General features: G+C 43.3%; 1 protein-coding gene across 1 annotated transcript; it reads right to left on the reverse strand.

The window, feature by feature from the left end:
- Positions 1–4,189: 4,189 nt before the first annotated feature.
- Positions 4,190–37,887, reverse strand: LOC148521950 (protein kinase C delta type-like). The gene is made up of 9 exons (XM_088474315.1): positions 37,791–37,887; positions 33,287–33,387; positions 32,277–32,447; positions 31,992–32,083; positions 31,095–31,157; positions 30,743–30,881; positions 28,701–28,973; positions 27,079–27,329; positions 4,190–4,697 (listed from the first exon to the last, which is right to left on the reverse strand). The coding sequence occupies exons 1-9, from the start codon at positions 37,834–37,836 to the stop codon at positions 4,190–4,192; spliced, it is 1,644 nt and encodes a 547-aa protein (XP_088330441.1). The 5' UTR covers positions 37,837–37,887.
- Between the last annotated feature and the right edge of the window lie 34,202 nt (positions 37,888–72,089).

Consider the following 72,089-nt stretch of genomic DNA (forward strand, 5'->3'; position numbering starts at 1 on the left):
GTAAATATGGTAAATATATCGTATTTATGTTTTAATGACACTTTGTTATGATCAGATTTGAAAAAATGTATCCACCTAAAAAATGTGTAACTTAGGAAATTGGGATACTATGTTGCTAATAATATTAACAAAATACTGACAGTATGTTACTATCAGTAATGTGTCAATCTGTAGTATGGCTTATTAATGTTAGCGCTAAACTGACTTATAATCACATAATAATCCAATTCTATCTCTGTTAAATATATAACAAAAGTAAGTATAATATTATCATGAGGATATATGTCTGTGCTTTTGATAAATTCGTCAGTGCACAATATTTAATCCACCTCTAAGTTATACATGGAGACAAAAACCAGATATTATTTGCTGGGTCCATCGCCTGCTGTTAATAGTTTGCAGTAACGAGTTATGTACAATTAGCGGGTGTCTCCTGTATTACTTAGTACACTTTCACTATATGCGTACTATCAATATTCCATCACCCGCTCCTAATAACTCTAGAACCAATTAAATTATGTGCAATTGACAGACGTATATCATATTAATTGGCATGCCTTGTGGTAATATGCATGCTATCAATATTGCAATGCGCTTCAATAGGTTTGTTGTGCTTGCTGTCGATCTTATGCACACACAGGGGATAAGAGCCCAGATAATACTAATGCTGAATCCATGTAATTAGGAATAAGGATAGTCACTATGCATTAGTGATTAGCGGGTATAGTCCACTATTGCCATACAAACAGTAACACCAACATGACACACTAGCAAATAGATACAATTGGATTATACATGGGGAAAGGAAAACACAGCAAGAGAAACGCCGACGCGCGTTTCGCTGGGTTAATGCTTTTTCAAGGCTTAACCCGATTGCCTCCATCTGTGTCTCTTTATTTCACTCCTCCAACTATCATGTTATTCAGAGCCGATCACATGATTTAGAGGACAAATTTATTACTGAAGCCGTTCGTGTATTTCCCGGCTTTTATTTGAATGGTTAGTTGGTCTGTTCATCCAATCAAAAAAAATTTATAAAATTTCCGTCAGCCATGACATATATAAATGATGCAATTAACAATAGAAAAAGTGCCATTCACTATCATTGCCAATATAGAATAGTATTAACATAGATGAATAAGTGATAGCCAATAACTTATAATATTAATTTGATAAGTAAGGTGAAGATAAAAACAAAATACAAGTGAGAAATAATAAGTGTGATTAAATGAAAACTAATCTTATATTAGTGAGTGTACATGATTATTACATTAATAATAATATAATAAAAGTATTAAAGTGCATATAAGTGAAAAAAAGAGAATGTATACATGAATGTGAGTGTAAACACATATAATAAAAAAATGAGGATAAGTATAGATAACATAAATATAAATAAATGTGCTGAAAAATAGTGAAAGTAGTGTGAAAAAAGTGAAGACAAACAAATTAAAAAATACATCAAAAAATACAAAACAAAAATAATTAAAATTATCCATTAAAATAATAGACCAATTCATTATATGCTAAATAAATTTGATAGATCACATTATTACCAATCATACAGTGTTGATATATAATCAAAATTTTTTTTTTAAATAAAATAAACTGTAATTAGTTATATGAATAAAGATCCATTATATACCAATAATTTAAATCCATATCCTCATCCATAAGTAAATATAGTGATATTGCAGATTTTCATTAACACTTAATAATGAATATTCATAAATCTAGATCACCAACATAAACATGTGACATAATTCTATAGAAAAATTAAACAATCAAAACAATGTGTCAATGCTAATACAGTGAATATTAGTGAGTAATAATCAACAAAGTAAATTTGTATATAAATTAATAAAACTCAAATAGTTAATCACTCATTCATCATAAACAAATCATAATATAAAAATGATTAGAAAAATTTTGTTTGTTATCAATATTTATTCAACAATTAACATAAGGTCAAGTGACACATTATTTTAGCAATAAGAATTACAACTCTTGTCCTAGATAAGATAGAAGGCAGTAAATTAACACCGTTGATATTCAAGCATTATTCATTAATACTATAAATCCTATGTTATTTATGATGAGTGTTTAAAATATTGTCTAGAATAGATGTTAGAGGTAATGTAATCTTATAAAAAAAGCTACATAGCTATTTCCTTCATTCATCCCCTTAGGGGAGAGGCAATCCATAAGGAATATCATCTTGGTTTCCCATTTTAGAAGTTCTTGATCTATATCACCCCCTCTAATACCTAGGTTGATTCGTTTCAAACCATATGCCTTCAATCCTATTGGATTGCCATTATGATATTTGAGGAAATGTCTTGCCACCGAGGTTAGGGGTTTAAGTTTATACTGATCTTGTCTAGCATTACGTATAGTACCAACATGTTCCAAAATTCGAACTTTAAGAGGCCTGATGGTTTTACCTACATAACCTTTACCACATGGGCATTCAAGGTGGTAAATGACTGCTGTAGTTTTGCAGTCAATATAATCTGTAATTTCCCATCTCTTTCCATGTTTGTCCCAAAAATGATCTTTTTTCACTATATACTGACATGATCTACATTGTCCACATTTAAAGACTCCCTTCTTTTTGTATAATGATGGTTTAATAGTATTAAGATGACTATGTACTAATTGGTCCCTCAAGTTTCGTGATCCCCTCCAACTTGATTGCACCTTAGCTGGTAATATTTTGGCCAGATCATTATCTGTATGTAATATCTGCCAATGTTTTTGGAGAATTTGGTTAATCTCCTTCCAATTATTATTGAAAGTTCCAACGAATCTAATAGATTCTTTGTTTTGTTCATGAATTTTTGGAGTTAGAAGAGAATCCCTAGGGTATTGTTCAACTTCTTTCACTGCTCTTTTGGTCATAGTTTTACTATAACCCCTTCTTTTTAACCTCTCACATGTTTCGTTCTTCCTTACATTAAACAGTTCTGGTTGTGAGCAGTTCCTTTTGACCCGTAGCAATTCCCCTTTGGGGATTGCTTTGATGGTGACAGGAAGATGGGCACTAGTGCTGTGTAATACGCTGTTGGTTGCAGTACTTTTCCTATAGATATCAGTAGCTATTGTGCCATCATCATCCACCCGTATAGTAAGATCAAGAAAGTTTATCTCTCTTTGGTTCATCTCCATGGATAATTTCAAATTCATATTGTTGGTATTCAAAATGTCTATAAAACTCTCACATAGCTGTCATTCTCCATCCCACACTATTAAGATGTCATCTATGTACTGTAAGTACAACAAAATGTGATCTGTATAATTTTCATACACTTCGCTGAAAACTATCTCTCGCTCCCACCACCCCAGGTAGAGGTTGGCATATGTAGGGGCACAAGCTGTGCCCATAGCCGTTCCTCTCACCTGGAGGTAGTTGCGCTCGTTACAGATGAAATAATTCTTCTTCAAAACAAAGTCCAATAATCGCAATAGAAATTCATTAAACTCACAATGTGCTTCCATATCCAGGAAGTATTTGGATGCTCTTATTCCTTTATCGTGGTCTATACTGGTATATAGACTCTCGACATCACAAGTCACCAACCATACTCCTGGTTGGACTACCAGATCTTGTAGTTTACGAAGGACATCCATTGTGTCCCTAGTGTAGGATGGTAATGTGAGGAAATGTCTTCTAAGGTGCTGATCAACAAAAATACTGGCTTTTTCCGTCAGGCTTTTAACCCCCGAGACAATCGGTCTACCTGGAGGAACCTTGTCATTTTTATGTATCTTGGGTAGTAAGTAAAGGGTAGGTATTGTAGGATTATTTACTTGTAGGAAATTACCATCTCTTTTACTGATGACTCCATTATTCAAAGCTTCTGAAATCATCCGATTGTATTGATTAAGAAAATTTTTAGTAGGGTTGAATATTAATTGCTTATAACATCCCTCATCATTGAGATGTTTGTGCAGTTCTTCTACATACATTTGTCTAGGCCACAACACTAAGTTCCCCCCTTTATCTGATGGCTTAATAATTGTATCTTGCCATTCCATCATTTCTTTTATGGCTTCTTTCTCCTCTAGTGATATTATCATTAGATATGAAATGATGTTTAGATCTATGAAATAATTGATCTAAGTCTCTGGATACAAGGTCTTGATATACCTTGACTGCAGGACATATTTTAAAATCAGGGTAGAAGGTTCATTTTTTCTTTATTTTACTCTTGTCATAGGGTTCCATTGTTATGATTCTTGAGGGATCAGTTTCTTGTTTCAATTCTTCTAGCATTGTCACATATGGGTAGTCTTCTGATGTGAAATTACTCTCACTACATACTGGTATAGTATTTTCATTCTGAGGCTTGTGTTTGGCAAAGAATTTTTTTAATAGTATCTTCCTAGTGAATAGGTTCAAGTCCTTTTCACAATCAAACCTATCCATCCTCTGTGTTGGTGAGAAACAGAGACCTTTTTGTAGTATATTAGTCTGATCTTCTGTGAGGATCTTATCCGTAAGATTAATAATTTTAAGTGAATCATCTCCTTTTCCCTCTAAAAATGGGAGATTCATGATCACTTCCTCTGTCTTCTTTGTTCTCGTGGATCTTCCCTCCAGTCTCTCATGTCTCTTTTTCTTACTCCTCCTCTTGCCCCTCCGAATTTTGCAGTTTGCATTTCTATACCATCTCTTCTTCCCCCCGGGGTTTTGCCTAAAAAATCCCTTCTATATTGGTTATGGGAATTATCTCTACTCGTACCTTCTCCTTCTGAGGAGTTGATATCCGATGTAGTATAATTAAGGGTATTTGATGTTCTTTTACTTCTATAGTTGGTATTCCACCTGTAGACTCTGTTTTGTAAATAATCATTTTTGTCCCTATAAAACTTCCTCTGTTTAATTTCTATAACCTCTTGTTCAGATTCATCTACCTCTTTTTTGTATTTTTCATACACTTGTTGGAATTTATCTAGAGACTCAAAATTTTTGAGTTTTTCCCCTAGGACAGTTATTTTCCCCTAGGACAATAACTGTCCTAGGGGAAAAACTCAAAAATTTTTAGTCTCTGGATTTCTATTGACATTATTGGACTTCGTTTTGAAGAAGAATTATTTCATCTGTAACGAGCGCCACTACCTCCAGGTGAGAGGAACGGCTATGGGCACAGCTTGTGCCCCTACATATGCCAGCCTCTACCTGGGGTGGTGGGAGCGAGAGATAGTTTTCAGCGAAGCATATGAAAATTATACAGATCACATTTTGTTGTACTTACGGTACATAGATGACATCTTAATAGTGTGGGATGGAGAACGACAGCTATGTGAGAGTTTTATAGACATTTTGAATACCAACAATATGATTTTGAAATTATCCATGGAGATGAACCAAAGAGAGATAAACTTTCTTGATCTTACTATACGGGTGGATGATGATGGCACAATAGCTACTGATATCTATAGGAAAAGTACTGCAACCAACAGCGTATTACACAGCACTAGTGCCCATCTTCCTGCCACCATCAAAGCAATCCCCAAAGGGGAATTGCTACGGGTCAAAAGGAACTGCTCACAACCAGAACTGTTTAATGTAAGGAAGAACGAAACATGTGAGAGGTTAAAAAGAAGGGGTTATAGTAAAACTATGACCAAAAGAGCAGTGAAAGATGTTGAACAATACCCTAGGGATTCTCTTCTAACTCCAAAAATTCATGAACAAAACAAAGAATCTATTAGATTCGTTGGAACTTTCAATAATAATTGGAAGGAGATTAACCAAATTCTCCAAAAACATTGGCAGATATTACATACAGATAATGATCTGGCCAAAATATTACCAGCTAAGGTGCAATCAAGTCGGAGGGGATCACGAAACTTGAGGGACCAATTAGTACATAGCCATCTTAATACTATTAAACCATCATTATACAAAAAGAAGGGAGTCTTTAAATGTGGACAATGTAGATCATGTCAGTATATAGTGAAAAAAGATCATTTTTGGGACAAACATGGAAAGAGATGGGAAATTACAGATTATATTGACTGCAAAACTACAGCAGTCATTTACCACCTTGAATGCCCATGTGGTAAAGGTTATGTAGGTAAAACCATCAGGCCTCTTAAAGTTTGAATTTTGGAACATGTTGGTACTATACGTAATGCTAGACAAGATCAGTATAAACTTAAACCCCTAACCCCGGTGGCAAGACATTTCCTCAAATATCATAATGGCAATCCAATAGGGTTGAAGGCATATGGTTTGAAATGAATCAACCTAGGTATTAGAGGGGGTGATATAGATCAAGAACTTCTAAAATGGGAAACCAAGATGATATTCCTTATGGATTGCCTCTCCCCTAAGGGGATGAACGAAGGAAATAGCTATGTAGCTTTTTTTATAAGATTACATTACCTCTAACATCTATTCTAGACAATATTTTAAACACTCATCATAAATAACATAGGATTTATAGTATTAATGAATAATGCTTGAATATCAACAGTGTTAATTTACTGCCTTCTATCTTATCTAGGACAAGAGTTGTAATTCTTATTGCTAAAATAATGTGTCACTTGACCTTATGTTAATTGTTGAATAAATATTGATAACAAACAAAATTTTTCTAATCATTTTTATATTATGATTTGTTTATGATGAATGAGTGATTAACTATTTGAGTTTTATTAATTTATATACAAATTTATTTTGTTGATTATTACTCACTAATATTCACTGTATTAGCATTGACACATTGTTTTGATTGTTTAATTTTTCTATAGAATTATGTCACATGTTTATGTTGGTGATCTAGATTTATGAATATTCATTATTAAGTGTTAATGAAAATCTGCAATATCACTATATTTACTTATGGATGAGGATATGGATTTAAATTATTGGTATATAATGGATCTTTATTCATATAGCTAATTACAGTTTATTTTATTTTATTTTTAAAAAAATTTTTGATTATATATCAACACTGTATGATTGGTAATAATGTGATCTATCAAATTTATTTAGCATATAATGAATTGGTCTATTATTTTAATGGATAATTTTAATTATTTTTGTTTTGTATTTTTTGATGTATTTTTTTATTTGTTTGTCTTCACTTTTTTCACACTACTTTCACTATTTTTCAGCACATTTATTTATATTTATGTTATCTACACTTATCCTCATTTTATTATTATATGTGTTTACACTCACATTCATGTATACATTCTCTTTTTTTCACTTATATGCACTTTAATACTTTTATTATATTATTATTAATGTAATAATCATGTACACTCACTAATATAAGATTAGTTTTTATTTAATCACACTTATTATTTCTCACTTGTATTTTGTTTTTATTTATTTTTTATCTTTACCTTACTTATCAAATTAATATTATAAGTTATTGGATATCACTTATTCATCTATGTTAATACTATTCTATATTGGCAATGATAGTGAATGACACTTTTTCTATTGTTAATTGCATCATTTATATATGTCATGGCTGACGGAAATATTATAAATTTTTTTTGATTGGATGAACAGACCAACTAACCATTCAAATAAAAGCCAGGAAATACACGAACGGCTTCAGTAATAAATTTGTCCTCTAAATCACGTGATCGGCTCTGAATAACATGATAGGTGGAGGAGTGAAATAAAGAGACACAGATGGAGGCAATCGGGTTAAGCCTTGAAAAAGCATTAACCCAGCGAAATGCGCGTCTGCGTTTCTCTTGCTGTGTTTTCCTTTCCTCATGTATAATCCAATTGTATCTATTTGCTAGTGTGTCATGTTGGTGTTACTGTTTAAATGGCAATAGTGGACTATACCCGCTAATCACTAATGCATAGTGACTATCCTTATTCCTAATTACATGGATTCAGCATTAGTATTATCTGGGCTCTTATCCCCTGTGTGTGCATAAGATCGACAGCAAGCACAACAAACCTATTGAAGTGCATTGCAATATTGATAGCATGCATATTACCACAAGGCATGCCAATTAATATGATATACATCTGTCAATTGCACATAATTTAATTGGTTCTAGAGTTATTAGGAGCGGGTGATGGAATATTGATAGTACGCATATAATGAAAGTGTACTAAGTAATACAGGAGACACCCGCTAATTGTACATAACTCGTTACTGCAAACTATTAACAGCAGGCGATGGACCCAGCAAATAATATCTGGTTTTTGTCTCCACGTATAACTTAGAGGTGGATTAAATATTGTGCACTGACGAATTTGTCAAAAGCACAGACATATATCCTCATGATAACATTATACTTACTTTTGTTATATATTTAACAGAGATAGAATTGGATTATTATGTGATTATAAGTCAGCTTAGCGCTAACATTAATAAGCCATACTACAGATTGACACATTACTGATAGTAACATACTGTCAGTATTTTGTTAATATTATTAGCAACATAGTATCCCAATTTCCTAAGTTACACATTTTTTAGGTGGATACATTTTTTCAAATCTGATCATAACAAAGTGTCATTAAAACATAAATACGATATATTTACCATATTTACATGTCCACAATATCAGCTGTAATATACATTATAAGCCACGAAAAGGCTGATAGTAATAAACTAATATTGGTGAGTTCCCTATATATCACAGAGCATATATTCCCTTATGTGATTTTTCTATGTGATTTCTCTGTGATATTACTTACACAAATTCTTGTTATTAATAAAATATGGGAACCCCACAGCTGTACTAATTAATAACTTACACTGATAATGGGGAAGGAAACACAGTAAACGAGAAGTTTTTTAACCACATTCATTTTATTTTATTTTTTATGTTTTCACAATTTATGTTTATTTCTATATAGGTAGTTTTAATATTTTGCTGTTTTTCTGTATTTTTATTTGTCAATAATAAAAGTTAATTTTTAACATTTACGTATTGTGCGCCCCAAATCAAACTGTTCTGAGTCCAATAAGGCTCCGAGGTGCAGAATCCGCCGAGACGGGATTAGAGTGGACTTCTGCCAGTTGATTAGCCAGCCGTGCCGTTGCAGTAGCGCAATGTTCAGGTCCAAGTGGCGTAGAAGGAGCTCTGGAGATCCTGCCACCAATAAAAGGTCGTCCAAGTATGGCAACATGCGGACTCCCTGCAGCCGCAGAGAAGCCGCCATGACCGCCATCACCTTGGTGAACACACGTGGTGCTGTTGCCAGGCCAAAATGTAACGCCCGAAACTGGAAATGGTCGCTGCGGATTGCAAACCTGAGGAACTGTTGATGGCGCAAAAGAATAGGGACATGCAGGTAAGCGTCCAGTATGTCCAATTACACCATGTAGTCCCCAGGTTCCAGCGCCAGAATGATGGACCGTAGGGTCTCCATCCGAAACTTTGGAACCCGCAAAGACTTGTTGAGAGCCTTGAGGTTGAGAATCGGACGATACGACCCATTGGGTTTCTGTACCAAAAAAAGATTTGAATAGAAACCCTGGCCCCTCTGGGAGAATGGAACAGGCACTATAACTCCAGCCTGGAGCATAGTGTGCAATACCTTCCACAGCTCCGTAGCCTTGTTCCGGTCTGATGGTAGACCCGTGGTGAAGAATCGAGCCGGGGGTCTGTGCCGGAAAGAGAGGGCGTACCCGTGGGAGACCACCTCGAGAACCCAAGTGTCTGTCGTAGTGACCGACCAACACTGGGCGAACTGCAGCAGCCGGCCTCCCACTTTGGGATCCCCCAAAGGGAGGCCTGGACCGTCAGGCTGCAGGCTTGTCATCTGGCTTAGGGGCCGGACGTCTGGTACTCCATGCCTGCTTCCGGGGCTTGGCCGATTTCTTAGGGCCAGCCTGTCGAGGAAAAGACTGTGGTTTGGGCCTGCCCTGGGCCCTATAAGACCGAAAGGACGATGGTCCAGAACCAGAAGGAGCAGCGGCCGACGGGAGACAAGCCGATTTGGCTGCCGCCAGCGTGGCCACAATCTTGTCCAGATCCGGACCGAAGAGAACTTCTCCAGTAAATGGCAACGCCTCCAAACCCTTTTTGGAATCTGCGTCCGCTTTCCAGGATCGCAGCCACAAGGTGCGACGAGCAGCCACCGTTGCTGAAGAAATTATAGACACCAGAGTACTAATGTCTAAGGCCGCCCTGTTGATATAAGTGGCCGAATCACGGAGATTACCAATCAACTCCGCCTGTTCGGACAGTCGGAATCAAAAGACGCCTCTAATGAATCCGCCCAGTGCTCCATCTGGCACCCCAGCAAATGGCCATAGCCGGCCCGCAAGGGAATAAGCGGACTTCAGGCAGATCTCCACCTTGCGGTCCGTAGCATCCTTAAGGGAGGACATGGATGGCATCGGCAATGTGGCACTACGGACAAGACGGGTCATGTGAGAATCCACCTGTGGAGGGGATTCCCACTTTGCAAAATAATTATCCGCGAACGGATAAGCCACTGCCAGGCGCCTCTGCGGCTGGTGTCTTTTGCCAGGCTGTTTCCACGCCTCCTCTAAATGGTCCACTAACTGACCCGAAAGAGGAAAGACTGTGGCATCGCCCTTCACATCTTTAAAGAAGGCATACTTTGATTTAGCCGCTGGGGGAACTTCGTCCTCAATCACCAAGGCTGTGCGGACTGCCCGAATAAGTCCAGGAATATATACCTTGGACTTAGCATCAGTGTCCTTAGTATGGAGAGGTTCCTGATCGTAAGGATCCAGTATCTCCCCATCATCAGACGTCCCCTCGTCATCCTCATAAGGAGCCGACAGAGATGCCACCAGCCATTTATGTGGCCGCATCACAGACTCCCCTTGCAACACATCCGACAAGTGCTGTACAGAACTCGTCAGGGAGTTAACCCACGCCGGGTCCTGAGAAACCGGGAGCGGGGAAATAGGGAGACTGTGGGGTACCACCAATTGTCGTGGGAAACCCTGCATGGGTGATGACACCACTGACTGCTGGGACAAACCCATCGGCGGAAACGCGGGCTGCGGAGCTAACTGGCCCACTAAGGTTGTAAGCGCCTGAGCGAAACAAGCCCAGGGTGGCTCCTGTACCGGTGCTGTAACCGTAATAGGCCATGCCATAGACAAACACTGCCGGCAGAGGCCCTCCGCGCTACCCTCCCCCTCCGCTAACGGTACTTTACACATAGCACACTGTAGTCGGAGAGGAAAATCACTTTCAGAAATGATGGCACCAAGTATGTGACCCCTCTCACCAATTATATATTAAATAGGCAAGAGACCACCCTGCAGCACCACACCGCAAGGGCTTAGCAGAAAGGACAGGGACAGTAATAAAGCTGACAGTTAGAAGAAAAGTTACAGGCAGCAGCGCTAGCACAGTCACATTGCAAAGAAAAATCAATTCCTGCACTACCAACGCTGATCACTCATCTACGCAGACACAGGGCCTGGTAGGACACAGCGCAGCATACACAGACCTGACCCAAATCGGAGGAGAGGTATGCGGGAGGACCCAGACCACGATGCTTCCGTCCAGCGCTTCCAGCAGCATTCACCATGCGTTGAAAAGATGGCCGCCGAGGAGCAGAGAGGAGGCTGGCCTGGGGGAGGAGCGCTGCTACTGGACCAATCGGCAGTGTGCAGAGAGGGCTGTGTGCAGCAGGGGAGGCGCCGGCTGTGAGACAGGGAAGGCACGTTCCCCTGGCATGCATTTAACCCCCGGGACACTGCAGCGCTACCGCTCGGCTGCGGTCCGCTGTCCCAGGGGGTAGTGGAAGCGCAGGTTCAATACCTGGCTCCACGCTGCAGCCAGTCCCCAGGGAGCCCCCTGCCTGGGGACTCTGGACCATGTGACAGTGGGGACCCACCGCGGGACCCCGTTGCTTACCTGCGGTCCCCCTTGAATCCGGCCATGGTCCAGAACATCTGGGGTTACCGCTAGCTGTGACCCCAGATGCTCACCAGCATCCCCGGATCGGTACCGGCAATGTGTCCGTGGTTGCCATGTGTGAGGCTTACATTTCTAATACTGTACTTAAAGAGGATCCTCCTTCCACCATTTGTGTGCCCTCTGAAAATGTGGGGATGAGCAGCACAAGTCAACATGCTGACGTATAAATTGAGGATGCTTCTGTGGAATTGCACCAGGAGGATGAGGAGTATATTTACGGAGTTGGCGATAACAACAAGAATGATGAGGATGTTGATGATGAGGAGGATGTTTTTGTAAAAATGGTACATCAGGCAACAGTTGTTGCCCATGGTGGGAAAAAGCCCATTGTTGCCATGCCTAGGCAAAGCACCAAAAAATCCACTTCTCATGTGTGGAATTATTTCCACCCAAAACCAGACAACCTTTGCCAAGCTATTTGTAATCGTTGCCATGTAACAGTGAGTAGAGGTAAGGACCTTAACCATTTAGGAACCTTCTCCCTGTAACGTCACTTGCAGCGCATTCATCAAATTGGAAAGGGTATTTCAAATTCTGAGACTTTGGGGACAAAAAAACGAACAATAATCAGTCCAGTGTCACCTAGCTGCTCCCTTCTATCTAGATCCTAGTGCCTGCAATCTCTACCACCAACACCTGCATCATCATCAACATCCTCATTCATGATTGGAAGTAGTCCTGCATCCAATTTCATAAGCATGACTGACTCCTCTCCTATACATGATTCCTTAGAAGGATCCTAGAGTGCTATGCCTGTTGCTGCTGCTGGGGGTGGATCTTCATCCCAGAAAGGGACCAAGAAGACTACTATTAGTAGTAATTAAAAAAAACAATTGACTATTTAACAGTCCTTTGATAGAGGAAGTAAGTATAACAGCTGTCACCCAGTTTCACAGCAGATCACTGATGCCTTGACGGTTGTGCTAGTATTAGATGGTGAAATAATAAAAAATGAGGATGATAGTGTGGAGGAAGTGCAAAAGGAGGATGAGGGGGAAATTTGTGTCCTATCTGACGCTATTGAGGATGTTGATGATGAGAATGTTGTTTGGGTAAATCAGCCACCAGTGGCAGTAGTTCTTGCTCATGATAAAAAGAAAGCCAGAAAAGCCACATCTTGGGTGTGGAATTATTTTAATCTAAATTCTGACAACAGTTGTGAAGGCATCTGTTCCATTTGTAAAGCCAGCAGAAGAAGGGACGTTAACCATCGGCACCTTCTCCCTGTTACGTCATTTGAAGCGAGTTCATGCAATTTGTTTAACAAAATTATCCAGTCCAGTATCAACTACCAGCAGTTTGGACTAGCACATGCAATCTCCACCACCAACACCTTCATCATCAACCTCCTCCTTAATAATTGAAGGTAGTCCTTCCAAAAAATGTTTTGTGGGGGCCCATACAAACCAAGGAGTTCAGCCACTATAGTGTCAGTCCTCCTTGCTAAAGTGCTTGGTTTATTAAACTGTGCATGTCCTTTTTAATTAATTCCACATAAGAGTGGGTAGGAGGGACAATTCCATCTTGCACCTCTTTTCTTTACATTTTGCACAATTTGGCCCATTGCCGACTGACATTATTATAGTTAATTAAACTGCCATCCTGTCTGGCACTGCTGTGTGGCAATGTTTCATAGATGTCCTATATTTTTTTTAAATTCCCCTGCGTTTGTGCGGCTGCTCTATTGCTTACTTTAGCCAGCCAGCTCGCTGCAGCCTTTGGCCTGTATTGGTGAAAAATAGTGAAATCAATATTGTGAGCTGTGAGGAGGTTGAAAATGCATGGAAATTACTGAAAATCATTGTTATTAAGGTTAATAATACTGTAGGAACAAAAACAGGCCCAAATTATGTGGTTTTAGCTGTTTATATAATTTTTTGGAAAAAATACAGATCCAAAACCTAAAAACAAAACACCAAGGAGATACAGATCCAAAACCAAAATACAGGGGTCGGCGCACATCTCTAATAATAATACACTATACAGTGCAGTGCATAAGGAGACCAATCTGTACATCTATGTCTAGGGCAGTGCTAGGTTCTTGTGCTGCTCCCCCAGACTCCCGAACTTGCTCAAATGATCTGGAATGGAGCCCACATCTGAAATAAAAACAATCAGCTCTGGCAGGATGGCCCTACTGCTGCATTTAATGGCTTACTGTGATCGCTGGTCCCTATATGCTGGAATTATGACACACAATACACTTTGTATGACACATATTATAGCTGCTAAGTGCTTAGTATACCCTCTTCATGGACTGGGCACACTTGCTTTAAAATCAAGCATTTGGAAACCCCCCTCTAGAAATCCTGCGTTTTCCCCTGAGACCACCCCGCACAACCCCACATCTCAACTAGTTCTCCACACATGCCACACAGACCTCCTGCCATAATATATATATGACTCCCAATATGCTCTTCAGACCTACCCACATGCCTCCCAGATCCTCTTACATTATTTCAGGACACTCTGTGTAGTACAGTTTAATTTTTTTGGGGAGCGGAATTCATCTGTTAATCCTAATTGGATTAACAGATGAATTCTTAAAAGGGGTCTTGGGGTATCTATTATTATATGTGTTTGTTAATAAACTTGTTTCTGTGTTTTATTAGCATTTTTCACTAGTGCAGTACAGGTGCCAGGGTCCCAGGTACTATGCAAGGTGACACTTGTGGTTCTCCAAGAGTTAGCATGCTCTGATGGCCATTTTTGGCAATTGAGCCATGATGGGACTTATAGTTCACCAAAGAAAAAACCTTTTTTTTTCATATTAGTAACAATTCTGGTGCATGTAGCGTGCATAGGGCCTGATTCAGCCAGGAAGGCACGCTAGCAGATGCACGCACCCGTCCGCTGCGAGAATATGCTAATCAATGCATACACACGGAGACCGCAGCACAAGATGCAGACGCCCAGCCCCTTATTAAGCCGCTCATCTCCCTTTACTCACAGACTGATCAGCACGCAAGATAGCGTAAACATCGGTAACACTGAGAACCATCCAACCCATTAGCATAATAGTGGTTGACGTGCCGCAGGATTTTGGCCACTTCCTGTGTACAGCTTACGGTATGGCTGCATATGCCACCACACTACCTTAATTATGCACACCCCTATAACGGCGTCATAATGCCTGCGTTTGACTGACCACCCCCCCGTCACCACCCACAAACAGCACTTCCTGTCAATCAATTTCTGAAGGTTCTGCAATAATAAGTAATTTCCCACTATAACAGTGCCACGATTTCTTTTCAGCACTCTCACACGGCTGCAATTTTACAGACTTGCATGTAACACATACAGTTTATACTCACACACATACACATCCAGCATATTTCCCTCCTCCCAACCCCCCACCACCCCCCCTGACATATACCCCATTTGCTGTGCTGTATCAGCCACTATAAAAATCTTTAAGTATACTATTTATTGCTGTTTGACTTTATGACATGTACACATGACATCTTTCAGCCAATAGAGAATGTAATGGCGTGTTTTCACCATTACATACAATATTATTGTTATTTTATATTCTGATGGCAAAACCGCCACAAATCAGCATATTTGAAAATGATCAGCTTAGTAAATACAGCCCAAGGACTCAAACAAATCATCACAAAAAAATCTCTAGAAATGATGTGTATGCCCCTGGACGGCATTCAGCAATAGACACAATTTATGAGCCGTATTCAATTAGAGACGAAAAGCCGTAATAGGCGAAAAAGTTTCGCATATAGACGCTTTTCGCCTGGTCGGAACTTATCTCCAAATTCAATTCCAGACGGAATTCGCCTAAGTGGAAACTCAATGCAATGTACTGTAATAGGCAAAAAAGTTTCTCCAATGAATAGCAGTTAAAAAGAAGTGCAAAATCTTTATTTTGGGGTGCAAACGTGAGGCAAAGACCCAGAACCCTTGGGACAGTCCCCCAAAGGACAAATCTGGGGGGAAAAAACCCAAAAAACCTAAGAACACCTCAAAAAAGTACTTTCATTTTTGGGGCGAAAAAGTAAAAAGTGGGGGGACAAGCATAAAAACTAGGGAAATAGACTTCTTGGGGGTCTGCAATGATGGGTCAGGTGTTTTTGGGATTGCAGGTGTGTTTTTTACATTTTTTAAAAGTTCATTTTAGAAACATTAAAATATGCTTGCACCCATTTGCCAGTACCCCATATGTGACTGGACTACTTATTTTCATCAAAAATTACTGCTTTATGCCATTCTTCACCACTTTTGCAAAGACGCTAATAAGAAGCAATTTAAACTACTTAAGTACCCCAAACACTTTTATTAGGGTTATTAGTACACATCTACAGTGATTCCCTGTTAGTGCATCTTTTTTTGGGGTACAGACTGATTTCCCCACTGCTGACAGTACTTTCCGCTGGTTCCGAATTCGCCGCTTTCCATTTTCGTGTGTTTAGGAGTTGAGTAGGGCGAAAAGCAGGGACGCGCACAAAAAGTTTTCGCCTCTGAAACAGGCGAAGGAGACGGAAAGTTGGACAAACGACACTTGTGTGAGAATCTGGATGTGGGTATATGGGGGGCAGAGGGAGGCAGGTTGAAGCCTTGCCTAGTGTGCTGAGAAACCTTGCACCAGTCCTGCATATCCAAACTTAAATCTAAATTGCAGTATGTCATTTGTGGACTACATGCAAAAGTAGACAGTATTTAACCTGAACGTAAGAAAAAAAAATAGTTTCACCCTTAGCATTGCTTATGGTTTATCCAGGTGCTAAGGTGCAAAGTTACTCCATTTATTATAAGGGCCCTTATATTAAGGCTGACTCGAAAAAAACTGAATTCTTCCATAGAGAACTCCTGAGGGGTGAGGGGGGGGCATGGTGTTTAAGGGGCTACACCTCAAAAGCTATTGGAGGTACCGAGCTGAAATTTGGCATGGATGGGTAGAACCGTCGCTTGGTGCTGCATGCCAAATTTTTGTTGTTGTTGTGGAACTACAGGTACCAGTGGGCCCGTAATGTGCATGCGGGGGAGGCTTGCTGGGACCTGTAGTTCCAGAGCAAAAGACATCTTCCCCCCCTCTCCTTGCCTATCTGTCCCCATCCACACCACTCTGTCTCTTCCCTCATCCACTCCACTCTTATCCCATCTGTGCAGCTCTATCTTCTGCTCAGACCTCAGTTGCATAGACTGCATGTGTGTATTCCAATGAGCATGCCATTCTGTGAATTAGCAGCTCTACCATTTTGTGAGTGACAGCAATCTCATTCTGTGACAGTGCTGAATCTGCAGTTAACCACAGGTGTCATGGCATACCATATCTGTATTGCGCAAGGAACACGTCCATTAAGGCATCAGCCTTAATGATCGGAATTTCATTGCTTTTTTGACTTTGAGTGCCAGGAATTCAGTAGGTTTTGTGAAATTTCAGATCATGTCTAATGAAGCTTCAATGGGACATGTGATACCGTAAGGTTTTTTGTCTATGGAATTTATTTATTATTTTTGCTGTTGTGCTCCAAAATCAGAAACAGCCCCTAAATGTTATACAGAATCCATTAATGCTATTTTGTACTGTAAAGTTATTAGTTTGGGCTTGTGCTTTTTGTCTTACTACTTGTTTTGCTATTATGTTTTTAATAATGTATTAACCATGTTTTAAAAATATAAAAAATGTCGGATTGGACTGCATGTAGGGAAGATCAGATGATACGACCAATGACCCCACAGGAGTGCGCACTGCACACAATATAGTGCATACACACTGGGCGATTTTAATGATTTGTCGTTCTGACGCAACGGAATCAGGTCTAGTGTGTAGGGGCCTTTACAATGCATTAATATAAGCTTAAACACTTTATAAAGCTCTACTTAGAAGAACATACTTTTTATAGTAGTCACAAGCAGCACTTTCAGTGGTCATATTACACCATTTAGTTCTCATATACAGTCGGGGGGCAGGGTGGCAGCTGCCCCCTGGCTGATACACTTTTAAGGATTTAGGGGCACGCCCATGAGGCAGGCAGAGGATGCTCCCAGGCAACAATTAGAGCTGACAAGCAACATTCTCTGCCTTTCTACCGTCATCTGTCATGTCCGGATTTCAGTCCAGAGTCTGTCAGACTGTCACTCTAGGCACACGCAGTGAATCCACGATGCAGCCTGAGTGGCTGCCACCTCACCAAACTGTAAGCTGCTAGCATTATTGATTGGTGGATGGTGCTATCCATCCACCAATCACAGTTGTGGGAGTATCTAAATGCTGATTGGTGGATAGCTGGAAACTACAGTGCAAGTGGCCAATCAGGCTCAGGTTAAGAGCCAGAAACAGAAGAACACAGAAGGGACTGCAGCAGCAGGAGCCTGTACTAGGGTATGTATATGTATTGGGCAGTCCCCATAGAACTGAGGTCTCATTTAATATTGATCTTTTATCAGCAGTTGGGGCATGATTTTAATTGAGGGGAAAGAGGGGTTGTCACTTATAGGGGTGTTAATTGACAGGATTTCAATTGACAGAGAAGCCGGAGGTTGTTAGGTTTGCAGGGGGTGGGGGACAGTTCTAGAATATGATTGTTATTCTAGGGGAAGGGGTTGTTAGATTTAGGGGCAGTTCTGGGACATGATTTTAATTGCGGTAAAAGGAGGGGTTATCAGGTTTAGGAGAGGCAGTTCTTTGACATGGGTCGGGGCTCGACTTGGGGGACAGTTCTGGGGTATTATTTACATTGAGGTAGTTGTCAAGTTTGAGACTGATTATAAAGTAATTGAGGAAGGAGGGGTGATTGTCAGGTACAGGGTATGTTTGCAATTGAGGGAGGAGGGTTGTCAAGTTTGGGGTATGATTATAATTGGAGGAGCGGGTGAGGTTGTCAGGTATGGGGTATGATCATAATTGAAGGAGTCTGTGTGATCTGGGGTCTGATTTTAAACTAGAGAGGAAGGGGAACTGACCTGTCAGATCTGGGAACTAATTTTTAATGAGGAAGGGTGGTGTCAAATTTGGGATCTACTTGTTAATGTATAAAAAATTGGGAATGATCATTTATTTCTTTTACCAATATAAAGTAGTCACTGTTTTGCTTGTGTTGCTTGGTGTATATGTAGCAAATTGTTTGTATTGTGTTATATAAATGTATGTTTTAATATCAAGTCAGTAATATTCTTATTTATTTTTACCTATAGGGGTCGATTCAATTAGCCATGAGGTGGCTTGCCCCGCGAATAAGTGCAGCTATATAACGCAGTTTCGGTGGCTCTGAACACGCAGCTGGGGCGGTATTGAGCCGGGACTGGGCAAGTTCAGCTGCCATTGCTGACATTTCTACACCATTTCAACTGAAGCTTTCTTCTCCTGCGACTAATTGAATTGACCCCATAGAGTGGCACTTTACTAACTCCATGTATTAGTCGTACTATTAATTATTTATGATTTGTCCTGGTTTGTGTCAGTGCCAGCGCTCACGTTTGTATGTTGTACATCATGTGGTACACCTGACCACTACGCATATATTTAGCTTTTGCTAATTATCATCATCGTACATCACACTACACTTGTTGCAGAAGATGCACCAGGCGTATTTACACTTAGGACCAACTCAGTGGCTGCAGTTCCATCAATACGCCCTCACTGAACATTATCTACATGAAATTGCTCATAACAGCCCAGTTATGCCTCCTCAGCCATTAGTGGAAATTCACTTGAAATGAGTACTACCCTGTGTCAGTTACACTTGCATATGCCTGGTTTGTGCCTATTTTTCTTTTGCCGTACGCTGGTAGAAAGCCAGGGCCACTTGCTTGTATTTTCCCCCAGGCTAAAAGCTGCCAGACCCTGACTATTACCATTCACCAAATAATGTAACAAGCAATCCCAGACCAAACATTTTTTTGTAATTGCCATTCTGTAGGACTTCCATAATGCAGATTACTTGCAAATGTACATTAATTAGTAACATAGATATGAAACATAATACACAAGAAAAATAAAAGAATTGTCTAATATTGGTGAACACTTGAATGGAAAAAAGGAGAGAAATTCCTCTTAAAATATAACCTTTATTGATACAGTATAAAACATCATACACATTAAAATATAAAAAATATATAAACACGTAAAAAAAGTGATACAAAGTTGGAAATGTGAGGTAATAAAATGTCACATTGAATGCTGCTATTTTTGTATTAAATTATACAGTACTGTACTAAATTGTAACCATGACTATAAATAGAGAATAGTGTTAGTAAGGTAAGTCCATATAACCCAGAGAGAGGGAAATCCCCAATAAAGAATATAATAAAAAAAAAGAAAACATATATATAATTATAGAGAGATAGAGATCATATATGGTTTATATACTGGAAATAACACAGTTTAAACTTATAGCTAATAATAAAATGGCCCCCATTCAAGACCTATTCATCTTCCTCCTCAACATCACTAAAACCTGGCTTTCTCCCACAGCTCTCTACTATGGTGACCTCTTTTTTACTCACTCAACAGGAGATGGTGTGTTCGTCAAGGCTTTCATCTCCTCCAAATCCTCCAACTACCAGTGTCTCATCACCAACTTCTCTGCCCTCCCCCACTCCTATATCTCCTTCCCTATCTGCCTATATCTCCTCCCCTATCTGCCTATATCACCTCCCCTATCTGCCTATATCTCCTTCCCTATCTGCCTATATCTCCTCCCCTGTCTGCCTATATCTCCTCCCCTATCTGCCAATATCTCCTTCCCTATCTGCCTATATCTCCTCCCCTATCTGCCTATATCTCCTCCCCTATTTGCCTATATCTTCTTCCCTATCTGCCTATATCTCCACCCCTATCTGCCTATATCTCCTTATCTATCTGCCTATATCTCCTTCCCTATCTGCCTATGTCTCCTTCCCTATCTGCCTCTGACTTTGTCATCTTTTCACCTCCAAAATAGAATCTATCAGACAGGAAATCTCTACCTGCCAGACACCTTCTGCCCCTGTCTCCTATCCTAGTTCTTCTCCCTCTAGCTATTACTCCTTTTACTCCGTCATCCTCATCATAGGGAACAAATCCAAGTTCTTCTCTCTTCTCCCCTGGTCCCCCTAACTCATCTCTCCCCTATTCAATCTACCCTTAGGGCCGTATTCAATTGCCGGCGAAAAGCCGAGATCGGTGAAAAGTTCTCACTGGTGATGTCATTTTGCCAGGTGAGAACTTTTCCCTGTATTCAATTCTAAAGACTTTTTGCCGGTGCGAAAAGTCTGTGCCTTGTAACCAGCGGGAAAGATTCGCCTCTGAAAGGAGTCGGAAAAAAGTGCAGAATTGGGGGTTTGGGGTGCAAAGTTGCTTGAGCACACCTTCAGCCTTGGGACAGTCCCTCAAAGGTAAACTGTGTCCAAAAAATCTTAAAAAATATTTTGTTTTGGGGGCGAAAAAAACTAAATTTGGGGGACAAACTTAAAAACTAGTGTAATAGACTCCAGGGGGTCCCCCAAGTATTCCCCATGTGTTTTTTGGATTGCAGGTGTTTGCTGAAGGTGCATTTTTAATATTTTTTGAAAAACGCACTCTAGCGATTATTAACCATGCTTGCACCCATTTTCATGTACCCCAAATTTGTAGGGACTACTTATTTTCTCCTTAAAAACCTTATGATGCTATTCTTCACCACTTATGCAAAGACGCTAAATAGCACTAATTGAGATCATTTAAGCACTCCAAATACCTTCAGCAGGGCTATTCGGGGGGATCCATAGTGATCCCCCATGTCAGTACATCTTTTGGGGAGTGCCAGGATGATTTCCCCATTTCTGAAAGGACTTTTCGACGATTTGAGTTTCGCCGGGATGCGTTCTCGCATATTTTGCAATTGAATAGGGCGAAAAGCGGTAACGAGCGAGATACTTTTCCGGAGGCAAAGCAAGCGATGACGGAGAAATCTCCGGCATGCCAAAAGTCTGGGACTTTTCGCCGGCAATTGAATACGGTCCTTAATGTTAAGTAATATTTCTTTCAGATAATAATAATAATAATAATAATAATAATAATAATAATAATAATAATAACAGTAACACTGATTTGTACTGTCAATTAAAAAAAACTGTAATACAAACTGTTTTATAATACCATGTTTTATTTAATCCGGCCTCCACCACCCCTAAATAGCCGGCCAGTCACACTCCTTTGATACTGTTGTTATTATTATTATAATTATTATTATTAGTTTTAATAGCAAGTTTATATACTGGAAATAACACATTTTAAACTTGTAGTTAATAATAAAATGGCCCCCATTAATGACCTATTCATCTTCCTCAACATCACTAAACCTGGCTTTCTCCCAAAGCTCTCTACTACGGTGACCTCTTTTCTACTCATTCAACCAGGTGATGGTGTGTTCTTCAAGGCTTTCATCTCCTCCAAATCCTCCAACTACCAGTGTCTCATCACCACCTTCTCTGCCCTCCCCCACTCCTATATCTCCTTCCCTATCTGCCTATATCTCCTCCTCTATCTGCCTCTGACTTTGTCATCTATTCACCTCCAACATAGAATCTATCAGATAGGAAATCTCTACCTGCCACCTTCTAACCCTGTCTCCTATCCTACTTCTTCTCCCTCTAGCTATTACTCCTTTTACTCCATCATAGGGAACAAATCCAAGTTCTTCTCTCTTTTCCCTTGGTCCCCCTAACTCATCTCTCTCCTATTCAATCTACCCTTAACATTAGGTCATATTTCTTTCATATGCTAACAATAATAATTGCAATAATAATAGTAATAACAATAATGACAGTAACAGAGATATGTACTGTCAATTTTTTTTGTAAATAACTAAAACACAAACTGTAGGTTTTATTTTTATATGGACACATATTTACCCTGTTTTAGTTAAAACCCGGCCTCCACCACCCCTAAATAGCCGGCCAGTCACACGCCTTTGATATTTATTATTATTATTATTATAGTTATTAGTTTAAATAATCTCTCTTCTCCCCTGGACCCCCTAACTTCTCTCTGCCCTATTCATTCTCCCTTTAACCCCTCCCTTCAGCAATAATAGCATTAGTAGTAGTAATAATAATAATAATAATAATAAAACCCGGCCTCCACCTCCCCTAAATAGCCGGCCTGTCACACTCCTTTGATGTTTATTATTATTATTATTATTATAATTATTATTAGCTTAAATAATCTCTCCTCCCCTGGTCTCCCCTAACTCCTCTCTCCCCTATTCACTCTCCCCTTAAACCCCTCCTTCAGCAATAATAGCAGTAGTAATAGTAATAATAATAAAACCCGGCCTCCACCACCCCTAAATAGCCGGCCAGTCACACTCCTTTGATATTTATTATTATTAGAATTATTGTTATTAGTTTAAATAATCTCTCTTCTCCCCTGGCCCCCCTACCTCCTCTCTCCACTATTCACTCTCTCCTTAAACCCTTCCTTCAGCAATAATAGCAGTAGTAGTAGTAATAATTAAAATAATAACAATAATAAAACTCGGTCTCCACCACCCCTATATAGCCGACCAGTCACACTCCTTTAATGTTTACTATTATTATTGTGATTAGTTTAAATAATCTCTCTTCTCCCCTGGTCCCCCATAACTCCTCTCTCCCCTATTAACTCTTGCCTTAAGCCCTCCCTTTAACAATAATAGCCATAGTAGTAGAAGTAATGATAATAATAATAATAATAAAACCCGGCCTCCACCGCCCCTAAATAGTCGGCCAGTCAAACTCCTTTGATGTTTATTATTATTATAATCATTGATATTAGTTTAAATAATCTCTCTTCTCCCCTGGTCCCCCCTAACTCCTCTCTCCCCTATTCACTCTCCCCTTAACCCCTCCCTATAGCAAAATTAGCAGTAGTAATAATAATAATAATAATAATAATAATAAAACCCGGCCTCCACCACCCCTAAATAGCCGGCCTGTCACACTCCTTTGATGTTTATTATTATTATAATTATTGTTATTAGTTTAAATAATCTCTCTTCTCCCCTGGTCTCCCCTAACTCCTCTCTCCCCTATTAACTCTCCCCTTAAGCCCTCTATTACTTCTACTACTAATAATAGCCATAGTAGTAGAAGTAATGATAATAATAATAATAATAATAATAATAATAATAATAATAATAATAATAAAACCCGGCCTCCACCTCCCCTAAATAGCCGGCCAGTCACACTCCTTTGATGTTTCTTTTTTTAATTATTATTATTATTATTAATATTAGTTCCATCCTAACTCATCTATCTCCGATTAAATCTCCCCTTAACCCTTCCCCTTAGCAATAAAAATAGTAGTAATAATAGTTCAAATGATAATAAAAATAATAGGAATAATAATAGTAATAACAATTAAATAATAATAATAGTAATAACATCTAATGTATCTAAATTATTTGTAGAAAATGTAAAAATACTAAAAATATAAACATGTTTTAAAAATTCTAAAAACATAAACATGTTCTTCTTTTCTTCATCATGGTTCTGAAGTGCTGTGTAATAACAAAAAAAAAAGTAAGACTTTAATGTGTGTTTTCTATGGTAAAAAACACACACACTACAGTATCTTATTCTGTTTGTTGCTGTGTGATCCTGCACTATGGATGCAGAAGGTCTCCAACATGCATTGTCATCTCCTGCCAATATGTCTTATTTCTATACCCAGCACCCTCATCATTAGATCTCTCATATTGTGACTATTCATGATATTAATTATCGGGATTCGGACCCCGATAATTAACATTCTAACTCGATGCAAGCGTGGAGACAGCTTATCCGAAAATCAGCTGTCTCCCCGAACTGTTTCACTGTTCCTTTCAGAGCAGTGAGACAAGTGCACATGCGTAACCTACAGGTCACGCATGCGCACAAGAGCCCCGTCGTCTAGAGGAAGGAGTTGGACAGGGGTGGAGGGATCCGAAAGAACCCTCTTTGCTATACGGGACTCCTTCCCATAGGAAGGAGAAGGTTGCGAGCCCGGAGCCAGAGCACTTGTCATCTAAAGATGGCGAATACTCCCGCACTCAAGGCTCAAAAATATTGTATTTTCGGAGCTTGATTAATTCTGACCCCATACTAGTGTATGGGGACAGTGGCCCATTCAGCAAGAGGAAGGTAAGCAGGAGATATCACGGATACCTTCTTGATGAATGGCCCGATAACTTAATTTCTACAATTGCAGGTGAAAATGTTCATTGTCCCCTGCTTTTATATAAATTAAGTGATGATGAATAGGCCCCTATATGATGAAACAAGGGATGCACAGGATGTTATTGTTCATTTACTCATTTAATCAGTATGTGAGGTAATATATTCCCTATCCTGCATTACCTGTTATCACATAGACAGCAGGCGCGTAACCAAATGGGATAGGCCATCCCCTTCCCCAAGTTCAGTCATACATTGTGTGGCTGCACAGTGACTGGGTATGAGATCATCTTACACTGTAGCAAACTGATTGGTGGATGGTGCTGGTCATTCACAAGATGGAGTAGCTGGAGGTCTCCATACTTTAATTAGTGAATGTCTGAAACTATCCACTAATCAGAGTGCAGGCTGCTGTCACATGGCCTGTACAGTGCACAGACAGACAGCAAGACACCACAGGAGGGGTAAGTTATTTAATTGTTTCACCCTACAGATATGTGATCTAATTTCATAATAATTATACCAATAAACTTTTGGGAGTGGGCTCAGGGCCTGATTCAGAGCCGCTCGTAAGCGGGCGCTCGTTCACTCCGAGCGATGTTCGCACATCTGCGCATGCATATGGGTTGTAATGCGCATGCGCCAACCAGTCAGTGCGGTCGGAAATCGTCTGCTCGCAAAATAGCGAATGCCTGCTAATTTGAGTGATAGGATGAGGCGTTTGTGGGTGGTAACAGGGGAAGGTGCTTGAAAACGGGGAGTGGAGATCCGAACGCAGGCGTGCCAAATGGTCAAAACGGGCATTTGAAGGGTGTGCATAATTAACAAAGCAGCGTCATCGACCACGTCACTTGGTTGTCTTTTAGTCTGAACTGCTCGCATGATTGCGGTAGGAAAATGCTACCAGAAGAATAGCGAGCAGTTCATACGCCTTTTGATGTACTCGATTAATCTAATAAATAGTGGAGATGACGTATGATGCGAGCGGCCAAGGGCGTCTTTACAAAATAGTGAGCGCATGTTTTGTTCGCTCGCTCAGACATAGAGGCGTCAACAGACCGCAAAGAGCGAGCGCTCAATTTAAATAGCCAGCCCCTTTTTCTGAACGACCGTCCGCAAATAGCGTCCGGCTCTGAATCAGGCCCTCAGTCCAGGGGCGTATCTATAAAGGGTGCAGGCTGTGCGGGGAACATGGGCCCCTGGGTCAAAGGGGGCAACGCACTGCACACCCTGCACCCATAATATTACGTACCTCTCCAGAGTGGCACATCGGTGCGGGGGTCCTGCGCTGTAAAACGACCACGGTGGCCATTTTCCCGTTGTTTGCGCATGCGCAGTACAGGGAAAATGGCCGCCTCTGCAGTGCCCAGAGTCTATACCTCCAGCGCTGGCCGCGCACAGCTCAGTGCACTGCCGGCCGCCGGGCGGAGAGGAAGGGGCCTATGTCGGAGACTGCACACGGGCCCCCTCCTCTCTAGAAACGGCGCTGGCTCAGTCTCATAATTACTTCAGAGATCTGATTTTATATTATATTATATAGAAGGTAGATTTAAATTATATTATGCTGTATTATATTATGTATATTATATTGTGCTGCTAGAGATCTACGGTCTCATTTAGCATTATTGCAGAGATTGGTAAGGAGGGGAATATTTTACATTATAATGTCATCAGAGATATGGGGCCTGATTTTGAATTACAGAGATTGAAGTATGGGGTACTCTATATTAAAATGCCAACAGAGATCTCATGAACAACCATGGCTGTGTATGAATCTAATAATTAAGACACTTTCATAGAGGAGCTGACTATAAAAACTCAAAGTTCAATATTATCACCAGCATCAATCAACTGATTTGCTGAGTGACAGACATGAGCCCTGAGATGTATAAGTCACCCTCTTAGAATTTACCTTCTTCATCCAGCGAGAAGTCTAAACTATTCCTGCTGGGAGGTGGTGACATAATCAGTAGAGCACATCCTCAGAGGTGACCTCAGAAGAATAGAAAAGAAAATGTGTTAAAATTATACTCTTAACTTATAAATAGAATATACACATACAATATAAACATGAATGCGAAAACCATCAGCTTAAAACCATCTCTTCGTTCCATAACCATCTTCCAGGTGTTAGGCCATCTCGCTCCATGCAGTTGGAAGGCTGGTGTTCTGGGGATGGTCCTCCAGTTGGAGCCCACATATGAGAACCCTCTAAACAGCTCCTGGTCCATTGAGCTCAGTGGTGTTATCTGAGCCTCTGCTGCTTCCATCTCCTCGATGTTACATCCTCTGGAGCTGTGTTCAATGGTGGGCTACAGGAAGAAGAGACAAATAAACATCCATGTACTCAAATCTGATTTCAAATTCATAAAAGCTAAAAGTTTTAGAAAAAAGTAAGATGTGACATGTATCTATGGATCCGCTGATAGCACAGACTAATGTAGTGTGGTTCTGCCTCTCTATAAAGGGTGCGGGGTGTGCGGTGCATATATTGTAGGCTGCAAAGTCTACTGGCGCCCAAACCATACCAGGGCCAAAACTAGGATTTTTCACACCCGCGGGAAGGCAGTAATTTGGCCCCTCCCCCCAAAAAAAACAACAAAGAAGAATTTTTTTTACGTGCAATGCATGTGCACTCCTGAAAAAGGTGTGTTGTTTCATGTATTACATTACGCCACACAGTAACGCCCACAACACATTATACCACAGTAATGTCCCTTACAACACATTATGCCACACTAATGCCCCTTACACATTATGCCACAGTAATGCCCCTTAAACATTAAGCCACCTTAATACCCCTTACACATTATGCCACAGTAATGCCCCTTACACATTATGCCATAATAATGCCCTCTTACAAATTATGCCACAGTAATACCCTTTACACATTAACCCACCATAATGCACCTTACACATTTATATCCCCCTTCCTTCCCCGAAGCCTCTCACCTTGTTCCCAGGATTTGAAGCCTCTCACCATAAAATTTGGAGCTGCACGCCGCATTGGCAAGCTTGCTTTCCAGCTAAGGATTTGGGGCCACATGCCTGCATTGGCAGGCAACCGTCCACAGCCCTTGAGAGACAAACACCATCATCATTCTAATGTGACACCGGTCATGGGCCTATCAGAGCTTGCAGACCGGCAGCCGCTGCTGATTTGCAGCTGGTCCACGAGCTCTGATTGGCTCTCAATTGGCGCCACATGAGAATGATTGCAGCTCTGTGCCTCTGCAGGGCAGCGGGCGGCTGCCTGCCAGTCCCGGCGTGCAGCTCTAAACCCACACTAACAGCCAGGTACCTTAGGCCCCTGCTCAGCAGCCTGTTCTCAGTGCCCCCAAGACCAGCGTCAAGGGCACGTGCCCCCCTAGTAGCTGCCCTGACCATACACCTGCACCCTTGTTCAATACCTAGTTCTCCGGAGTTTCATGTTGGCAGTGGCTGGACTCAATATAATAATGTACATGAAATCACTTACTACATATGGGTGCAGTGTGATTGCAGTTATTTCACTAGCTAAATAAAGCAGGTAATGCCACAGTGATCACCATGTGGATAGGCTGAGCGATGTCCTCTCATCATAAAATGATAGTTGACTTTCATCTTTTTATTATATTTGTAAATGACCCTTATTATCTTTAAATGCATTAATTGTGCAAAACTGCTTTTTTTCCTATACTTACTGGGTCAGGGACATGTGGTGGTGGGAGTCTAAGGGCTTCCAGCGAGACCCAATCCATACGCTGGAACAAAGGATGCTGGCGGATGTTTCCGTTGACTCCCAAACGCCTGGATGGATTTTTACACAGGAGCTGCTTAATGATGTCTTTAGCCACAGCTTCTGCCTCGTGGAACCGTCTGGGATGGAAGCGACGGGTTCCGGTAATCATTTCATTAATGATGACACCAAATGAATACCAATCCACTCCAGCATTGTACTCCTCTCCTGCCAGCATCTACCATAAGAGAGACATTATAGCACATTGTTACTCTATCATTATCTACTATATGCCATGTGTCTGTGTCTCATTGGCACTAGTTCTTTGCTATTATCCCACCTCTTTCAGTAGGTAACACTTTGGGCAGCATTCTATTAGCTGATTCTTTGCCGCAAATTGCTTAAAGTGGCTAAAAACGTCACAACCGTGACTAGGAATGGTCATATAGGGCTTTCTATTGATGGTCACCTTCCATGGTGCCATCGATGATAACCATTGATGGTGCAAAACAAAACATCTATGGAAAACCATTGATGGTTTGCACCACTTGATGGCCACTGCTGCCTAGTAAATAGTGGGTCGCGGGCCAATATAAAACGTGGGGTGGGACTTAGCAGGCTACCGCGGGGCGCAGCTAAGGTCCTTGTCTCTCTGTAGAAGAAAAAACATTGAGCTCCATTGGCTCTCTGCAATCGATAGCAAAACCGTCGCCCATCGGTAGTAAACCTTTAATGCTTGTTAAAAATCGATGGTCGATGGCCATCCTTAGCCGTGACTTCCACGGACAGTGAATCTGCCACTCAGTGATGTCAATAGGGAAGTGTGAGCAGTGTCATTGTGCAGGGCCCTTGGTATGGCACTGTCTCTGTCCCAGGCTCCTGTATTTGGCTTGCAGGGTGCCTGGTCACTACAAACACACACCCTGCAGCCTGTAGAGCTGCCTGGAGTGTAGTAACATCATGAAGTCACATATTCAGGGGCGGGGTTGGCACAGGGTGCCACAGAGTACTTCCCCAGCACTGCTGTCACACATGCTTGCTCCTGGGTAGGCAGGTGAGTGACGCTCTTATTAAGAGTACAATAAAGGTGTGATGGCACAGCTATGAACAGATGGAGGCCAGAATTATTATTTGGGGTAGGTCAGGGACATGTGCACATTCACTGATGATGATGATCACCAGCACTAGCGACCCACTTGTCAATGAATGATGGCGAATGCACCACTTATGCTGACAGGACATATAGGGCCTGATTTTGAATTGGACGCAATGCCGATGGTCACAGAGTTGGGCAATGTTTTGCTACTGCGCTTACCCGAAAATCCTTAAAACTCCTACGGCACATGTGTTACGCAGTGTGTGTGCACAAAGACACTGATGAGCCGCACACCATCAGACATGTCTAGGAGAAGTGCTTGGCATTCCTGGGTGGTGACTGGGAGGTGACTAAACAGATGCACAGAGATGGTCTGTCTTATGGGCATGTCAGTAGCGTGTTTGTGTACATGGATGCTCAATCACTCACAGTGAGGCCATACTTGTATAATCTGCACCTGCCATAGGGCTGGTATAAGTTTCTATGGTGTGACCGATGGTGGTGACTACAGATGCACCAGGCAGTATTACAGTATCTACATATGCCCATAGTGACGTCTCAGTCCTTGCACACACAGATGTACACCAGGGAAGGGCTGTGTAGTGGCATTACATAGTATCACATATGGGCGATCACCAAAGACACAGTCACGTCTGCTCCCACCTCTGACTTAGGCCCATAATGTTTTATATGTGTGTGGTGTAACCATTTTTTTCTCCATATGGAGAGTTTTTTCTATTTTTAGAAAAGATTTTTAAATTTTATGCCTAAAAGTGATGTATACACTGTATTTTGCAGTCAAAACAAATGGCAAAAAACATTGATTAATAATGTAATAATTGTATGTGACATCTGCCAAGCGTAAGCCGGAGCATATGCTGCTGATAGTAAAAATATATTATACCCCTCACCTCTGGTGCCATATATCCAGGGGTTCCAGCGTAGGCTGTGGCTGTCTGGTCACCAAAGATGTTATCGATTGCCAGGCCGAAATCAGCAATTTTCAGATGACCAGACTCTGCCATCAGGATGTTATCTGGCTTTAGGTCTCTAAAAAGAAAGATTTATAATAAATGAGAACTGTTTTGTCTAGTGAGAAATATATACTGTACATAAATTACTAATAGTATTACAGGAGTCACATTTTGCAGACAGCGCCACCTAGTGATTACAGTGATTTCAGTTCTTACTTTAAGCGTAATAAGAAAGTGCACATCACTGTGACCTGATTATGTATGAAATTGGAATTATTAGTATAATTACCGATGGATGACACCCTTAGAGTGCAGGTGTTGTACACCACATGTGATCTCAGCTGCGTAGAACCTTAAAGAGAGGAAATGACTGTAACTTGTTGACATTAGAAAAAGGTAGAAAACCTGATATTCCCACTTACCCCCTCATGTCATAACACTGCCCCTGTCACATGACACCCTGTTATCACTGACACATTCTCACAACTATGCCCCCACATGATCAGCACATTGACATATATGCAAGACATTCCATGATCTAATAGGCCATATGTTAGCAGGGCTATCAAGACAATGGTGGGACCAGGTGATATATAGGGGGTGTGGTCAAATCCCCCTGAAAAAAATTAGTGGAAAATACTATGTGCACCTGCAAAGGGGGGTGTTTATCCCCCTCGAGAGCTGGCCCAGGCACCCTGCCAAGCCCCTCAAACAAGTCCAGGCCCCGGTAATTAGTATCTGCTCCCCCTTCTCTCTGTGCCCCTGCATGTTAATCTATCCATACTCACATTCCACATAAAGACCAAATTAAGGTGATCAGACCGTACCTTAATGAAAAGATTACATTGAACATTTGCCATTCCCTGGAGAGGATGGCCCAGGTGTATGGGATGGGGGCATGTACATTAAAGTCTGCATTTTATTTAAGTCTAACTCATTTCAATGCAGATGTAATGCAGCTCAAAACTGAGTATTATTATCTTAAACAAGCTCTATTGATAAGGACAAGGTACCCCAGTAATGTTATCTGCTGGGCCATCTAGCATCCCAGCTTTGGGTAAAGGTGTAGGGGTAGGAAATATTAAGGGGAATTTACAAAAGGTGTACAACCCTTATACTGTCCCTATCTGTGCACACACTGTTACAGTTCATTTCAGTACATGTCTGTTGTATTTGAGGTGCTTACGTTGCGCTGGTGATGTCCAAGCGGCCTTTCCTCTGCAGGAACTGGTATAAGTCCCCGCCACTCGCGTATTCCAGACCCAGAAATAGATGGTTCTGTTTCATTGGACACACACAATAGTCATATAATACATTTTATTAGGAGAACATGGCAACAACTCCAAGTGAGCGTACTGGCTCATAGTAACATTATTACCCAAGAAGAGATGAATCCTGTATATGATAAATGTGTAAATATAAATAAAGAATCCCAACTAATGATCCTCGTCTAATAAGAAATACACTGTACCGTGGTCTGGAAGGCAAGGTGACCATGGATGAGGAAGGCACTACCAGACGCAACCTCTAGCACCCTGCGCTCCACAAACACCAGCTCCGGGTCCTTCAATAGCAGATTTCTCTTCTTGATGACCTTCACTGCCAGTCGCTGACCAGTCAGAGAGTCCTCAGCCAGCAGGACCTACAGGTGATAGAGGCATACACACACAATCATATTTCTACTTACATTTTATTACCTCCATACGCATCCAGGTAGCTCCATATCTTTAGAGGTTAGCAGTATATTGTATTTCCAGTGTCATTAAAGTAAAAAAAAAAATTTAATTTATAGATTGAATCTACAGAGTAGACTGTGGATGACGTTTCTGTAAATGACAATAGTAATATGCAGTCAGCCAGCACAGGAGTAAGGCCTACCCGGCTACTTTCCTAGAATGAGACTCCAGAATATTCCCAGATTAATGATGTGACTGAGGGTAATAGTGCCATTAAGTCTTGCCCCCACTGCAGGGCCGGATTAAGGGGGGGGTGACAGGGGCGGTTGTCCCTGGGCCCCACACACGGAGGGGCCCCTACACAGGATCAGTGTGACCCTGCCGAGAACAGGTATCCAGTGACAGTGCCGCTGCATACAGCTCAAAGCGGCTCCCGAGTCTTCTTCTCACCGGCGCCACGTGACACATTACGTTCGTGACGTCGATTGGAGGACCAGGCAGCAGCTCTGCCGGGAGGAGGTCACGCCCGCACGCCGTCACTCAGATAAGTCAGCGGCAGAGTGTTTGGGGGTAGGAGGGCAGAAGGCTTAGGGGGAAGGGGGGAAGCTCCGTGTGGCTTGAAGGGGCCCCCGCAATTTAAGGGGCCCCCACAAGCCTTAATCTGGCCCTGCCACACTGCTTTATGGTGATGCTTAATGACGTACATGGAGTGACAATGATAATATATTCATGATGCCTCCTTTACTACAATGTCTGAGTCACACAGTTGTTACCTGAGTTATGTAACCACAGTCACATGACTTACCTTCCCAAAGCTGCCCTGGCCCAGTAGATGGCAGAAGGACAGCCTCTTGATGTATGTAGAGACTGTTTCTCCAGGAGCAGCTTCCTGAACACCACTTCCTCCTTATAGGGATAAAAAAGTGAACAATGTAACATTTACTATTCAGAGTTAGGGCTCTATTTATTATCATTAGTTTTACTAAACTTAAGTGAAAAAGGGTGTTTTCACACCCTTTTCACATTATTTTAGTTTCACCTAAAGTTACTACAGGGCAATTGGAGTACAATTCGTAAAATTCTACTCCAACCCCTACGTATCACTTATTTTTAGTGATCAGATCGCATTTCCCATAATTGGAATGGGAAATGCGATCTGTGTGCAAGTTACTAAAAATAAATTGTGAAAAATATGCCTGGGGAGGCCCTGTGATAATAACGCCACCTGGAGGTGGCATTATCCAGGGTCTCCTCCGGTTACCGGACTCCTGCTCCGCTCTAACATGCAGAGCAGAGCCCGGAGACGGCCCCAGTGATCAGCTGTGTGGTCTAAACAGACCACACGCTGATACACTGCAAAAAAAAAAAAGTAAATAAAAAAATTTACTTACCTGAGTCCAGGGACCGGAGTTCGGGGCTCCGGTGATGTCCTCCCTCCGGTCAGCTGGTCTCCCTTACTGCACTGCGGCTCGGTCATCAGGTGACCGGGTCCCAGTGCAGTATGGGATGTCAGCTGACCGGAGTAATATCACACTACAATCTGCATTCCCAATGCAGATTGTAGTAAATAGAGCTCTTAGAGGCACATGTAAAATGCATGTACATTATTGTATTGTATTACACCATTATGTAACTGTAATGCAGTCAGAATACTGTTGTGTACAGAGAGAGCACATAAACTCAGCCATACAGAGGAAAGTGGGTCATCAATTGCTACTGTTGGAAAAATGGTCAGGGATGGGCTGTGGAGGGGTATTTGCACCTCAGGCTGGTGTCATATTGCATCACCTTGTGCCGGTCAGTTGCTTAATATTATTTGTATAATAGCTGGATGGGCTGACCATCAGTGTATCTGGGATATCCTCAGTGGGCCCCATTGCTTAACCATTTAATTGGCTAATATTTTCCAAATATGACCCCAAAATTGTTGATTTTTTTAAAATGATCAAATTATGTAAATAACTATTTACACCTGATTTGGTAAAACACAATTAATAAATATGTAGATTATTAATGACAGTATACTGAATAAAGGTAATAGTTCTTATTTACATAATTAGATTATTTAATAAATCAATAATTTTGGAACAATTTAAAAGAAGAGATTTATACAGGTAAAAAAAACTTTATGGTGATATATAGTGTGTGTGTATATAATATATATATATATATATATATATATATATATACCATTTTATAACTGTATAAAACATAATTTTACTTACACTTATCAGCCCTGCAAAAAGCCAGCAGCAGCAGTGAGTGGGCAATCCTGCGGGGCTGGCCAGGTGAGCAGTGCATGTAAATGGGGAGAGACCAGAATACACAGCATCTCTGAGCCCCTTGAGCTCAGGCTGCAGGGAGACTGTTTTAAAGCAGGAGACTGAGCTATTAATTTTATTATTATTATGTGGGTTAGTAATTTAATGTTATTGGATAGAGGACTTGGCTATTTATTAGTGTGGAGATATTATTATTTAATGTAATGGGGATGTGGGCTGGGCTATTAATTTATTGGTGTGGTGGGGTAATCATTTAGCAGTGGATGGGAACTGTTCATTTAATGATGAGGGATATTAATATAATAGTGGCATCTTGGCAATGTCTATTCATTTAAGGTGGGGATGAGGGTTATTTATTAAATATTGATGTTATTATGGGCTTTATAGGAAGGTATATTTATTTATTGGGGATGGCTACATGGGATCAACAGTGGTTATGTTTATTATGTTGGTCTCAGAATGGGAGATGTGAAATGACTGAGCAGTGAGCGCTGTATACCGTGATCACTCGCACCGCCGGTATTCTGTGCTGACTGCCCCAAGTCCTGACAATGCGCCTGTGCTGCTGCGCAGTGTGTAACTTCCCGTGTCCCCATACAACTGCATGCCTGAAAACTCTCTGTAACCCTGGTTCTCTCTAGAATATGTGTTATTTATTAATGGCAATGTGAAGGCACAATTGTCCCCTGTGGGCTATATTGCACTTTATACATTATATTGTGTAGGAATAATGTACTATAACTGTGAGGGGGGAGTGCTAGTCCCTTATTTTGCCAGGGGCCTTCACCATATAAACTGTAGGTGGAGTCAGGTAGGTATTTGAAGACCCCATAGCAAAAGTTTGAGAAGGCCCCTATGTAGCACCCAATGGCAGTGTATTACTGGCCTCCACGGGTACAGGGGAAACCCCTGGTGGGCCCCACTGCCCAAGGGCCTACCCTCTTCTCTAGTGCTCAGGTTCCAGACTGTACACTTGAATTATTAATTATACATATGTTAAATTATACTGCACAGAACTATGATGTATTTTATACAATGCATTGCTGTTATTAATCTTGCACATTATCTTGCATGCATTAGCAGTATTTACTATATAGATTCTTTAAGGGACCCAGACCATGCACTCTTAATGGTTAGCCAAGTCTCTGTGGAGGCTGGCCACAACCCCAAATATGGGCCCCTATCACTGCATTCCCCCGGTGGGCCCTTCATGCTCCAGTCCGAGACTGCCCAATGGTAAAAAATATAACACATATAACTTTGACAAGGTAGATCACCCCCCTCAGCACTGGGTCCTAAAGCAGGTGTACCCCTTGCACCTATTGTAGTTAGTAGGGATTAGCACAAGATGAGAAGTCAAGGCTAAAGCAACATGCAGGGCTGGCACGAGGCATGTTCAACCATTGCAGTCGAACAGGGACGCCACCCCATTGAGGGTGTACCCCTGCCAATCTTCCCGATTTTCAGCGGGACAGTCCCGTTTTTTGGGCACTGCCCTGCTGTTCCACCCGCGGGCCGAAGGGTCCCGCTGGTGGTCGGGAGGTTGGACACTCCCACCGCCGCAGCTGTGCCGGCCCCATAGAAAAGTAATGGACAATTCAGTGCAGGAAGAGGGCTGGGGGCAGCCCAGCTACTGAACGAGTGCTGGGCTTGCTCCCAGCCTGACGTTAAATGGGAGAAGTGCCATACAGGCACGTCCCCAATTAGTGTCACTTAGGGGGCATGGTCTATGATAATTAGGCCACGCCTCCTTTTTGGGCGCTCACAACTTCACCGAGCGCAGGGTGAGGGGCATCGTATTCCCTCTCCACACAGGGCGTGACACCTCCTCGAGCCGACCCTGGTAACATGCAATAGTATGTGGCGTTGCAGCAACTCAAGGGGGAGCATATTACAGTAAACAGACCTAAATACATAAAAAACGCTATAAAGTATTCCGTTATACCCCATGTATTTCATTAATGTAGAGGTCAGATTGTATGCTGTGCTCCATTTTGTTGTGGCTAAAGGGTATTGACATTTAAAATACTCCCTGGAACTACAATGAAACATCTTACAATGGAATTGTTTCCTCTATGAGTAACAAGTAGATATAGCTTATTAGGAGCATCTCCACATAATTGTGGGCTATGCAGGGATTGTGCATATGTGTAAATACACCTGTATATTCAGGAGGATCTCTTGCACCAGGGAAAGGGCTGACACAAGTGAGAACTGAAAATAATGACATCTATGACGCCAAGCATACAGATTGTAGCAGTCCAGTCACAAGGATGCATACAACTCAGCGTGTGGGTAAAATCTGTATTTAGGGCCTGATTCATTACAGATCACTATTGCGATCGTAGCTGTGATAATGCATGCAGTTCTGCTGCGAAATATGCTAATGTTTGCAACCACTCAGCCAGCATAGAGACGCCCACTACCGCTTTCTCACATCCGTAATACCTCTCAGTCCTGCGTATAAATCGGTAATAATGAGTAACATTGGCCCCTCACACAGAATTACAGCAGGTCTGACCTATCAAATTTTGCAATCGATAGAGGTTTTTAGCATAATCATGGCCAAGGTTATGGGCCTACCCACCACATCCAGGTAACCTCTTTAGGGTAGGTCCCTAACATACTAGGGGTCAAATCCAGAGCGCAGGACACCCCCAAACTAGCCCAGCTAAGCCACCCTAGGGCACTGCCATAATAGGAAAAGTGAAGTGTAAAAGAAATAGTTAAGAGCAGCCACAGCTGCATATTATATATATATATATTCAGGGTGTGCAGTCCAGGAATCTTTCCTATATACTGAATCTTTCCTGTCTCAGGAATTGCAGGTTCCGTTGCATGCAGTGAGTACTCAGGCTGCATATGTCGTCACAGTAGCTAATGTATGCACACCCATGTAATGGCGTTCAAACGGACAGGCACGCCTGGGTTTCTCTTACCACTCCCTCGTCACCACCCCCAAACACTGACATCCCATCACTCACTCTGCGATGGCTTTCTATCTGCGTGTGTAAATGCAATGCTAACCTTCACATGCGCACTGCGGTGCATACACATGCGCAGTATGCACCATTGACCGATATGCGTATGCAGTTGCAATTGCGATCCATGCTGTTTCAGGCCCTTAGTTCCATATATACAATGCTGGAGCTATTAAGGCCAACTCGCATTGCACATTGCATTTAAAACCAGACACATGATCATTACCCAGCTGCATGCAGTCAGCTGTTATCATGCTTGTAATTAACCAGTTTATTTAAGGTGGTAAAAGATTATGGTTTTACAGATGCAGCAAAGTTTGTTGCAGCAAACAGAATGTATTATGCTATTTATTCATATAACCCGGGTTACTGACAGCTTAACTCAGACCCTCCAACGCATACTTGTCTACTCTCCCGGGACTCTCCCGATAATCGGGTGCTGCTCCTGGCACCCCGCAAGACTAGGCAAGTCCCCCGGAATGGCCTCCGGCACCTCGCAAACCCGCAAAAGTGGGCAGTCCGGGGGTGTGATGATGCGATTCGCGCTGAATCTCGTCATCATAGCCCCGCCCCCTTCCTTATAATGCCAGTAATATTAGTATTCTAAAGCATGGGGGTTGGGGCCACTATGATGCAATCGCGTTGCCACACCCCCGCTCCGCCTACCTGAACCGCCCCCACCCTCTCTGCTGGACGGACCTGGAAGCCCCCTCCCGAAGCCCCCTGCAGAAAAGTCGGTAAGTATGCTCCAAAGTGACCATTCCATTAGGAATAAAATGCTCTGCTCCTGGACTTCCCTCTTAATTTATGATAGCAGACACCTGTGCTGAAACACCTGTCTCATCAATTACCTAGTTCAGCACAGGTGACTGCAATCATACATTAGGTGGGACCCCAGGAGCAGAGCATTTTGTATCTAATGGAATAGGTCATGTTAACTGTGATTCAAGATATCAGAGATTTAGTTGTGACAAACCATTTACTGCACTAAATCCTGCCCCATATGTAAAATAACTGGATAAAACCACATACTCTTCAGTAGTAAACATATACCTATTGTAGTCAGCTGTAAGGTGCCCATGCAGGAGAGCACAATCTCTTTCTCATAGTAACTATGCCTGCTGCCCCTTTACATTAAGCATCCTATTTCCATAGCCATGTAACAGCACTGGGTGTGGTTATCATTATCTAGTCCCCTATGCCCGATATCCCCTAACAATGCATAATAAAAGGGAAATGCTGCATTTTCCATCTAGAAGGATAAATCACCCCCTCCCTCGGACACATAGAGGGGTATTCAATATGAAAGGTTAACTTCCCTGGCGAAGTTAACGTTTCATATCGGAGTTTTTTTCTGCGTAAAGGTATGGTGCGCGCTCCCGCTTATCCCCGTATTCAAAATAAAATTAATGAAAACGGGAAACTCCGAAGTTGGATTTGCGTAAAGTTGCGAATTTTTCCTTAAAATAATTGTAAGACCCCCCTAAAATTGTAAAAACAAGGGGGAACACTATGGGTACCCCCGTTTTAGCCTTTAATTGAAAGTGGGGGATTTAAATAGCCGCAGCAGGTGTTTTTTTCCCGACATTGAAGAAGTGATGCAGAAGAGCACTTACGTTATTTTTTTCGTTTTTGTAAGTGGTCCCATCAAATTTGGGGTAAATGAAAATGGGTACTAGCATATTTTGATGTCCCTAAAGTAAGTTTTTAAAAATTCTGCATTTGTGCACCTGCCGCTATAAATCTATTCTAGAAAACACCTGCCGCATACTTGCAGAATAGCCCTGAACCTATTTCCCTATTGTTTAACAATCTTTTCCCATTTTTTTTTTTGCACCCCAATTTTTTAATTATTTTTTTGGGGTTTCCCTATTTTTTGTTTTTTACTTTTTTTGACACAGTTCTTTTTTAAATGTCAATCTCAGGGGTGCAGGATATTTTTTTTAAGCCTGCACCCCTAAACCCCAATTCTGCACCTTTTTTCGACACCTATTCAATGGTGAAAAGTTATCACATATTTTTTATCAAAGACTTGTCAAAACTGCGATAAGTCTTTGAAATTGAATAGGGTGTAAAAGTAAAACCTGCGATAATGACTTCATCATTGCAATATTAACGCAAAAACGATGTTATCGCACCCATATTGAATACCCCATAGTGATTGCATTATGGCTGGTGGGGCAATTTAAGGCTAGGTGGTGCTAGGCAGCTGCAGAGGTGAAAGGACTGCAGATGAATAACATAGGGATAAATCACATACCTACAGTATAACCTAAGGCCATCAGGCTGAGGGGGAGGATATACAGATTGAGGGGACATGACAGCAGAAAAGAAGCTACAGAAGGTCACTAAGGGTATATCTTCAGTTGAGCCATGGGCAGGGCCGCCAACAGAAATCTTGGGGCCTGGTACACTGATATCTCTGGGGGCCCCCTCGACCCCCCTCGCCCACACATATCTCCCCTGCATTTGCCAAAACACGTGTTACAGCTATACATTGAACAGAGGTACCCCCATATATATATTAGCTACACACTGAACAGAGATACCCCCATACATATTACAGAGACAATCAGGCTTTGTCACCCCTGTATTGCCACATACTACTGCAAGTCATATGTTGTAGAAGTAACCACATTATCATCTATAACTTGCCCAGGACCCCACAATAGACAGATAGATAGATAGATAGATAGATAGATAGATAGATAGATAGATAGATAGATAGATAGATAGATAGATAGATAGATAGATATAGGAGACAGATAGATAGATACAGTCAGGTGCATAAATATTGGGACATTGACAGAATTTTCATATTTTGGCCTCTATTCACCACCACAATGGCTTTGAAATGAAACAAACAAGATGTGCTTTAACTGCAGACTTTCAGATTTAATTTGAGGGTAATTACATCCAAATCAGGTGAACAGTGTAGGAATTACAACGGTTTCTATATGTGCCTCCCACTTTTTAAGGGGCCAAAAGTAATGGGACTATCAACTCAAAAGCTATTTCAAGGACAGGTGTGGGCTATTCCCTCGTTATTTCATTAACAATTAAGCAGGTAAAAGGTCTGGAGTTCACAAGAGTGTATATAGAGGGTTTACCACAAGATGTAAACCATTGGTGAGCCTCAAAAACAGGAAGACCAGATTAGAGTTTGCCAAACAACATCTAAAAAAGCCATTACAGTTCTGGAACAACATCCTATGGACAGATGAGACAAAGATCAACTTGTACCAGAGTGATGGGAAGAGAAGAGTATGGAGAACGAAAGGAACTTCTCATGATCCAAAACATACCACCTCATCAGTGAAGCATGGTGGTGTTAGTATCATGGCGTGGGCATGTATGCCTGCCAATGGAACTGGTTCCCTTGTATTTATTGATGATGTGACTGCTGACAAAAGCAGCAGAATGAATTCTGAGTGTTTCGGGCAATATTATATGCTCATATTCAGTCAAATGCTTCAGAACTCATTGGACGGTGCTTCACAGTGCAGATGGACAATGACCCAAAGCATACTGCAAAAGCAACCAAAGAGTTTTTTAAGGCTAAAAAGTGGAATGTTACGCAATGGCCAAATCAGTCCCCTGACCTGAATCCGAAGAACAATTTACTTGATAAAGACAAAACTGAAGCGAAAATGCCCCAAGAACAAGCAGGAACTGAAGACATTTGCAGTAGAGGTGGCAGAGCATCACCAGGGATGAAACCCAGCGTCTGGTGACGTCTATGCGTTCCAGACTTCAGGCTGTAATTGCCTGCAAAGGATTTGCAACAAAGTATTAAAAAGTAAAAGTTAGATTTAGGATTGTTTAGTTTGTCCCATTACTTTTGGCCCCTTAAAAGGTGGGAGGCACATATAGAAACCGTTGTAATTCCTACACCGTTCACCTGATTTGGATGTAATTACCCTCAAATTAAATCTGAAAGTCTGCAGTTAAAGCACATCTTGTTTGTTTCATTTCAAAGCCATTGTGGTGAATAGAGGCCAAAATATGAAAAATCTGTCAATGTCCCAATATTTATGCACCTGACTGTATGAGATAGATAGATAGATAGATAGATAGATAGATAGATAGATAGATAGATAGATAGATAGATAGATAGATAGATATGAGATAGATAGACCATTTTAAAGCCTCCCTCTGCTTATACCCATTTTTTTATATTATATATATTTGGCAGTAGCAGCACAGCGTTTTTGTTTTAAATAATATCCCATAATATTCTACATGTAAATCCAATGCAAAACGAATTAAATTAATTGATTTTGCTTACCGCATCTCACTGTTAGTGCGTGTTTCAGTCAGCTGCTGCGCTGCCATTCAGTGACTGTCAGATGCTATGGACTGATTGGGACTGCCAGCCAGGGAAGGTCAGGTGTCATAGATAAGTGTCATAGATAGGATTCTGTAGTGTGGAGGAACTGGAGTGGAGGTGCTGCAGGGCTGCATATGGACAGTGCATATGGATTAGTTTTGCATTGGACACCATTACTGGGGGGATAGCTACTAGTGGGGGCACCATTACTGGGGGGGGGCTACTACTACTGGGGACATCATTACTGGGGGGTAGCCACTACTACTGGGGACACCATTACTGGGGGGGAGCTACTACTACTGAGGATACCATTACTGTGGGGGACTACTACTACTGGGGACACCATTACTGGGGGGGAGCTGCTACTGGGGGCACCATTACTGGGGGGGAGCTACTACTACTGGGATCACCATTACTGGGGGGGGGAAGCTACTACTGGGGGCACCATTACTGGGTGGCTACTACTGGGGGCACTGCATCGGGAGGGTGAACCTCTACTGGGGACTACTACTGGGGGCACTATATAAGGGGCTTACTACTAGGGGACCACTACTGGGGGCACTAATTAGGGAGAACCACTACAGGGTGCCCTGTATAGGGGGATCGCTGCTGGGGGCCTGCATAAGGGGCACCACTACTGGGGGCACTGAATAAGGGGAACTAATAAGGGGCTGCATAAGGGGGACCACTACTGGGGCATTGCATACTGGGAGTACTGTATAAGGGGAACTAATGGGGGGGCTGCTTAAGGGGGACCACTACTGGGGGTACTGTAAAAGGGGCACTACTATGGGCCTGCATAAGATTGACCACAACTGGGGACATTGTATACTGGGGGTACTGTATAAGGGGCACTACTGGGGTTAAGGTGCATATGCAAAGGAATGGTCAGAGTTACGATAAAGGGGTGTGTCATGTTGACATGCCCCATTTTTAAGTGACCACGCCCATTTTTCTGCCAGTTGTAGCCTTCCCAGTGCTTCTCTGGCTTGAATACATACTGCTTACCTTCCCAACATGCTCCTCCATCTCCAAATTGGAGTTTCTATAGAGGAGTGTATAAAGAGGCGCAATATGAAAAAGCTCAGGGATGAGCTATATATAGATATATATATATATATATATATATATATATGCATTTTTTACAAATCTGTGTCATTATACTGCTGGGAACAGCTACAGGGACTGATTGTACAAGATCCCTCTATCCTGGTTGTTTTCAGGCTGAAAGAAGGATTTTTCTTCATATGACACTATTCTGAGATGACATTATATAAAATAAGCGTCTACACCTTTATTTAATGTTTTGATGCTTGATGAGTTGCAAAAATGTTAAAGAGCTGTAGGGAGCAATGGCTTCTGCTCTACAGTGTGATACTGTGCGAGCTGGTATTAATGGAGAAGATAATTGCGTTATCTTCTCTGGTAACACTTTGCTGTATATTGGGAATAGTACTGAAAAATGTGGTAACACTCATATCCGCATTGTTTAGTAGAAATGTGTTTGCTGAATGAAGCCCCAACTGTGATATTTTTAGGAAAAGCAACAGAGACACATTATCTGCGTAAAAAAAAAGACTAATAACAGACAGTCCCAGGTAGTCCCTTGAACAGCAAAGTAAATTTTTTTTATTTATTAATGCATATGTTTATCCATATAAATTAAGGTTGTTTATTGATTAATGCACATTTCATCACAGTAGTTCTTTTTCATAGAATATATGAAACTCTTTTTCTTTATATACTACACTTAAGCAAATTCTCGTGGGAATTACCACAACCCCACTAATGGCAGTATATCACCTCACTAGTGGTTGGCCTTACCCCTAAGTGGGACCCATGCTTACATTCCCTTTAGGGGCAGTAGATGTAGTCTTGGACCATGCTAACTTGAGCAAGCAGTTAGAGACCCAAGAGATGGAAAATAACAGATAAAGAAGACTTTTAGCCAAATTAAACACATATTTCTAATTATATTCATAATTTCAGCTGCAAATCCTAATATTGTTATACTGCATGTGATGGCCATAAATGATTACCTCAGATAATATTGAATAATTACTTCATAAAGGTTATCATATTTACCACCAGGCAAAAGGTACATAATTTGTCGGATATGTGATTCTCATAGGAAATGGGTGTGGTAATTGTGGATAATGGGAGTGGTCTAAACTGTCCAGATTGTTTTTGTTGTTTTCTTGTAAGGTTTGTATTATTCCAAGTCTACTGGTTGTCATGTCTTATATATTGATACGACCATACCTGCTCGTTCCTGTCTCCTTCTAGAGTCACCAAAGCGAATGACCTCCCCAGATGTTTTCCTTCTCTTCCTGTCTGCAATCATTCCACTGTCTATGCCAATTTCTTCTATCTGATCCTCTCTCTTCCTCCTCTTATCACTCTTTTGGCTGGTATAATCCATAGAAAAAAATTCCTGGCTCCCATCATGAGAGCTGTTTTCCACATGCAGGCACTTCTTCCTTCCTTTCGTGCGAGACTCGGTGGAAATCCTCTTTCTGGCCTTCTTGATCGCCCAAGACTCCTCCAAACTGTCAGATATCTTTCTTTTCTTCAAAGCCATCATCTTCTTTCTTCTCTTGTAGATAGAAAACTCCTCATCCTCTGAGCTCCTGGCTTCCTCCAGATGTGACGCCATCCTGTCGACAGTCCAACTGTCTCTGACTCCCAACTGCCACTCAGAGTTTTGAAAGTAAACAGTAGCAGGTGATCATGTGACAGCAGCATGGCAGCTGATGATGGCACCAGCTATGCTTTACCAGACAGCCCATCACCATAGATGATGCCCATCTCATGTAGCTACATTGTAGCTGATACTGTTACTTCTCCTATTACAATCAATTGATGTTGAAGTTACAAATCAGGGTAATTAAAAAAAACATTAATTCATATACATTTTTGAGCTTGGAAGAGGGCCTCTGTGGCATCACTGACAAATCTCCTTGCTGGACTGACGCAGATGGTGTATCGCTTGTATCTTTTATCATGGATGCTGTTTCATGCTAATTAACTATAGAAGGCTAGCTTGTATAGTAAAGAATTTAACCTTTCAGACCTAGAAATTGAATAAATTATAGAGGCTTAAGTAGAAATATGTATCAGCAACAGCATGACGCACAGTCACAGTGTCACTTTAGGGCCATATTCAATTTGAAGAGAAAAGTCAGAGGTCGGACTTTTCGCCATCAACGCTGTTTTTTGCAGGGATAAAGTATTGGGCGTGTGCCTGCTTATCCCCGTATTCAATTTGGATCCGCCGAAAACTGGACCCGGCGGAAAGGTAAGTATCGAAAAGTGCTGTTTGTTTTTGGGGAAATCATGCTGTCACCCCCCAAAAGATGTTCTGACATGGGGAATCGCTTTGGGTACCCCCGATTTGGCCTGCTGAAGATAGTCGGGGTTTTTACATGCGCCTGTGAAGAACTAGTGAAGAATAGCACTTAGCTTTTTTTGGGGAGTAAAAATAACAATGCCTATCAAATTCGGGGCACATAAAAATGGGTACAAGCATATTTTTAAGTCCCTAAAGTAATTTTTTTAAATTCTTCAAAAATTCACCTGCCGCTACCAGCCGCATTCTAGAAAATGCACCTGCCGCTACCAGCCGCATTCTAGAAAATGCACCTGCCGCTACTAGTCGCATACATGGGAAACCCCCCTGAATCATTTTCGGTAGTTTAAAACTTTTTCCCCAATATTTTTTTTTTTCACCCCCAAAATGAAAGTACATTTTTTGGGGTGTCCTGAGGATTTTTTAAAAATGTTTTTTGACACAGAATACTTTTAGGGGACATTAAAAAGGCTGCAGGCTATTTTCTTTTATTCTGCACCCCAAAACCCCAATTCTGCACTTTTTTTCACCATGTATTACATGGAGAAAACATATACCCATTTTTTTTACAAAGACTTTTCGCACCGGTGAAAAGTCTTTAAAATTGAATATTGGGATAATTGAAACAGGCGGAAATGACGTCATCAGCGATAAATTATCTCCGATGACAGACTTTTCGCCCCATATTGAATATGGCCCATAGTAGTTTTAGAACTATTCTGCTGGCTGCACCTGAAAAACTCTTGAAAACAAAGGGTTACCCGGCAGTCATTTCTCATCCCAAGGGTCTTTTTCCTCTAATATTGATGACAACAGTTTATTTTGTAAATAGCCTATACAGTAGTTATTATATTACTCATAAACATTTGACCTTCAGTTACCAGTGGTACACGCAGGGTGGTGCTTATGAGCACCCAAAACTGTAAGACGCGAGAGCGGGTATCATATTATTAAGCCCTGGACCAATATGATGTGATTCCTTTCCTGCTAGGGAGAGGGGCCTAATGACATGATGCCTGGACCTGTCTTCATCTACAACCCACAGCTTTCTGAAATCCGAACCCCCTCGAGCCCCCCAGATCCGAGGCCGATCCGAGTCAGGCTCGACTTTTCCCGCCTGACTCGGATCTGAAATCGAGGCAAAACGTCATCATCCCGCCTTCCGAGTCTCGCGGGTTTTGGATCCTATATAAGGTACCCGCGTCGGCACCATTTTCTCACTCGGCTGTGGACAGTGAAGAGGGAGGGTGGGAGTTAGGGCTGGCTGGGCTGTGTAGTGTAGTGTAGTGCAGAGTAGTGTTGTGCTGTGCTGTGCTGCGCTGTGCTGCTATTGTCCACTACTTCAAAGTCCATAGGGGCTGGCTGTGTTGTGCTGTGCTGCTGTTGTTAATAGGGGCTGTGTCCACTACTTCAAAGTCCATAGGGGCTGGCTGGACTGTGTTGTGCAGTCAGTTCTCCATAGGGGCTGTGTCCACTCCAAAGTCCTGTGCAGTGTCCCAGTCCTAAAGGGGTGCTGTAGTGTTGTCCAGGGGGTGCTCTGTCCATCAGGGGTGCCCCCCCCACGTGCTAAAAAAATAATATTTTTTGTGTGTTTGTGAATTGTGTGCGCAGTAGCCACACGTGCATCAACAAAGTAGTGCCAAGCATGCGCCTGTGTCATAAGTAAAGGGCCAGCTGGCTTGACCGTTAAAGGGTGCTGTAACCCCCAAAGTACACTCCAGTCCAAACCAAAAAAATATATATTTTCTGTGTTTGTGAATTGTGTGCGCAGTAGCCGCACGTGCATCAACAAAGTAGTGCCAAGCGTGCGCCTGTGTCATAAGTAAAGGGCTGGCTGGCTTGACCGTTAAAGGGTGCTGTAACCCCCAAAGTACACTCCAGTCCAAACCAAAAAAATATATATTTTCTGTGTTTGTGAATTGTGTGCGCAGTAGCCGCACGTGCATCAACAAAGTAGTGCCAAGCGTGCGCCTGTGTCATAAGTAAAGGGCTGGCTGGCTTGACCGTTAAAGGGTGCTGTAACCCCCAAAGTACACTCCAAACCAAAAAAAAAATATTTTCTGTGTTTGTGAATTGTGTGTGCAGTAGCCGCACGTGCATCAAAAAAGTAGTGCCAAGCGTGCGCCTGTGTCATAAGTAAAGGGCCGGCTGGCTTGACTGTTAAAGGGTGCTGTAACCCCCAAAGTACACTCCAGTCCAAACCAAAAAAAAAAATATTTTCTGTGTTTGTGAATTGTGTGCGCAGTAGCCGCACGTGCATCAACAAAGTAGTGCCAAGCGTGCGCCTGTGTCATAAGTAAAGGGCCGGCTGGCTTGACCGTTAAAGGGTGCTGTAACCCCCAAAGTACACTCCAAACCAAAAAAAAAATATTTTCTGTGTTTGTGAATTGTGTGTGCAGTAGCCGCACGTGCATCAAAAAAGTAGTGCCAAGCGTGCGCCTGTGTCATAAGTAAAGGGCCAGCTGGCTTGACCGTTAAAGGGTGCTGTAACCCCCAAAGTACACTCCTGTCCAAACCAAAAAAAAAAATATTTTCTGTGTTTGTGAATTGTGTGCGCAGTAGCCGCACGTGCATCAACAAAGTAGTGCCAAGCGTGCGCCTGTGTCATAAGTAAAGGGCCGGCTGGCTTGACCGTTAAAGGGTGCTGTAACCCCCAAAGTACACTCCAAACCAAAAAAAAAAATATTTTCTGTGTTTGTGACTTGTGTGCACTGTGGCTGCACGTGCATCAACAAAGGAGCAGCGCCAAGCGTGCGCCTGTGTCCCATAAGTAAAGAGCCGGCTGGCTCATTTCTTAAAGGGTGGTGTAACCCACAAAGTGCACTACTCTCCAGCAAAAATAAAAAAATATTTTCTGTGTTTGTGTGCGCTTTAGCCGCACGTATATATCAATATAACATAAATGGAGGACCAAACTTTCTCCGATAAAAATAAAATACGGAAAGATCAAGAACCACTTCCTCCTAGTGCTATTGCTGCTGCTGGGAGTTGTTCATCATCCCAGAGAGTAAGTAGGAACATCACTACTTTTACTAAACAATTGACCCTCCAACAGTCCCTAGCGATGAGGATGAAGTACGACAGCAGTCATCCTGAAGGAAAACGTATAACTGAGGCCTTGACTGCTATGTTGGTGTTAGACGTGCGTCCGGTATCCGCCATTAGTGCAGTGGGATTTAGACAATTGATGGAGGTAGTGTGTCCCCGGTTCCAAATCCCTTCTAGATTCCACCTGCATCCTCAAAGCAGCAGCGACAAGCGTGCGTCTGTCTGTTAAAGGGTGGTGACACCCTCAAAGTGTGCTACACAAACAATTAAAATATTGTTCTTTTTTTTTCTGTCTTTGTGAAATGTGTGGGCTGTAGCCGCACCTGCATCCTTAAAGCAGCAGCGACAAGCGTGCGTCTGTCTGTTAAAGGGTAGTGACACCCTCAAAGTGTGCTACACAAACAATAAAAATATTCTTCTTCTTTTTTCTGTCTTTGTGAATTGTGTGGGCTGTAGCCGCACTTGCATCCTCAAAGCAGCAGCGACAAGCGTGCGTCTGTCTGTTAAAGGGTGGTGTAACCCTCAAAGTGCACTCCACAAACAATAAAAATATTCTTCTTTTTTTTTCTGTCTTTGTGAATTGTGTGGGCTGTAGCTGCACTTGCATCCTCAAAGCAGCAGCGACAAGCGTGCGTCTGTCTGTTAAAGGATTACATCGGTGACAGCATCCAAGTAGGCATGTCAGACAGTCCGTACCTGTACTGGCAGGAAAAAGAAGCAATTTGGAGGTCCCTGTACAAACTGGCTCTATTTTACCTGAGTTGCCCCCCCTCCAGTGTGTACTCCGAAAGAGTGTTTAGTGCAGCCGGGAACCTTGTCAGCGAAAGTCGTAGGAGGTTGCTTCCACAAAATGTGGAGAAGATGATGTTCATAAAATGAATTATCAACTCTTCCAGGGAGACCAGCCTCCAGAACGTACAGAGGGACCTGTGGTTGTGGATTCCAGCGGGGATGAATTAATACTCGGTGAGGATGAGGATGTACACACTGAAGAGGGTGAGGAATCGGTGGATGAGGAGGATGAGGATGACATCTTGCCTCCGTAGAGCCAGTTTGTGCAGGGACAGATTAATTGCCAGCTTGTTTTGTGGGGGCCCAAACGAACCAATCATTTCAGCCACAGTTGTGTGGCAGACCCTGGCGCTGAAATGATTGGTTTGTTAAAGTGTGCATGTCCTGTTTATACAACATAAGGGTGGGTGGGAGTGCCCAAGGACAATTCCATCTTGCACCTCTTTTTTTTCTTTGCATTATGTACAGTTTGGGGCCTAGTTTTTCAAACTGCCATCCTGTCTGCCACTGCAGTTTCACGCCTAGATGGGTCACGTGTTTGTGCCGCCGACTCGTGTTACTTAGCATAGTCATCCAGCTACCTCGGTGCAACCTTTTGGACATAAAAAAACTATTGTGAGGTGTGAGGTGTTCAGAATAGACTGGAAATGAGTAGAAATTAAGGTTATTGAGGTTAATAATAGCATAGGAGCAGAAAAACCTACAAATTCTGTGATTTTAGCTGTTTTTATGCTTTTTTTCAAAAAAATACAGATCCAAAACACAAAACCCAGAACCCAAAACACGGAAGGGTGGTTTTGGCAAAACCAATCCAGATCCAAAACACGAAGAAAGATCCAGATCCAAAACCAAAACACAAAACACGAAAAGTGGCCGGTGCACACCCCTAATGAATATATATATATATATATATATATATATATATATATATATATATGTATGTGTGTATATATATAGCTATATGTGTGTGTGTATGTGTAATATATACTGTACATGTATGTGTGTATATATGTATATATGTCTGTGTATGAATATTTATATGTATGTGTGTGTGTATATATATACAGTATATATATATGTTATATGTGTATATATATATATATAATATATATATATGCGTGTGTGTAAACTGTGTATGGAACGGCCCAATTCAGGATCAGACCTACTTATTAGAAAAGACCACTCTTCTCTGTATTCTGAAAACGTCATTTGTACCAATATAAATAATAGCATCGGGGTCTATAGCACAGAAATGAGTTTGATAAGTGAAACTGATTCAAGCGACTAGGGTGTCTTATGTATAATGGCGTTTTATAACCCACTGGGTCAAGAATGAAGTGCAGTAGTGTTCATCTATATATATAGAAATCTTGTAGCAAAGTGTAGTAAAGTGCTTTGTGAAAAAAGTGCAGTGTGTGCAAAGTGTGCTACTAAAGTGCTGAAATAGACCAATAATTTAACTATTTAAAATAACCCCATCAAAATGGGGATGGTAAAGTGCTTCATAAATACCAAAAGATATACCAGTGATATGAACAGAGTGCAATAAAGATATATATAGCAATTTATTTATACATGAGCAAAAATCCAAAACACAGCCTAGCAATGATCACAACCTCTAATCAACCTTTAATGGGTTACCAGGTGGATACATTGCACTTTATTATCCACCTGGTTACCCCATTTTGATGGGATATTTTAATCGGTTAAATTATTGGTCCATTTCAGCACTTTAGTAGCACACTTTGCACACGCTGCACTTTGGGGGTCATTCAGACCCACTCGTGAGCAAAGTTCACTCGCAAACGGGTCGATGTTGTCAGAATGCGCATGCGCACGACGGAGGGAGCTCCATCGTACGCGTGCGCGAGACCCGGCGAGCGACAAGAAATGCGTCGCTTGTGGTCTCGCACCAAAGGTGCGATGGTGACTGATAGCACGCCCCCTTTGGTGGGCGTGCCGGGGGCGTGGCAGCCAGATGGAGGCGTTCCCATGGGAACGCCTACCGTCTGAGTCCGGCCCCACTGACATCAGTAATGATGTCAGTGAGAGTGACTTTGGCTCTGATAGAGCCAAAATCACTCCTGGGCTTGCGGCAGCGGGACCGTACCGCAAGGTACTCGTCGCAAGCCCGATGGTCGCGATGGTCTTGACCATCGTGACCATCATCATGGACGCTTGCATAAGCTGTGGGTGGTAACCCACAGCTATGCGAGCGTCCATAAGGCCGCTCCACATTTAAATAGGACGGCCCTGATTCAGAGCAAGCGTTCTGCTCAGAGCATTCAGCTCTGAATCGGGGCCTTTATTCACAAAGCACTTTACTACACTTTGCTACAAGACTTATGCATATATATATATATATATATATATATATATAAAACCGTGTTCTCCCAAGGCTCTATATAAAAAATTATCTTGCCACCCGGGACATGCAGGACGCGCTGTTTACGCAGTGCCGTAGAAACCAATAACAGCCGGTGTCGTCTTCTCAACCAATCGCCGCCGGCAGATTCTCTTCACTACAACACCCAGAATCACCCTGGTGCTTGCGGCTCCTCCTCCCTCTGTGTGCGCCTTCTGCAGCTGCCGCCGGCTAATTGCTGTGTTCCTGGCTTACTCAGCCTCACTCCAGTCCCTCTCCATCACACGCTGCTCCCGCCACAGCCACTCTCCATTCACTGTGCCTCAGAGGGGATGTCGGACCCGGGCTGGGGAGGTGTGCAGACCAGTTGCCCAGGTGTAAACGGTGCTGGTAGAGGAGCACCCTGATAGGTAAGGACCCCTGTCATTGGTGTTACTGGCTGGCTTTGTGGCCCCTGTCACTCCCCAGTTGTGGCCCCTTCGCCTTGTATTAATTCCCATTTACCCTGACTGCTGTGTGCACCCCCGTCCTTACCCCTACCACTGCCTTTCTCTAACCACCTTCTTGTCCACAATATTGCCCAAGCTATCTACCTTTGTCCCCTCCCAACACCCAAGCCAGGCATAGTGTGCAATAAGGGGCCATACTGTGTGGGCATAATGTACAATAAGGGGACATACTGTGTATATATTGGGCAATAAAGGGGCCATATTGTGTGGGTTAATGTGAATTGGTACTATTGTGTGGCCACGGCCCCTCCATGGAAAGCTACGCCCCTTTTTGCACGAAGGCTGCCACCCTGCTGCTACTTGATGCCACCCGGCTGCCAACATTTTCTGGAGAGAACACTGTATGAAGACTACTGCACTTCATTCTTGACCCAGTGGGTTATAACACGCCATTATACTTAAGTCATGCTAGTCGCTTGAACCAGTTTAGCTTATCAAACATATATATATATATATATTTATATATATATATATATATATATATATATATATATATATAGAGGTAAGGAAAGTGCGGCACTCATAGGATTTGGTATCCAAAAAACGATTTTACTCCTGTGGTCAATGTTTCAATGAGTTATCATTTTCGTCAGGACAAAGTATACAACATAAGCTCACCTTTCCTTACTTCTATTATTGTGGGTCTGGAGTCCGGACGTACATGTGCAGGCAACGGGGTGCAGTTTGTATCTTTTCAGTGAGTGCCGGATCCCTTTGGAATATATATATATATATATATATATACTGTATATATACAGCGCTATTTTTCAGCAGGAAAAAGCAGGAACTCAGGAGCTGATTCAGACCCAGACGTTAAGAAGTGTTCGCTCGTAGCTGGCCGATATTTGCATTGTGTGCATGCGTATGCATCGGAGTGCACGTGCGCAAACCAGTGCGAAAGATCAAGAGGCGTTCGCTCGCCCAGCATAGACAGCCCAGCAGAGTGAGTGACAGAAGTCTTGCCGTGCCATCATTTGGCCAAATTTGCATACGCTGGGAGCGAAAGAACGCATCTAGTGAGTAGGTCTGAATGAGCTCCTTAGATCCTGATCCTCTCATTGACTATGACGTAATGTCCTGGGGCCAAAATGTATTTTCCATCAGAGGAGCCTAATGACATGGTCATGTCTTCATCTATAACCTGCAGCTGCTGCAAGGTAAGTGTGTGTGTGTGTGTGTGTGTGTGTGTGTGTGTGTGTGTGTGTGTGTGTGTGTGTGTGTGTGTGTGTGTGTGTGTGTGTGTGTGTGTGACATATACATGTTTGTGTTTAGCTATAGATATACAGTATATGTGTATATGTGCAATATGCATATATATATATGTTTGTATGTATACCTCCCAACTGTCCCGCATTCAGAGGGACAGTCCCATTTTTCTGTGGCATGACGCGGTCAAAGGGGGCGGGGCCCGGCAGCTGACACAGTGTTGGGGCGGAGCATGGGGGCGTGGTAGTGCAATCGCATCATCGTGGCTCCACCCCCTCTTCACAATGTCGTGATTAACGGCATTATGCAGCCAGAGGCGGAACCACGATGACGCGAATCGTGTCACCGGCCCCCCTGCTGCTGGGATTTTCCTTACAAGCGCGGGGGGGTGTGCGGACACATCGCCGGGGGCCGGGAGGATTGCCTGATTTTCGGGAGGCTCCCGACCAAAATCGGGAGGGTAGACCCCCACACTGCCTGCATGTTCCATGTCAGTGAATGCATATACCTGACAGCCAGGAAGGTTCTTCTGATAACCCTCCAAATCTCCCCCTGACATGACACTGCACTGCTCTGCACTCTGCATTCAATGACATGGAACATGCAGGCAGTGTGGTGGCCACCTCTTCCTTATCCTTAGCACACAGCAGCACAGCACACATCACAGCTGAGGCTGACAGCCTGGGTGGCCACGGCAGAGACTTGCTGGCAGCCTGGAGTGAAAAGGTCATACAGGAGTTGGGGCAGATAGCGGCGGCTAATTAGACCAGCAGCTGTCACCAGAAGGTTCTCTATTTCAGAGACATCCTTTTTTTGTTTGGTGGACTCAGCAGCGCCCTCCAGGGGCTGGCACTTTTAGGCAGCTGCCTAAGGCAGGGTACACATCAGAACGACCTGGGCATTATAGTGAGAGTCTGTATGTAATAGTGCAGCAAGCTGGGGATATGGGGCTTATATACTGTATGTATAGGACTGTACCTGACTTGTGCTGCTGAGATATCTCTGGGACTTGTAGTTTAGCAGCAATTATCTGTCTACTTTTCTAGATAGGATAGGCCTAGCATTATTTTTGCCTTTGTGGAACTACAGGTTCCAGCATTACCTTTAGAAACTAGAACAGAACCACACAATCACTAATACATTATTCTTGTGTATAATTTCCTATTGACTGTACCTACTATACATCTTGTATGCAGGTTCGGCAACAGAAATCTTGGGGCCAAGTATACTGATGTCTCTGGGGAGCCCCCCTCGAACACACGCACCCACCCACCACGCTTGACCCAGCACCAACACATCCCTCCCCTGCGTGTGAGGGAGGCAGGGACAGAATTGCCGGGGGAGGGGCAGCATTGCGTGTAATGTCACCGCTGCATCATTCATTAATAGGCACAGCATGAACCAGGTGATGAGGGTACTCGGAGGGGGGCTGAGAGATGGTGCCATGGCTCATACCTCCCAACTTTTGTGTTCCACATAGAGGGACACTTTGCGCACCTAAAGTGGGCGGAGCTCCGATGAAAAGGGGTGGGTTTATTGGAAATGGGGCGGAGCCTCGCAGCAAACCCCGTTTATGTCATTATAGAGGGCGTGCCCAGCAGTCTTCGAGATGCTGGGCAGCCCCCTACACAGGTGAACAGATGCGGCATCTGTTCACCTTCTGCACACCCGCTGCTATTCAGAGCATCGGTATGTGCTCTCCCCAACTTCCCCCCCACCGCAGGACAATGCGGCCCGCGGGTGAGACAGCGGGACAGTCCCAGAAAAACGGGGCTGTCCCGCTGAATGCGTGACAGTTGGGAGGTGTGCATGGCTGGCTTTATTTTGCTTAGTTGTGCGGCCGGCCAGTGTGGTCAGTCTGTATATCAAATTTAGTTGCTGCAGTGGCCCCATGCACCTCTGTACCTCAGGGCACGGTACGGGTATACCCTTAGTACCCCCTGTTGCCGGGCCTGCTTCTATGTATGTATATTGAGTCTGAATATGGTGTCATGTGTGCACATGATTATAGAATGGTCAAATAGAAATGTATTATTGGGGGACAATGTGGTAGTTTTTATAACTGTATAGGATCTAACATTTCGTGAAGGTTCATATTCTTGAAGTTCTGTAACAGGAGATTGAGTTTAGTATGAGCTATGACATTTGGGTATATGCCAATGACCTAGTATGGTAATTTAGGTGTTGTATGTAGTGTTCAGCCTATCTGAGAAGCACATATTGATGCTTAAACTATTATTTAGAAGCATTACCACTGCCAGTGCGCAGATCAGTCACATCTTCTGTTTGGAAGTTAGATGGTTTCGCAGACTTGCCAAGCATTACGGATGTGTGTAAGGTAAAGTGGGCATCCTAATGTTTGGCTGGGACGGCATTACGATTGCAATCATTAGCATATTTTCGCAGTGAGACTGCGATCCGTAATGAATCAGGCCCATAGTGCATACACACTGTGCAATCTACCAAACGACTGAATGATATTTTTAATTGTCTGGTGGTTAGATCGTTAATTATATGATGTTAACATACCGCCTGGTCATCCGGTAGTGCATACACACTGCATAATTTGTGAGGAATCGAGATTGTCAGATTGAGCTGCACGTAGTGGTGACCTGAAGATGTGATGGCCGCCGCCACAGGAGCGAGCATAGTGCATATACAGGTGACGATTTGAACAATTTGTCGTTCTGATCCGTCGGAATCAGCCAAATCGTTTAAAAAAATCATCTAATGTGTACCCAGCTTTACTTTGTCATGCAGAAACGCTGGTCTTCACAAAGATAATTGCTTCAAGTCCCTGCAGGAAGACCAACGTTATAAATGAATAGAGCATCTAGTGTTAGTTCTCTGGTGGCACTAGGACTCATGTGATGCAATACAGTGCATGGATGCAGGGGCGGATTGGGATGGAAAACCAGCTCAGGAAATTTATGGAAGCAGCCCTAATAGGGACGGGGTCTGTTGAAGAGGAGGGGTCTGTCAAGGGGTGCGGGATCCATTCTCATGGGGCTTGATTCTGCCCATAGCAACCAATCAGATTCTACTTAACATTTAACTAGCACCTTCTAGAACATAATAGCTAGAATCTGATTGGTTGCTATGGGCAACATCACTTCTAAAACTCACTTCTAAAAACTCTCACTTTAGTAAATTTACCCCTGAGTTGCAGCTGTCCTTGTGTCTTTTGCTGCCGTTGCATCTGTGACTTTAGGCTAATGACATTACAATGCCCTTCCCTGGTGTACAGATATGCCTCTGAATATGCAAGTACTGAGACACCCACTGTCAGTGTAAGAGGGGTATTCAATATGAAACGTTAACTTCACTGTCAAAGTTAACATTTCATATCGGAGTTTTTTCCTGCGTTAAAGTCTGGTGCGCGCTCCCGCTTATCCCCGTATTCAATATAAAATGAACGAAAACGGGAAACTCCAAAGTTGGATTTGCGTAAAGTTACGAATTTTTCCTTAAAATAATTGTAAGACCCCCCTAAAGTTGCAAAAACAAGGGGGAACACTATGGGTACCCCCGTTTTAGCCTTTAATTGAAAGTCGGGGATTTAAATAGCCGCAGCAGGTGTTTTTTTCCCGACATTGAAGAAGTGATGCAGATGAGCACTTAGGTTATTTTTTTCGTTTTTTTAAGTGGTCCCATCAAATTTGGGGTACATGAAAATGAATACTAGCATATTTTGATGTCCCTAAAGTAAGTTTTAAAAAATTCTGCATTTGTGCACCTGCCGCTATAATTCTATTCTTCAAAACACCTGCCGCATACTTGCAGAATAGCCCTGAACCTATTTCCCTATTGTTTAACATTTTTTTTCCATTTTTTTTTTTGCACCCCAATTTTTAAATACATTTTTTGGTGTGTCCCTATTTTTTTTTTTACTTTTTTTGACACAGTTCTTTTTTAAATGTCAATCTCAGGGGTTCAGGCTATTTTTTTAAGCCTGCACCCCTAAACCCCAATTCTGCACTTTTTTTCGACACCTATGCAATGGTGAAAAGTTATCACCGTTTTTTATCAAAGACTTGTCAAAACTGCGATAAGTCTTTGAAATTGAATAGGGTGTAAAACTAAAACCTGCGATAATGATGTCATAATTGCAATATTAACGCAAAAACGATGTTATCGCTCCCATATTGAATACCCCTGTAAGTCTTTAGACACCTCCATTGGTTGCACTATTGGAGCTTTCACCATCCTATGCTAGGTGCAGATCATCCGTATTGCCTCCAATGTGAGCAATTCAGCTTCTCTATAGCCAACCCCATGTGACATACTTACCTACCCTCCAGACTTGGCTGGGAGCCTTCCGAAAATCCGGTGCCACTCCTGGCCCTCTTGGAAAGGCAGGCAAGTCTCCCAGCCCCAGCGATCCGCCTGCATAAATCCCGGGGCCAGTGACGCAATCCGCGTCATCGTAGCCCCGCCCCCTGCATCACAATGCCATCGTCCCCAATGATGTGTCATTATCCAAGCCACGCCCCTTTTCTCCCACGACATGCCCCCTTTTGCCGCGAGACTCCCCTCGTGTGGTTGCCCGACAGCTCCCTCCCGGAAGTGCGGTATTTTCTTTAAAATTAAAATATCTGCCGCGATACAAAACCCGCATCCTGACCAGGTGCTGCGTCAGCCGATGCAGCCCCTGGCCTCGTCCCTCTCGGAAAATGTTGCATGTTGGGATCCCATCCTAACCAGCTATTGCTGGGGATAGTGAAAATATGTCAGTCATGCTACGGCTTGGGGGGTGGGTCTGCGAGCGTAATCGCAGGACCCATTCTGTACATGTGCAGAGAACAAGCCTCACGCAGGAGCAGAACCCTAACCATCAGAGATGTACGTTCATCATTGGATGAATGTACATCCCTGAATCAGGTCCTATAATTGGTTATACCCATCAGAAGAGAGTGGCAGTTTACTTATTATGTGTCAAACTGTGGCCCTGATTCAGAGACGGACCACCCACAGCTATTGCCAGCGGCCAGGATGATGGTCGCGATGGTCAAGACCATCGCGACCATCGGGCTTGCGACAAGACCCTTGTGGTAGGGTCTCGTGTCCGCAAGCCCCAGAGAGCTTCTGACTCTAATAGAGCCTGAAGCTCTTTCACTGACATCACTGGCGATGTCACTGGTGATGTCAGTGGGGCCGCCCACAAACGGCAGGCGTTCGCTTGGGAACGCCTCCATTTGTGAAGCCACCCCCCCACCACGCCTACAAAACGGGGCGAGCTGTCAATCAACATCAACAGCCGCCCCTTTTGTAGTGAGTCATGGAGCGATAGATTTTCTCTCTCGCGATGGGGCTTGCGCACACCATCACACCATCGACCCGCTCGCGAGCGCTCAAGTGCTTGCGAGCGGGTCTGAATCAGGCCCAATATTGCTATATGCATCTGATGTGTAGCTACATTCATTATAAGTGGACACATGCGCTGTCGGTTGCCACTACTCTGTTTATTTGTTGGGATTCGATTCCACCTTAGACAAAGCATCACATCGCAAGAATTCAATGGAAAAAAATATTAATATCACTGTTTGCGCATGTTAAACAGCTGAGTTCAGCTTTATTTTGACATTGGATGGTCATCTCTTCCACACCATTGGTGAAAACACTACCTTCGAAAGGAAAACATCCCTAATGAAAAGTCACTCCCTCGGTGGTGACTGCACAGATGCATACTAGCGTAGCGTGTGGACTCTCACCTCTGCTCTCCTATGAGTTCCTTACAGCAGTGGTAGCCAACCCTGGTCCTCAAGAGCTACCAATGGTGCATGTTTTGTAAGTCTTCTCACAGAATCACAAGTGATATAATTAGCTCCACCTGTGGATCTTTTCAAATGTGTTAGTTTGTAATGAAAACACCTGTGCACCTGCTAGGTGGTCTGGAAAACGTGAACTGTTGGTAGCTCAAGAGGAACGAGGTTGGCTATCCCTGCCTTACAGCACTGCAGTTCTTTTTTTTGGTAAAAGCTTTATTATCAAGCGGCCAAACTAACAAGAGCTCTCTTCTTGCTTATCAGGTGTGGAGAAGCAGATACTGGCAACTAGCTGTGACAAAGGTGCCGCTTGAGAAGACCGCTGACAGTAATAGTGACCTTGGAATACATACAGGAGACCAGCAGCCGGCAGTCAGAAGACCAACAGCGACATCACAATGCTCAGAATCCAGACGGGCTCACTAAGTATCATAACCCTCCCCCCTAACCATCCCTTCCTGCATCCTAACCCTTTCCTCCCGCAGTCTAACCCTAACCCTCCTCCCACTGCAGGCTAAGTCTAACCCTCCCCGTTAGTGCCTAAACCTATCCTTTCCCCTTGGTGCCTAAACCTAACCCTCCCCCTAGTGCCTAACCCTAACCCCCCTCCCCGGTGTTGCCTAAACTTAACCCTCTCCCACCCGCAGTCTATCTCTATCCCTCCCCACCACAGTCTAACCCTACACACCCCCCTCCTGGTGGTGCCTAAACCTGACCCTCCCCCCGCGGCCTAAACCTAACCCACCTCGCTATACTTACGTTCGATATGCCAGCTGTCGGGATTCTGGTGTGGGCATATCAAGTGATGTCGGGTTTCCGGCGCCGGGGTTCTGGTCACGGTTCGGGATTCCGGCACTGGGATTTCGACCGCCGGCATCCCGTGACCTCTCCTTAGTAACATCTGGTTCACTTAGCCCTTCCTATGAGGTGCCTATGGCAGGGCTAAGTGACCCACTTGCAGCACGAAATTGTAGCCTGCTATTAACTCTAGCAGGCAGAAGGCAGAGAAAACCCTTTAGTGCATACCAAGAAGTGATATGTATAGTGCATGTACTCCTTTGTGTGTCCAGCCCACCAATCTATAACTTCCCAAGCCTGTATTAGGTAGGTGCGCTCAATATAATGGTCTGTAAGTGTAAGTAATCAGACCATTTAATTTCGGCCTCTGATGTCCCATATGGCATCATTCATGGGACTTCACGGGCCCCCTATTCCACCATGCCTTGTCCTTGCTTTGTTAGAATTGATGCAGACTCATTGAAGCCAACCACATACCAGCTAATCCCCAGGTTATCCACAATCGCAATCTTAATATCTTCATACCCACCCAGATTGGAAATGTCCCTAATATGTTGTTATCTTGACTGTATTCCTGTGGGTGTAACACTGCTCTCTAAATCTACACATTAAATCACGCCACTGCAAGCCGTATTGAAGAATCTCTACAGTACGGAAACTGGAGAGTCAGCGGCTGTAGGATTAGCAGGAGTGCTGGCAGTCAGTTATTTGTATGCCCCATCAGCCATATGGCATTTACTTATTGCTGACTGACTGCTGCATTGCAGATCCTCCTCCCTGGTTATTGGTGGGAGTAGCAGCAAGGTAAATAATAGTCAAGGCTGTGATCTAAACAGGTCAAATGTATTAGGTGGGTGGGGTCAAACTGGGGGAAGGCATAATAATAATAATAATAATAATAATAATAATAATAATAATAATAATAATAATAATAATAATGTGAAAAGGGACTGGACAGTTTGGTGGCGAGCTTTCAATGCTGCATTATACATGCCTACTCTCCCGAAAGTCACTGGAGGCTCCCGATTTTTGGAGTAACCGCCCGCACCCCTGGTAGAGGAGGCATTTCTTCCACATTCTGCCCACTTCCTAGTGAAGTGGGCAGAATGGGGAGAATTTCTGTGGCAATCGAGGGTCCCCATGTAGGGGGTGGGGCTTAATGACGTGATTCTTCAGGAATATTTAAATTTGCACCAATCGCGGCAATTTACCGTGAAGAGGGACGTCATGCCCCGTTGCAACCGACCTGCTTCTCCTCCCCGAGCTTCCCCCCGGGAGGAGAAAACAAAAGTAGACAAGTATGTGCTGCATTCTTTTTTTCATTATTTGCGCTTTACAGTTCGTCTTTAGTTTGTTTTTTCCCCCAAGCAGTCACCATGGACCTTGGGGAAATAATCGTTGTATAACAACCTTTGATAACAATCTACTTCATTTAAAATATAATTTTTTTAAATTAAGCTATTTGTAATTCCAATATAAGTACATGAAACAGAATCTTTGGCATCCATTTCATGGTCCACCACATTTATCAAACTTCATCTGAACCTTCTGAGAACCCGGATCACACGTTATCCAGCAAATTCTTTCATTCAATTGTTTTTCCTCCTTTTTTGTTGGTGAAATCATTTTCAGTTTAGCATTGTTCCTGTAATACTAAATGGGATTTGCTCTCTTAACCCATTTTCCAACATTATAAGCTCACCTAAATAGGAGTGGTATTGTATAGTCTAAAGCTGGGTACACTCCATGTGATACATACATCATATGATATATCGTCCCAGCGCGGATCAGAATGATATATCGCACAAATCATATAGTATGTACGACCGATCTGTTGTTCCCAGCTGTCATTCATTGAATCATCCCATCTGCTACGCTGCACATAAGAAGGGATGATTCAATGAATGACGTTGTGTAGTTACATGTAAGAATACATTGTGCTGTCATACTGTGGATCATGCAGAGTGCATGGCGCCTGCATTCTAGCTTTACATCACTCGCCGCATCGCTGGGTTGCACCGTCATAAGGTGTGTACCCAGCTTAAGGACTCATACTCACTGATGTTAATTTTGTGTGTTGTACTAGTTTTATAATGCTAGTGCAATGCTCAAAAAGGTGTCTAAATATGGAAACAATTGCTTCCAATGATAATATACATCAGGGGCGATTCAATTAAGCGCGAGGTGAATAGCACCAGGAAGTTAGTCCCAGAGCTATTCAATTCAGCGCGTTGTTTAGTCTGACTATTACAACATAAGTTGGAGAATTCTGGTTCTTGTGACTTAACCTGTGTGTTTAGTTGCGAGAACCTGCATTCTACATTTAAGGTGCCGTCCACGAGACTGTTAGTGCTGCGCTAAGCCCGGCAAACAGCCTAGCGGTCCGCACTTTAGTAGGATTTCTTCTCACTCCCTCAGGAGGGTGCAAGAAGAAATCCTTTAGTCGGCCTAACAGCGCACTGAATTGATTCACCCCCCTGAGACTTGAGAAGTTTGAGAATGTTGCAGTACTATGAGCGCTGGCTATTTCATTTTGGGGATGTGAGTTGTCCGGAGGTAGCGTTAGTGCGGCATATCGCTGCACTTACTAGTGGTGCGAGATATTAACTTGATGCCCCTAAGGTCAGTAGTTCATCCTACTGAAACACCTTTGGGTATAAGAACTGTTATATTCACAAGAATAGGTTAGGGGTGCTAATCAACAGCACACCAGCCCACACCTAGTTTTATTTAGCAGCATAAAAAAACAAAACATGAAAATAAATCGTGGCCTATCTAGCTCTAAACTAAACAGAGCACTCCCTCTCTAAGGTAGAAGGACCTAATGTTCCACTTACACACAAAAAAGCAGAATGTACATGCAAATAGCAGTGTCTCTCTGCAGTCCTGCCAGCCTGCTTCCCCTAGGTAGTGGGAGTCTAGCACACTGACACACCATTTTATCAGCCTCTCACAGATGTCCGACAATCAAAGCTGCTCATTACCTTTATGATCACCAGGCAGACTGTAATGGGAAATAAAACCCTAAGTATTAACCACCTAGTGCATTTTCCTATAAATACTTAGAAGGGAATGTAATTAGAAGCGAAAAGTCGCGTTTTGGTGAAAAGCGCTCGCAGTTGCGAAATTTTCGCACATAAGTGCGTATCGCGCTATCCAATCCCGAAGTGTACACATGTGCAAAAACTCCATAGACCGAAACAGGTGAAAAGTTTTCACCCTCTCAGAGCAGCAGAAAAAAAGTGCAAAATCCCTATTTTAGGCTAAAAAATGTGGGGACTTGATTCAGAACTCTTTGGGAGTGAAAATGTAAAAAGTGTTAGAAAATAGGTTTAAAGTACTGGGTCAGGTATTTTGGGGGGCTGTATGGATGGGACAGGTGTTTTTAGGATTGCAGGTGGCTGCAGAAGGTGTATTTTGAACTTTTTTTTAAAACTGCACTTTATAGACACATAAATATACTAACACCCATTTTATTGTACTTCCAATTTAACTGCAGTAATTATTTTCTCCCATAAATATTGCTTTTTATCAATTTTCCACACTTATGCAAATATGCATATAACAACCTTTTCACACTATTTAAGTACCCAAAATACTTTTATTAGGGCTAGTAATACACTTCTATATTGATTTTCTATGTCAGTTAGGCTTTTTATGGGGTACAGACTGATTTCCCCAAAATGTGCTGTACTTTTCACTAGTTTCGCTATGCACAATTATCGAAAATATGCGTTTTTGTGTGTGTTTTGTATTTGGATAGGGTGAAAAATGGGACCGCGCATAGCGAAAATACATGTAAATATCGCACCAAAACTGGTGAATAGTGCAAAAACGGCTAATTGTATCCGGCCCTCAACCTTAATATTAATTATTCTCTTTCAACCACTTGCCTTGCATAGTTGCATCCTTTCCGACCACACCAGGCTGTCCGTTATCTGATCTGGTCACAAACGACACAACCAGTCAGATACACAGTGTGGGCGGCTGCAGGAGAAGACATTTTCTGCAGCTGCTGCTCTCAGAAGGACCTTCTGGTCCCTCTGCTTCCCTGCACCCTACCTCCCAGTGTCTGACCTGCTGCCGATCACTGCTGATCAGTCAGCACAGCAGGACCCTCCCAGTGGCTGCAGAGTTTAGCAGTCACTGGGGAAAAGTAAATTAACCACCGCTCAGCCCTCTAGTGTGTTCCTGGTGGCTGAAGCCACTGGGAAAAGGAAAGTCATGATGGTCGTGATGTTCCCAATGTTCTCGATGTTCCGATAGTGGCGATTCGAAAAGAAAACAAAGAAGAAAAAACATATTTTTTTAATAATGAAATTGTTTTGGATAAGCTGAGATACATGTTCTTCACCTAATTCACTCATAAAAAAAGGCAATTTCTGAGCGTTTTTTTAGAAAAAAGAGTTGTCAGTTAAGTGGTTAATATACAGAAACATATTTCAGCGTTCAAAAGTTACATTCAGCAGCTTACAAAAGCAAAATGCGGTGTGTTCTCGTTTTAATTCAGGTAAGTACAGCTAAAAAGCTCTAAAATATTTTTACATTGGATGTTTTAAAACAGAGGTGGGGAACCTTTTTTCTGCCGAGGGCCATTTTAATATATAGAACATTATTCGCGCACCTGGTGCAGGCCATGCCCCTTCCACGTAATGTCACATGGGGCGGGGCCACAATCACAGGTGATTACAGCAATGCCCGGAGCATCCTGAGGATGCTCTGGGGAGCTGTAAGGGCAGCGGTGTGACTGTCTAAAGCATCCTAAGCAGTGATCGCAGTGAGCGAAAACAAATGTGGGTCCCAGGGACCCCTCACTTTAGAAATTTGGGGTCCTACTCCACAATTTCTGGGTCCCATTACAATATATGCTTCTGAGCTCTCATAAGCCATGAGACCACCCACATGCCCTATATAATTGTTGTAATCTGGCACAAAGGTATGTCAGGTAGTAGAGCAAATGAGCAACTTTGCATTTGAGCACTACTAAGGATGCAATATTTAAGAATAAATCCACAGTGCCATGTGCTACGCATTGTGAAAAGCCTCTAGGATGGAAACAAGATGGGCAGACTATGACGACAATTGTAATCACTCAAGCTCTGTCCCTCCAGTGCATATAATAATAATAATAATAATAATAATAATAATAATAATAATAATAATAATACATGATGATTATTATTATTATTATTCTCTTCACAAAGTGGCCAAAAAATCCTTAAATGTACTACCATCTCAGACCTCTGGTGCATGTACAAAAAAAGAAATAAAATTAAGCATAAATATAATAATTGATATGATTACAAAAAAGAAGACATAAGGATATAAATTTGTATATATTTAATTAAAAATTATATATAATAATTGTAATGGTGCTGCTATTTATATAAGGAGCCTCAGTGAAATACTTCTCCTAATGCTGGGGATATAACTCGAAGGGACAGTGGTTACCGAACCCGCTGTCCCTGGAAGTTCCCCTTGGTACATAGCCAGGATATTTTCAGTCCCTTCCCACACAGCCAGTTCCCCACAATCTTCTTGGTACTTCAGCTCCCAGCCCCATCCCCCAGCACATTACAGGAAACACATAGTACACGACACAGATCCCTGCTGGGTCCATTTTGTCCGGTACAGCCCACGAAGATCATGTTCAATCACAGACCAGATCCTGTGTGTGTGTTATACACTGTTTAGCTTAAAAAAACATACAAATTCTCTACAGCTTAAAAACTCCCACAGTGCGACAGTTGACATTCTCCTCTACATTTAATATTTATCACACTGCCGCCCCCCCCCCCCCTCAACGCCCCCCACCCTGACGCACACTTACGGCTAATAGCAAAAATGGAAGGAGGTAGATGCAGCCACCCTCTCAGTCAGGATATGTTGGATATGAGGAGGCAGGTAGCTGCAGCCACGTTACTGGTTCAGCTGCATGAGCTCCTCATTTACATGGACGAACAACATCATTCCTGGACTTTTGTCCAGGAATGATGATGTTCGTCCATGTAAGATGACATTTTGCCTCTTTCTGAGTTCCGTTCTTTTGGAGGGAAAAATCCGAACTCAACGTGCAAACTCGAACCTATCCGAGCCTGCACATCCCTATTGTAAATATGTATATGTCTAATTATTTGATGGGGCTCTTTTTTATTTTCTCTTTTGTTACAGTGTAAAATGTATCTGGTGACAATATTTCTAATACTAGCAAACACATTAGATGAAATAAAATGGTTTTGTGGACTTTGAATATTAGGTGAATTTGTGGAGGAAGGATAGTTGCATTTACACGTGGACATTTTGCTATATGGCTCAATGGGGGAGATGTACGAAGCTCAAAAACGGTATCAGCGCACGTTATGTGCGCTGATACCGCTTCTCCCCGATGTATGATCGGGGGTCTGGGCGGTAAATGACAGGGGCGCTATGTGCCCCTGTCATTATCGGCGCTGCTATCTACAAGATAGCAGCGCCGACGGCAGGGCCATGTGCGAACGGTCATACCGCATGACAGCTACAGCCTGGCGCTAGCCTATCCCCACAGCAGGGACAGTGCTGTCCCTGCTGCGGCGGCTGCTGGCTCCAGGCTGCACGCGGGGATCTCGCGATACTTGCGAGATCCCGCGCATGCTCAGTGGAGCCGGCCGGGACAGAGACACAGCGCATCGACACTAGGCTGATGCGCTGCTGTCTCTAACGGGTAGCGCCGGAGGGGGAGTTAACGCTCCCCCTCTCCGGCCGATGAGATGTTTATACATCTCATCAGTAGTGCTTCCTGCTTCACCTCGGTAAAGAGGCGAAGCGGGAAGCTTTATAGCGGCATGTTAAGTGGCGCTATAATACATCTACCCCAATATGTGTAGGAGGACTGGCAGGTGTGCATCAGAGGTGTGGACAGTGCCACCATTAGTAAGTATATAGCATGAGTCTAGTGTAGTTATGCAGAGGGCCTGATTCATTAAGCTGCGATTACACAGTCTCACTGAGATGATATGCGATCGCTTTGCCGCTGCAGCACTACATAAGGATGCCCACCTTACCTTACACACATCCGTAATACTTAGCAAGACTGCGAAACCATCGGTAACATAGAGTACAAATGGAGCCACACGCACACCTGCACAAGGTCTGACCTTACTCAGAAATTGCTAACCTCATTGCACGCTGTGAAAGCCCAAGCTACGTATGGCATCGCAGTGCCTAATTTATGCACACCCCTGCAACGACATTCAAACGCACTGGCACGCCTGCATTTTGGAATCACCTCCCACAAACTGTACTTCCTGTCAATCCCTCTGCGATGGGTCTGCGCAGTCACTGCGATCGCAGTCCCGATCGCAGCGGCTGGTTCGCGCATACACACTGCGATGCATGCGCAAAATGCAGCAATCATCCGATTGCGTGCATAAACGCAGTTGCGATCCTTGCTGAATCAGGCCCAAAGTTGGCATAGGTGCTGATGCAACTGGGCCTAACAAAATAATTTCCAATCATCACCTACATGGACAAGACACATTGGGCCTATTAAACTTCTATCATCAGATGATAGATGTGACCCATAAACTTAAACTAAACTTAACTAAAATAAACACAGGAGACCAAGTTATGCCGTTTAAATTAATTGGTCAGCTTTATTTGGTTACAAAGGTAGACATGGTGGCAGGAGAAAGAACGGCAACTAACCAGCGTCCACTTGTCTTAAATCACAACTTGTGAGGGCCAACTATCCCAGACAAGGGTAGGGTGATCTTAAAAACTTCCAAGGGCCAACTATCCCTTTCAGAGCAAGTGATGCGGCCCCAACACCAATGCCAATGCACCATTCATCCTGCTCGGTCGAGAGGTGCCGCTGACCCCAATAGGGTGAAATCAGCCTATCAGTGCATTGAAGGGGTGCGCACCGCTATTACTGCTGCAAGATGGAGACTTCAATATTGCCGGTCTTTCCCGCCACAGCGGCTCTCAGGAGAGAAGCAGCCCGCCACCATGCTAACCAACCAAGCCCTTAAAAACTGCAAAAATATCTTCTAGAAACAAAAAATTTCCCTCCTCAGTAAGATGAACTCCATCCCTGCGGAAAAGGTGGGCATCCTGAATCCGAATTAAAGGATGGTGCACCACCAACCCTCCCAATTCCAGCACGTGCCTGGCCAAAGCCACACTATTATAGCAATATCGCCATGAAAGCCTGGCGATGATAGGGGACCACACCAAAAGGCAGTTAAGCAATAACCGAACCACCTCTCTCAAGTCACGAACAATCGCATGGCGCAACTCTAAGGAAGTTTGCTGGCCCAAATCATTGCCCCCGAGATGTATAATTAACACTAAAGGGGAACCAAATTCAGCTACTGACCTGTGCAAGTTGCGCAACAAAGCTTCCCAAAGCATGCCCCTCTGCCCCAACCACCTAACACTCTCCCAACGTGGGAACACGGAGGCATCTACAGCAAAGCGCGACTGCCCGGCCCAAAAAATAAAAGAGTGACCAATGAACCAAATGGGCCTAGCGTCCTGGACACCTGCAAATATACAGAAATAAAATAGATAAGTATATATGCAGCATGTAAATCACAAAGGAGGAGTGGGAGGGTGGGAGGGGGGGAGGAAGACTTGACCCGAGGTGAAAACCTACAAAAAACCTGCTGGATCTTTTCTATATTTCATTCGTTCACATTAATATTATATTAAGCTAAACGATCAATGTCCAAAGCAGGGCAAAAAACAGGGCAAAATCTCTCGGGACCCCCACCGGAAAGGCAGTGAGTTGGCCAAGGCACTCAAGTCCAAACGAATAAAGTATAACAATTTATGATTCCAGACGAACATAACTTCTGTAGGCATTGGACTTCCATCTTCCGAGAGCCTGGATCTCCTGTGAAGAAAGACCCGAGGAGGCCGCAAAAGTGGCGGCACCTATTCTAAAAGAATGGGTGCCGTAATCCGAAGGGGAAAGCCCGAGGTGCCGTATGCAGCGATGGAAGACCGATCTAAATTGGAATTTAGTCAAAGGACTTCCGTCCTCGTGCATAAGCCAAGCCCCCGGCCGCATTGGTCTGCAAAGCGTATATTGGGAGGCCAAGTGAACCGGACAAATCCCGTCATAGGACAGGACTTCAGGGACACCCAGCGACCTCTACCCATCTGATCGGTCTTGGAACGCCGAATACGGCACAACAGCATATCACGCAGCAAAATGTGACAATGAAGCAGAGGGGGCTGAGCGCGGCGCGAAGACGCTACCAGCTCGCTGATGCGAAAAGCCCCATGAAAGGCCATCGCAAAAGCGAGGCGGAATAACAGAACCTTGAATTGCGAAGAACAAATGCCCGTCAAACTTTCACCTAGACGCGCTAACAAATCAGGACCAATAGGACGACGCTGGTCATCCGTGGCAGGCCTGACGCGAGACCAACCCCTAAGGGCCCTTTGTATTAAAAAACCCTTAGTTATGTCCCTCCGCCCCGCTAGGCACAAAAAGAACGAAATCCCAGCAAGCCTCTGGGCAACATAAGCCCGCGACCTGCCGGAATCGAACAAGAAACAAACAAAAGCAACCATATTAGCATCACGAGAGCTACCTGACGAACTCCGTCCTTGCAAAAACTTCTCCCACTGTTGCTAAGATGTCTGGTAGGCCGTCAACGTCCGTGGGGCCACGGACCGACGTGCGAGATCTTCCATTCTGGTTTGATGATCTGCCAACAATGAAATGGACAAAGCTCACCTTTTAATGCCGCATACGGGGCCAATTCGCGGAACCTCCGCCAATCCTGCCTGGAGAGCGCATCAGCAATGGAATTATCAGTACCCGGCACATGACGAGCTGTGAACAATATGTTAAACTGCAAAGCGCGCAGAACCAGCCAAGCAAGAAGCCGCAACACTGGTAGCGACGACGATCTTTGGTTATTGATCGCATGTACTACCCCCAGGTTATCGCACCAAAAAACTATGGAACGGTCGCGCAACCGCTGACACCATAGCTCTAATGCCACCACTATGGGAAACAGCTCCAGTAGGAGCAAGTTCTTGGCCAATCCTGCCTGTACCCATTCCGCCGGCCAAACTGAAAAACACCAATCTCCTCCCAAAAAAGATCCGAAACCTGATGATCCAGCAGCATCCGTGAAGAGCTGCAGGCAAGCATTAGGCTGAGGATCCGCAGGCCAGACGCGCACTCCATTAAAATCGACCAAAAATGCGTCCCAAACCGCCAGGTCCAGCTTTAGTTCAGACGACAGTCGCAGAAAATGGTGCGGGTGACGTAGCCCTACCAAAGCCCTCTGTAGCTTCCGACAGAAAATCTTCCCCATCGGGATAACTCAACACGCAAAGTTAAACAGCCCGAGCAGGGATTGACCTTGACGAAGAGTTACCTTTGCTCCTGCCAACGCTAGGAGGATAGTATCCTGCAAACTACGAATCTTGTCCGACGGCAGCCGGCAAAGACCCTCCAAGGTATCAATTTCAATACCCAAAAAAACCAGCTTAGTGGCTGGGCCCTCAGTTTTATCGTGCGCAATAGGTACTCCAAATTCCGAGAAGAGTGCTTGCACTGAAAAAAGGAGACGATTGCAGCGACGCGAACCAGCTGGACCTACGCACAAAAAGTCGTCCAAGTAATGGGCTATGCTCGTCTCCCCAGACCCCACCGCGACACACCAATGGAGAAAGGAACTGAAACGCTCGAAGAACGCGCAGGAAATAGAACAACCCATCGGAAGACATTTGTCCAGGTAATAGCCATCCGTCAACCGAAACCCCATGAAGCGAAATGATTCAGGATGCAGGGGCAACAATCTGAAGGCGGACTCAATGTCCACTTTTGCCATGAAAGAACCCGGACCCGCTGTGCGAACCAACGCTAACGCAGATTCGAATTACTGGTACTGTACGCGGCAGACCTCAACATCTATGGCGTCATTAACCGACGTGCCTGACGGATGTGACAGGTGCTGAATTAAACGGTAACTCCCGGGGGCCTTCTTGGGGACAACACCCACAGGGGAAAGGACCAGATCGGGTATCGGAGGCTGCGGGAAAGGTCCAATCATGCGACCCAGCCCGACCTCCTTCATAACCTTATCCTTTAGCACGTGAGGTAAATCGCAGGCCGAGCGTAAATTCCTAGGGGACCCGGAACTGACAGGCCGTATTATTGGAAGAGAAAATCCCTCTGAAAAACCCTTACGCAAAAAGGCGGCGGCGTCCCGCACAGGATACCAGTCTAACCATTTTGCCATGGCATCCAGACGAATGGGAGTTGACGCTTTACTTCGAAGTCCCGGCCCCTGACCGTTTGGCAGAGGGTGCCACAGCGGAGGCCTGAGCTCCTCCTGGACCGCGGGAGCAGTCCTTACTGGGGTGTGCCGCGCCGCAGCGGAGGCACTAGTGTCGAAAGCGACACCTGTTACCAAGGGTACAATTCCCATTGTATGCGTAACACTTCCGCTTGTTTTGCCCTCCATTGGCTGCCCTTGGTGCCGAGGGGGACGAGGGTTGAACTGGCCGCCCAGGGGACTGATCAGCAAGGGCGCGTGTAGGCTGTGTCACCTCCATCCACACCTCAACATCTTTACAACCCAATTCCATGACCTTAACCCGATCTTGCTTTCGACGAAACTCTTCGTCGTATTGACGCCAGGCCGTACTGCGTGAGGCCTTGAATAGGCCATGTATCAGGTGTAAATATAGTATGACTTTAAGGTACTCGGAAGGCCTGGTTTTGAGATAGCAAGTTGAGAACACGCAGAACCCAGATATCCAATTCGTGTAAGACTTAAAGGCCTCCAGACCAATACCCCCTTTTGCCTTTGCGGTCGCAGCAGCTTTCTTCGCCGTAGCTGTAAGGGTGAACATATCTACGTAGCACCCTTTTTTGATCCGCTGCTTAACCCAGGTACGCATACCTCGAGTGACCGCTGTATTAGCGCAGTGTACAACATCCTCCGGACCCGCTCCACGATCTACACTGGTACTACTGCCAGAGGACCGTTCGCTAGAATGCCTGTGACGACGTGAGCGACGTCTACGAGACCTCCTTGCCCTTTTATGCCTAGCCTTCCGCGAACTATCGCTTGAAGAGGAGGAGGAAATGGAAGTAGACCCGCAGTCAGATGTACTGTCACACTCACCAGAAGCACTGGCAAGGGCATTGGTAACTCCAGCGCCTGCGTTAGT

The sequence above is a fragment of the Taudactylus pleione genome, unplaced genomic scaffold (assembly GCF_031769625.1).
Source record: "Taudactylus pleione unplaced genomic scaffold, aTauple2 ptg000154l, whole genome shotgun sequence".
Taxonomy (NCBI): Eukaryota; Metazoa; Chordata; class Amphibia; order Anura; family Myobatrachidae; genus Taudactylus; species Taudactylus pleione.

What these genes read in the sequence shown, in the direction of transcription:
- LOC148521950 (XM_088474315.1), bottom strand. Translation starts at nt 37,836, where the DNA reads ATGGTGCATACTGCGCATGTGTATGCACCGCAGTGCGCATGTGAAG. An exon ending in TTGGACATCACCAGCGCAAC is followed by an intron (nt 31,158 to 31,991) that starts GTAAGCACCTCA and finishes CCTCTCTTTAAG; the next exon opens with GTTCTACGCAGCTGAGATCA. An exon ending in CTGGATATATGGCACCAGAG is followed by an intron (nt 28,974 to 30,742) that starts GTGAGGGGTATA and finishes CTCTTATGGTAG; the next exon opens with ATGCTGGCAGGAGAGGAGTA.